The following is a 60,948-nucleotide window of genomic DNA, read 5'->3' as shown; positions in this document are numbered from 1 at the left end:
GCGCTTTTACACGCTGCGCTATCAGGGGATATTATTTCCTAAAGGTTGTGAATATACAATATTTCTGATTTTTTTTGTCTGTTGGAGGCAAGTATGAAGGCTGCAATTAGGGAAAATGATTAGGATGTAATGGCCTTGCAGCTTTAAAGCCTGACTGTTTCCTCCCTGAGTGAATTTTTTGTTGGGAGGTGTTAGCTGGCCCTGATTGTTTCCTGCGTGGAATTCCCGTTTTCAGAGTGTTGTTCTTTATTCGTGTTCTGATTTTAGATATTGTATTGTTCTGTTTTATTATACCACATTAATTTTTATATATTCTGATTTTAGTGTTTTTGAATACTTGGAGACAGATTTTATTCATTTTCACAGTTGACCGCAACACAATAATAATAACAATGATGATGATAGTAATAATAATGACTTTGGTAATACACACTGCTTCACTCCCTTCTCAGCTTCCTTTCTGGAAGAATCCTTTCTTGGGAGGTGTTAGCTGGCCCTGATTGTTTCCTTTGTGGAATTTCCAATTTCCCTGCTTTCAGAGTGTTGCTCTTTATTTACTGTCCTGGTTTTAGAGATTATATTGTTCTGCATTATTCTATCCCAGTAATTATTTCATATTAAAGTAGAATCTCCTCCATCCAACATTTGCTTATACAATGTTCTGGATTATTCAACGCAGTCTGCCTTTTCGTAATCAATGTTTTTGTAGTCAGTGTTTTAAATTCATTGTGATGTTTTAGTGGTAAATTTGTAAATACAGTACAGTAGAGTCTCATTTATCCAACATAAACGGGTCAGCAGAATGTTGGATAAGCGAATATGTTGGATAATAAGGAGGCATTAAGGGAAAGCCTATTAAACATCGGGAAGACATCTTTCCACCATGTCTCCTGTATCAATTTAATGATATAATGATATATAATAATATTATACTATACTAATATTATAATACATTGTATATACATGTAATATTAATAATAATATTATGATGTAATACAATGTAATAATTATTATAATTCACTATTATAATTGTATATTTATATTACATGCAATATTACTAATAATATTGTGATATAGTTGTATAATATAATATATTGTATGTATATATACTTGTAAGCCGCCCTGAGTCCCCTTCGGGGTGAGAAGGGCGGTATATAAATGTCGCAAATAAATAAATAAATAAATTAGGTTATGATTTTACAACTGAAGCACCAAAACATCATGTTAGACAACAAATTTGGCAGAAAAAGTAGTTCAATACACAGTAATGCTATGTAGTACTTACTGTATTTATGAATTTAGCACCAAAATATCACGATATATTGAAAACATTGACTACAAAAATGCGTTGGATAATCCAGAATGTTGGATAAGCGAGTGTTGGATAAGTGAGACTCTACTGTAATTACTACATAGCATTACTGTGCATGGAACTACTTTTTCTGTCAAATTTGTTTTATAATATGATATATTGGTGCTTAATTTGTATATCGATTACCTAATTTGATGTTTAATCGACTTTTCCTGAATCCCTTCTTATTATCCAACATATTCACTTATCCTGCCAGCCTGTTTATGTTGGATAAGTGAGACTCTACTGTATATTGATAATCTTATATTATCTAATTAGAACTGGATTATATGAGGCCCCTTCTTCACAGCTGTATAAAATGCACACTGAAGTGGATTATATGGTAGTGTGGAGTCAAGATAATCCAGTGCAAAGCAGATAATATAAGATTATAAATGGGTTATATAGCTGTGTGGAAGGGCCTTGAGTCAACACTGCCATATAATCCAGTGCAAATTAGATAATCTGTGAAGAGGCCTGAGGCCTAAGTCTGCCTGTCCCCTGAGCTGAGTTGGTTGCTAGGAGACCAAGTGGGCAGAGATTAGTCCTCTAACTCGCAGCAATTGGATAAAAACAATTATTCCTTTCCCTCTGATTAGGACTTTATTTTTCTTTTCTTTTTGTTGTATCAACCTAGAGGCGTGGATGATGGGTTGTGTTGTCAAATTTCGAGGTTGGGGGGCCTGTAGTTTTGTTGTTTTATTGGTCGCCATGATGCCATCACTCATTTATATATATATAGATTCATATCTATCTATCGAGACATCTTTCTCTCTATAGATAATTATAGTGTAAGGGATCTGTCCCTGGGTCCTTTCAGCGCTTCAGAGGGGAAGGAAAGAGAAGAGTTCCATACAGAGTGAAAAGAAACAAGCCTTTTATTTTGTCTGGCCAAAACAAAGGTGACAGTCTTTTAAATCGACTTGCCATCCCGAATCCTAGAACAAACAATATACGCCATGAGTGGAAAAATACAAGGAAAACAAAACTTTCAAAACCAGTAGCAATGAGATAACTTTTTGGCTTCTCTTAATGGTTACGTCATCTTTGTTAGAAACAGAAAGAATCAGGTCATGCTAAGTTCAACAGGAGGGGAGGGGGTTGTGGGGGTTTGACACTGAGTTCAGCAGCTTTTATTCCTTTTTCTTATTTACTTGTTTTAAAGTTTCATCCCTCATTTTCTTTTTTGCAGCTGAAAGTCTTTCAGTGGAGAAAATCAGTTAATCTTATTGTCACACAATGTCCTCTACATAGAGGAACTTTGCAAGGCTGGCCATTTCTGCCCTAAAAAATAATTAGGAGATTTTAGAAATCACAAATACAAAATTTAAAACTTAAAAATACAGAACATATGACAGATTTATCCACAGATGATATTACATTATTCATATCAAATCCAAGGCAATACATAAGGCCACAAATAAATTTGTTTTTATCAATTACTATCGATCTATATTTGTGTGCGTGTGTGTGCGTGTGCATTTTTATAACTAGAAACCTCATGCAATAACAAATAAATATTTATCTATGTCAAACCTAAATATAAGGAATGGCCTAAACTACAGTTCTCACAATTGACAGCTTTATCTTTTTTTCTTGTTTTAAACTCTTCCTTTGTCAATATGTAAGCTAAAGTTTACTAAATGGCAACTTTTTACAATTATACATTTATAATTAGAGAAAATTATAATGGGGAGAATATAAGGTATTAAATAATTACATATAAATGAGTTAATTTTGAATGATAAACCCATCCTATCTGAAGGACTTAAAAGTCCTAAAACAACAGATCCACCATGATTGCATGTATTGCAAATAAATTCCTTTTAAAAAATAATAAATTGATCAGATGGCTCCACCACCTCAAGTTTTAACTCTATTTGAAGCATATTGTAATGGCAACTTAAACAAAACAAAAGGGCAATCTTAAATTATGTCAAATAATGAAAAAGGCAAAATTGCTAAATCTAAACAATGAGATTCAATTAGGAGTCCGATAAAATCACAGTCAGATATAACTGTGACTGAATGAAAGAAAATTCATTGAAAATTACTCAAAAATTATATTACTATTTTCTAAAATAACAAAATCAACAAAGCTATGTTGGAGCTATTGTTGTAAAATATGTGATTTGAATCATATGTGGTGAGCGTGTATTTAAATTGTAGGAGATCCAAAAAGTCCACTTCAGAGGAGCAGTTTTTGTTTTTGAAATTGAAAATGAAAACTTGCCAAGTAAAGATCTTAGTGCATTTAAGTTTATTTATTCATTTATTTGCTTCATTTTTATCCTGCTCTTCTCACCCCGTGGGGGACTCAGAGCGGCATACATCATACGTCTAGGAAAAAATTCAGTGCCTCATTATACATAAACAAATAAAACAGTATAAAACCACTAAAATCAATAAACATATAAATACACATTAAAACCACTTAAACATATTAATTGCGGCAAGGCTAGAAATAGGTGAAGCATGCAAAATGTTAGAAAATATCTCAGTACAAAACTGATTAAATAGAATATTGTCCAGATCTCTTTCAGAAAAAATAAAAACAAACTGTGAGAGTACCAAGAGGGAACATAGAAGAAGATATGCGACTGCAAACCATTTACTACTTATACTACCTCCTTTGGATCAAGAGAGGCTTTGGAAAAAATACTATTTAAAATTATGATTAATATATTAATCATATAATTAATATAATATATTTTAATCATTAATATTAATCATATTAATGATTAAAATATATTAATTAGATTAATATATATCATTTGGAAGTCACTTCATGTTTATTGTAATTGAGATAGATAAACTTTCATGTGCTTAACCATCAGGAAGTTTTTCCTAATTAGGATCATTGCATCATAGAGTTGGAAGAGACCTCAAGGGCCATCCAGTCCAATCCCCTGCCAAGAAGCAGGAAAACCACATTCAAAGCACCCCCGACAGATGGCCATCCAGCTTCTGCTTAAAAGCAGCAGAAAACAAGCTTGCACCCTCCTCCCTATGACTTCCCCTCACATATGTATACATGGCTATCATGTTTCCTTTCAGCCTTTTCTTGTGCAGGCTAATCATGCCCAGCTCTTTAAGCCGTACCTCATAGGGCTTATTCTCCAGATTCTTGGTGATTTTAGTCGCCCTCCTCTGGACACATATCAGCTTGCCAACATCTCCCTTCAATTAAGGTGCCCGGAATTGGACACAGTGTAATTCCAGGTGTGGTCTGACCAAGGCAGAATAGAGGTGTAACATGACTTCCCTGGATCTAGACACTATACTCCTATTTATGCAGGCCAAAATCCCATTCCTAGTGGAATCTTTTTTCCTGTAGTTTAAATCCATTGTTCTATGTCCTATTCACTTTAATTTAATTTTTGCTCTCCTTCTGTCCCACCTTTTACCTCCCCACTCATGAAGTCAGTGTATTTCACTGCTTGGAGTCTCCTCCTTTGGGAGTTTTAAACAGAGACTGGACAGCCATCTGTCAGAGATTCATTGGTTGTAGATTCATGCATGACAGAAGGGGGTTGAGCTGGATTGGATGTCTCTTGTGGTCTTTTCCAACTCTATGAGTCGATGAAGATGTGATGCCTGCAAGAAAGAAGCAATTATTTGTTGTATCAGGATAAAAATACTCATGTAAAGTAATAATAACATAATTTTTGAAAAGGAAATAAATACACAAATATTGGCATGTGACAGCCCATTTCAAACTCAATACTCCCATGGCTGCTTTTAGCAGAGACAAAAAGACACCGAGGAATGCACTCCTGTGCTACATGTTTAACCCGACCTTTCCAGTATGCTGAACACTAGGGCAGGCAGAACAATAACACCTCATTTAGTCCAGAATCGACGTGTCCTCAATTTCGTTTTGGATGTTTGCCAGTTCTCCACTTGTTTACTTTTGCAACTGTCTCCAAGCTACAGCCAATATCAGTCAACATAATTTATCAGATGACTTCCCAAATTACCTCTACACACTGCCTCCCAAAAGAGTTTTTCTCTTTGATTCCCCAAGATATTCACATAACTCAGGCAGATGCCCCATGGATGCCTCTTTAGCAATAGCCAAATAAATGAAGCCAGTAAGCACATCACTCACACATAAAAAGAAAAGCTACAAAAGGAAGGAGTGTTGTGTATGTGGTCCAATGATATGACTTATCCAGTTCCCATCTACCCCAGATGCACAACTATTCCGAAGGAAACGTTTATGGATTCTCAGAGCTGTCTGACAAAGGGAGAGAGGCCAAAGACTGGAAGCATGGGGAGAGATTGTAGCTGTCAACTCTTCTAGCAATATCAAACAATTAAAATCTGCAGCATTATTCAAGGTCATCCTTGACAGGTTTAGTTGCGTGACCATGAATGGAAAAGGGATGCCCTAAGAAATCAGAACCTTCACCAACAGCACCGTTATAGGCTGCAGAGAAGAAGGAATCAATGGTCTAATCCAGAGCTTTCCAAACACTTCATTTTTGGTGACACACCAAGACATTCATTGTTTCACAACATGGTAATTCAGTTTAATAGCAAACTTTATGTTAAAGGTACCAGGTTCAAATCCCAGGAGCGGACTGAGCACCCGCTGTTAGTCCCAGTTCCTGCCAACCTAGCAGTTCGAAAACATGCAAATGTGAGTAGATCAATAGGTACCACTCCGGCAGGAAGGTAACAGCACTCCATGCAGTCATGCCGGCCACATGACCTTGGAGGTGTCTACGGACAATGCTGGCTCTTCGGCTTAGAAATGGAGATGAGCACCAATCCCCAGAGTCGGTCACGACTGGACTTAACGTCAGGGGAAAACCTTTACCTTTACCCTTATGTTAAATCAACCCCTTATAAGAGATGAGGATACATACATACATTGTAATAACTAAATGTATGGAGATGCAAACTATCTCATTAAAATCTTTCATTTATATATTTTAAAATATATGATTTATTACTTATTTCACATAGATGCAGAGGTTTTTCATTACCTTTGCGTAACACACCTACAAACAGCAAACAGCAACCAGCACACTAATGTATGACAATACCATTTCAAAATGTGTGAATTTTTATCCTTAAAGCAGTCTTCAACCTGCCAGGCCCCTACAGGTACAGAGTACAAACACAAAACTTTGTATCATGAACAAGGAACATTTTCAAGGTCACTTAACTCTTGCCCAGATTAGTTGATGGAGACAATAAATCTGTATCAGAACCAAGCCCAATTGCTTTTAGTGACACACTTTTCTCCAGGATACCAAGCCCTGCCAGTCAGTCTCTTGTGACATTATAACAACACAATGGGGAAAAGATTGCCAATGGAACACATTGTAAAGCTGTTTGCTTGTTTGTTTTAAAGTGCCCTTGTGTAGTTTGGGATATACCGCCTACGTCCCTGTCATTGTGATGCAAACCTTTTGCAAAAAGCCACTCGCTCTTGTTCGATTGATAAAAGGCCCGATCAATTATTTCCACTTTCAGAACAATTTGTGTTGTGTATGTGGGCTTATTTGGACAGCTGGCAGCTAACAAGCGGCAGCTTAGTGTGTGTTTACAGTCAAGAAAGCAAAGCCAACTCCAGGCAAGGCCCAAGTGGTGTGGCATTTACTGTCAATATAGCAGGAGAGAGAAAGAAGTGATAAGGAGTGTTGGCTGCAGACTGCAACCCTGAAAGTGTGTAAAAATCAGCCACCTGCTTGCAGGGAGAAGGACTGGGAGGAATTTGGATAATTTGCATACTTTCTGGGCTGAACAAACAATATGCGTGGTAATCAAGAAATTATGATTCTTGAAGTGTAGTTGAGATTTTAAATGCACTGATTTCAAATTAAAGAATCTAACTTTCTAACTGTCTCTATTAACTTATGTGAAGGCTCAAGAGGAAAAGCAAACAAATGTGGGGAGAAAATAGGAAATGTTAAGTGGGGTTGAAAGTTGAAATGTAGGACCAAAGGAAGAATTCCGTTCATTCTTCTCCATTTGCAGGAAAAGGAAGCATTTTTGAGCTAGAGCTGAATATACTGGGATTGTTATCCCTGCAGGAACATCAGAAGGCTTTCCCTGAAGAAACACGGAGGATCACTTCTTACCATGAAGCAACTCACTGAAGAAGCTATAGAGCAATACATCCATAATAAGGTAAGGATGGTCCTTTTGTCTCTTGGAACTGGATTTTGTTTTCAAACCCTCAAAGTAGGAATATTCAGATTATGGCTTCACCAATTCTAGGAGCTGACAAAGAGCAGCCTTGGAACTATAACTTGAGCCCCAACTCCAAGAGTATGCACAAATATGCTACCTATAACATGTAGACTGGAGCTGTTGCAAGAAAGTAATATAACTGCTGGGTTATATCTGCAGGTGGATGTGAGGCACCGAGTAGTCTCTAGAATTGTGGATGAAGTGCAAAAAATCATACAACGGTTAACCACAGATATTAGCAACAAGGATCCCCGTTTCCAGGCAATTTCCAACTCTGGCATTCATAATGAGAACATGAAGGTAAGGGCAGAGGTTATTTGCCTGTGTATGCATTCAGTGAGTAATTGAGACAATGTTCAGATCCATTCAGGGGTAAAACCATACTTTACATCATTATTGTCATCATTGCTATTAATACCTTTTTATATTCTGTTTTTCCTTAAAGCTAGGGAAATTATTTCAAAATTATTTTTAAAAGTCTATTTAAAAACAGCAACACAGGTCTCCGCATGTACAGTATGGGACTTGAAAAGTATGAGGGAAATGGAGTTACAAATTACAGAACAAAATATGAGACGAGTGGTGGAGACAATAGGGAGAATAAGGAATGCAAAAGAAATTAGGAGGAAAATGTTACATAAGTAGTTTTGTATACCCTGTCAACTAGTGTACTATTATCAAAAGGGGAGCAGTCAGTGCCGGCATAGATGTCAACAGAAAGGATGGCTTATGCACATGATGCAGGAATGCAAACAGGTACAATACTTCTGGCAGACTATACAAAATGTGTCAAGTCAAATATTAGGAATCGATTGGGTTATAACAAAAGAAATGGCAGTCTTAGTACAAAGAGAGGGAATGGGAAATTACAGGGAAATAAAGAAAGCAATAATTGAGTGCGCACGTAGTGATAGTATTGGGATGGAAAGACAAATCAAAGTGGACAGTAAATAAATGGTATCAGTACATGGTGGATCAAATGGAATTTGAAATTATGGATGTGAAATTAAATTATTCAAAAGGTAATGAAAATAGAATGCGAGAAGTTGAAGAAAGATAGAACAGGTTCAAGAATTATATTATGAATAAGTCTAGAGATCAGGACATAAGAAATAGAATACAAATGTTATATAGTATGTAAATCTATAAGGATTGTCTTAAAAGATCAATATGTAAAAGAAAACAATCCTTGTGGTGGTGGTGGGAATAGTAAATGTTGTGCAAGTGTATGCCCTAAAATAATTTTAAAAAAACAACAACACAGTGCAATTAAAACAATATAGCATGCTGTTAAGAGCCCTCTCTTTTAAACCCTCCAGTTTTAAAACTCTTGTTGGAATAAAGAAGACTCCCCCAGCCAGGCCCTTAGCCAGGATTTTGATTTGGGGGGGAGGGAGGGGGGGCTGAGTCTGAGTGAGAGAGGATCTACCCTAGCAAACCTTTTGTTATCGTTATCCCAATGCCCCCATGCATATGGGATATATTGAGCTTGGTGATCAGATCATGATATGAATAAACATAACAGTACCAGTAAGGCCTTCTAGCTGACCACCCTGCAAATTTGGGAGGGGGCTGAAGCCCCTCAAGTGCCCCCCCCCCCCCCCGGCTACATGCCTGCTCCCAGCTAACAGAAGGACAGCACAGGTGTTTGTTCTAACTTCCTTAGAAGGTTGTTCCAAAATCTAAGGAATATACCTTATAGGCTCAGGAACTCCTCTCCTGAGGAGCCCAGTACCTGGGGAGGATCAGATGGAAAGATATGGCTATATGGGTCATAACCAGTATTTACCAGTATTTAAATTTGTGCCCATAGATTGATGGACTCATGGAGCTGTTGTAGCAAGGTAGTTGCTTGGATCCTGTAACCAACTCTAATTAACAATCAAGTTGCAACATTTTGGGCGACCTGAAGCTTTGTGCGTGTTACAATAATCCAGGCAGGGGTTGCTGTGGCCAGATCAGGTAACAGCCACAGGTGGAATGTTAGAACTGGTCCAGGACTTCATCCCATGCATTTAGGGCCCCATTTCCATGCACTTTGTAAACAGAGCTCCACAAGAGTCCCGCAGAGGTCATCACATGACCTAAGGGCACTTCCGGTGGGACTCTGTGGGACTTCGTTTCCGCAGCACATTTTATTTATTTATTTATTTATTTATTAAACGTATATACCGCTACTCCCTGTTTGGCTCGGAGCGGTTTACAAAAATAGATTAAAACAATACACTTGGCTTTAAAATAACAATAAAAACAATAAAAACAACAATAAAAGCAACAATAAAAACAGACATAGCCCCGAGTTTTTGGAAATGAAGCCTGAAATCCCCCAAGAAGAAAGCGGAAGAAAACAAGGGGGAGGGGCGCTCAGCATGGAAAGGACATGGAATGGCTGGCCATCCCAGAAGATTGCGAAGGACAGGAGGGAACGGGGTAAGACTGTTCCCTCCACTTTCCTCCACTTTCCTCCCGGCTGGTGGGATGAGGTCCCCAGTTAGTGCATCTCTCTGGTTGCTTCTGCAAAATTACAGTGCAGCAGCCTTAATGGGGCATTAGCAGGACTGGGCTGTGGGCAACAGTCAAAGGGGATCACTAAAGTACACAGAAATCTATAAATTAAGTGTAAATACTAGGTTGTCCTGTTACTCACTAGTATTACAGAATAGAATAATAGTTACAAAGTGATTATAGTTTATCATACAAGAACGCAAGGAATAAACAAATAAGGACTGTTTTACAACAATGTACCAAAATTATATTCATGCTTGAATGTTTTCCAAAGTACGAAAATATGAAGAAACCCTCAGAAGAAACCTGAAGAAGGGATACTTATCCTGAAACAAGGATTATAAACACCCGGGAACCTTTGTTTTCCTGATCACGCATCCCTAAGACTTTTTACTTGCATGGGACAATACTGAATCTATTTAAAGTGTTGACCACAGTTTATAGAAGAACTTATCAGTTGCTTTGTTTTCCTGATCATGCATTCCTAAGACTTTTTACTTACATGGGACAATACTGAATCTATTTAAAGTGTTGACCACAGTTTAGCAGTTGTTTTGGGAAGCATTCAAGCATGAATATAATGTTTGATGCATTGTTATAAAACAGTCCTTATTTGTTTATTCCTTACGTTCTTATATTATAAACTATAATCAGTTTGTAACTACAGTAGAGTCTCACTTATCCAACACTTATCCAACGTTCTGGATTATCCAATGCATTTTTGTAGTCAATGTTTTCAATATATTATGATATTTTGGTGCTAAATTCGTAAATACAGTAATTACTACATAGCATTAATGTGTAATGAACTACTTTTTCTGTCAAATTTGTTGTATAACATGATTTTTGGTGCTTAATTTGTAAAATCATAACCTATTTTGATGTTTAATAGGTTTTTTCTTAATCTATCCTTATTATCCAACATATTCACTTATCCAACGTTCTGCCGGCCCGTTTACGTTGGATAAGTGAGACTCTACTGTACTAGTGAGTAACAGGACAACCGTGTATTTACACAACAGTCAAAGGGGAACCTGAAGCCAAAGAAGGAATGTACTCCATGCATCTAATAAAGTAGATCCAGTCTGTGAAAGCTTCTGCTAAAAACATATTTTTTTAGTTTAGGTTCAAAAGTTCACTTTGTACACATAGACCAGTAGAATGTGAAAGATGCATGCATCAATGGATCTGTAGGAATGGAAGTGCTATAAACATAAGAAGAGCCCCTTATGACCAGTTGGTTCCAAATGGGAAGCATTCACGCAGGATATGAGTACAAGAACACTCCTGATCATGCATGCCACTATACTGTCTCTGTGTCAGGATCCTATGCCTAGGATCTGCCATAATTTAAAAAGTGTGTTGCCTTGGACTGCTAAATCTGCTAAACCTTGACAATGTTATACTTTCTGCTTTAGATGTAATTATTAGATGCTGTTCTATTATATTATTTATAACTCATAACATGTTATCCAATAGGAATTAGAGTAGGCAGCTGCATAATGTAGTTAGTGGGAACCAATTTCTATTAGCACCAAACTCCAGGGAGATAAGAGAGTAGAGCTGGGGGGGGGGGGGAGATGAAACACTGGGATTCAAGGTCATTTTCATGTGAACTGGTGTTCGGGTAGGTGATGTAATGTTTAGATTTATTAATAAATTATAGAAAGACTGCAAAAAGTGTAACAGTGGGGTTCTTGTGTGCCAATGAAATGGCAATGTGCAGAATGTTCAGATGCTAAGCTTATAGAAAGTCCCAGCCTTGTGCCTATAGAAAATCCCAGTCTTGACAACTATAGCGTGTAGTACCTGTACTGTAAGAAAGGTCTTCTATTTTCAAAGTTGGACTGATTTTGAGTGGCAAATGTCTATAGCTAGCTATCCTCCTCAAATTTGCTCAGGCCCCTTCTATGCTATCCTATATCCCAGGGTGTGATCTATGAGCTTTACTATCCACTATGCATGGTCCACTCTACTGTATTTATATTCCGCCCTTCTCAACCCAAAGGAGACTCAGGGCGGATCACAGAACATACATATATGCAGCAAATATTCAATGCCGTTTATACACTTGACAAGACAGACAATTGTACATAATTTTTTCTTCTCTGTATTCCTGGTATTGAAGTTTAATTCACTTTACACTGAGTAACTGAACTGTGCAATGCTGTTTGCGATGTCATGTGGAAAGTGTCTCATTGTGTGTTAGACAGGAGTGGCTGTCTGTAGGAGCAGAGAAATCTAAATGAAGTCCAATACCATTACTCCCCCAAAAGCACACTAATTGGGTAAGTTCTATTTGGAAGTTAAAGAATGGTGGAGTATCTCTACTTTCCAGCTGGATTTGGCTCACATTTCAATTCCAATCCTGCATTTCCAGAAATGACCTCTTATCAGAACCACCTTACAATAACATTTTGGTAAATGTAAGAGAGTTATGAGCTTTTAGGGATGCAGTTTGAATTTTCAGACATTGCTGTACATAGGATGCAGTAATGTGCCTGCTTTCCGTCTCCACTGACCCATTCCTTTCTCACCTGGCCAGCAGACAGATGAGTCAGAGAGAAAAGATGGGAAATGTAAAGGATTGGCATGGTAGGTAAAGTTCACATCAAAGCAGCAAGTAGCTTTATTCAGAACTTGGCAGGATTGTATAGTGTGTTGATTCATGCCTTGGGATAGTTTGAAGAAGTCGTACCTCTGGGTTAAAGATCTTCTTGGGCATCGCTCTAATTAGAAATGTGCTGCTTGATTAGCTTGCTCACTAATAACTTTTTTGCCTCTGTTGTGTCTCGTTTCCCATTTTGCCTCTGTCAGGATCAGCCAGCTTTACTGGCCAAATGGTCAGCTCTACTTCAGGGGAAGCGCCCCTTCCATCCATCCATCCAGGTACAAACACCTTGCATGGATTTTGCCCCAGTTCCCTCATGTCTGTTTTCAACTCCAATACCCCATTATATGTCCTTACTGAGATCTCATTCACCCCTATCTTTTTGAAAGCAAAAATATGGTTTCTAATTTGCCTACCACTTTAGTAAACTGCATGCCCTGTTTAATTTATAACATGCAATTGAAAACTGCTTTCTTTATTTACTCATAACTAGGTCTGCTATGGGTAAGGTTCACTGTGCAAAGGTAGAGGAAGTTGAAAACGTCCTCCCTGGGTTTTTCCTAAATCTTCCTTCCACTGGCACCAGTGGAACCCATTCCTTCTTTTTAAGCCCCCACATATGAAGAACAGAGAGCTGGAGTTGTGGAGGCAAGGAAATCTGTACGGTTTAAAGTCCTACTAAGCTTGTTCATCAGCCACCCTTAGACAGTGAAATCTCTGTCAGAAAGGACTCAACATCTGAATATGCTATAGATCAGTTCATTTTTAGGCAGGCCCACCCAAATGATTTTTAGTGTATGCATTTTAAATTATGAGTTTTAAACAATGGATTGTAATTATAATATTGTTATGTTCTTCTAAATTGATCCTAAAACGAGTGTTTTAACTGATGTTATTTTAAAACTGATATTATGTATGATTATTTTAATCTGTTGTTGTTCTCCACCTCGATCCATGGGAGGGGCAGGTAAGAAATAACAGTCAGAATAATAATAATAGCAACAATAACTATGTATCATGGGTCTGAACTGGATAGTGACTAACTAAAGTTGCATGCTGCTTGTTTAGCATAGAGTGTAGTTTAGCTTTGTCAGTTCTTCCCATCTGTGAGGAGGCTGGTCAGCCTGTTTAGGCTGTTGCCCAGATTCTTTATAGCCAACAGTATAGCAGGATAGAAATGGCAAACTGCTGCTTCTGCTCAAGTCAAATGTACTCCAGAACCTGTTTTCGGCTACACATAATGAACAAAAAATAGTGCATGTTCCTCTTATCTATAGTAAAGTGACCTTGATATGTCTTCAGTCCTGTATATTTTGCTCCTAAATTATCTCTGTCGGTAGCTCATTGACCACATATGATTTTTCCTTCTCCCTCTCTTGTGATTTTTGGTATGACTCTGCCTTTAGCTTTCCCCTTTCATAGAATGCTAGAATCATAGAGTTTGAAGAGATCCAGTCCAGCTCTCCACCAATGTAAAACAACCCCTGTTTTATATGAATGCTGTTGCCTTGTGTATGTGGTACTTCTGGTTTGCTTACTCCTCTGAGTTGTGATACTGCTGTGCAACGTGTTCACTGTTCTTGGAGTAGTCTCTGTACTTTTGCATGTAATGATTTTCTGGGTTTTGTTGCTAGCAAATCATGATGTGAAAACAGGGTTCACAGAGTTTAGTGATGCTATTCAAAATATGCAGATTAGAATTAAACTGTTCCAGCACATCCTTGCATTCATGAAATCTACTGTTGAAGGAACTGTTATGAAGAAGCCATGGGTTTGTTGCTTCTGTTGTGTGCTTTCAAGTGGTTTGGTGACCCTAAAGCAAACCTGTTGCAGGGTTTCATTGAGAAGATTTATTCATCTTTGCCTTCCTCTGACACAGGGAGAGTATGACTTGCCCAAGTCACCAAGGTAGGTTTCCATGGCTGAGATTTGAATTTTGATTTCCCAAAGTCTTTGTCCAACACTCAAGTAACTACATGATGCTGACTCTGGTAAAAGCTACAAACTATTTGTCAGAAATAGGAGCCAGGAGCGCTACATGTTTCTTTAAAAACTACCTCCCTTTCCTCCTTCTGTGGTCATTGCCCATCTTTTCTTTTAGGGCCTTATCACATTGGGATATATTCAATTTCTGAGACTCTTTGAACATGGTTCCTAATGGATCCTGTCACATGATATTTGCCCCATTCCGTCAGTACTCCATTGAAATCTATCTGCAAAATATTGCAGAAACGAAGTAATTGCACATGGGATACTGTTTTAAAAATTTTACTCCAATACATTGTTGAGGCGCTGCATTTCCGTATGATCAGAAAATCAATCTGTATTCCATTAGATAAAATCTCATGAGATCAGTCGTTCAAGATTTCCAGGCTATGTAACTGTGCAATATTAGAATTTTTTTCTAATGTAGGGAGGCAGTCAAATGGATTGGGAGGAGCCAGCCTTCCATGGTGTGATGAGTCAAAGCACAGTATTTTCAAATTATAAGAATAATAATGTCAGACCCCAGAAGATCTTGGCATAAAAGCATGCTCACAAGGCAAATCCTTGGATACAGCTTTATTTCCTTCTTACCAAAGGCTATAGAAAGAGAGCTCTAACCAGTTCCCACCAATTGCAGTGTATATCACCTAGCTGACCCATCCCCCTCCCACTATCTATTTTCAAACAGCTACATTCCATTCTCACAGAGCATTTTACAATTCCCAGTTTCCCCCAGTCCAGATGGCCCTTATCAGAGACCCTAGCCATCCTCCCTCTCCCAACAGTCATGTCATGGGGGTGGACGAACCAACTCAGTGTAAGCTGGTACAGACACATCCTAACAAATAATAATCAGGTGTGATGGGGAGAGTATGCATCCCATCTCAGTATAGTATGCATTCAGTCCTAAAAAAATATGGGATGCATACTGATATAAACATACCTCAATTTAATAAGGTCCCTAATGGTGTCACTTATTAACTGCTAAGATCTGGCCTAGATTGGAGGCAGCTACAACAGTCTTTTTCATTCTGTTCAAATCCAGTTTTCTTACTATTTATCACCTACTTCCAGAAGTGTTGGGGAAAGTCACGATGTATTTGCATGTAATTGGTAGTGCTTATTATGAAAGGAATACAGATTACCGTATATACTCGAAGATAAGCCCTTATTTATAAGCTGAAAAAGCCTCCCCCGCCTTATAATTGGGTCAAGGTCAAGGCCGGTAACGGAGCCTGCAGGCTATTGCTTGCAATATGTGATCTATTTCTCTCTTCTCCTCCTTTATCAGTGTGTTTACTTTTGCAAAGCCTCCCGCTCTTAATCAAGGGAATGTTTTGAAAAGAGAGACACCCTTGCAAATCAGGAAGAAGAAAAATATATATTTATTAATCTTATGAAAGCATTTTCCCCTGAAATATTTGTTAAACTCTCCTACAGATATATAGGCATTAACCTTTTGCAAGCTTTTGCAATCTCTATGTACCTTTATATGTGTATCTATTAGGGTTGTCCAAATATTCGTTATGTTTCTCGTTTCGTAATTATTTTGGATTGTTCTCGTTTTTTGAAACGAGTATTGAAACGTTTTCCCTGGGCGCAACTGGCAATGTAATTCGAACCATCGTTGGCCCATTCTCTAATTGTTTCTTAAAATTTTCGTTAAATTTTTTCCTTCCAATTTTTTTTTAATATTTGTTTAAAAAATTTCTTTAATTTTTTTTTGTTTCTGCAACCTAACATGGATGGGAGCCTAGCACAGCCTAACATGGCTACCGCTCCCTGGCCAATCAGAGACTTCCACGATGGCTGAAAAAGGTGGGGGCTAGCGTCCTCCGCGTCCACATGGAGGATCTCTCCCCTCCCCAACTGAGCCACGCCATTCTGGGTTGGGATACCGAGGAGAGAGGGTGTTTCGCGCACGCTGGGAAGCTGCTTGCTTGCTTGGGGGAGAGAGGGCTAAGTGACTGGGGGTAGATTGTTTCTGTTGTTTCTGGTTCGATATTGTGTTTTTTTGGGGAGAAATTGGCTGGGGGCTTGGGGCAGAGTCCTTGCTGTGGCTGGCTTTAGGAAACTTTTTTTTTCCAAAGGACGTCTGCGTCCCTGCTAGTGCTGAGCTTGGGGTGCTTTCCATCTACTCCTGAGGGAGACCTTTTGCCTTTCTGTTTTCTTTTTTGGAATTTAGCAATCACCACATCAGCCCTTCTTTGCAATCCTGAAAGGGGGGGGGGCTTGAAAATAAGGACGTCTGCGTTCCTGCAAGTGCATTGCTTCCCTCCCGCTCCGTTTGTAATTTCAAGCCCCCGGGCTGAGTGTTATTGCAGCAATCACAAAGACACACATTGTTTTCAAACCTAAAGGGTACATTGGAAGAAATAGTTTCCAAAGGACGTGGGGCACCCGCCAAGGCATTGCTTCCCTCACGCTCCATTTCTATTCCCAAGCCTTGGGCTGAGTTTTATTTCTGCAATCACAAAGTCAGACATTGATTTGATTCAATAGAGGGTCCACAGCAATTTATAGTTTCCAAAGGACGTTGCCAATCCTGTCAAGGCATTGCTTGGCGTGTGCTGCATTTCTAATCCAAAGTCCTCAGCCAGAGTTTCATTTTTGCAATCACAAGGTCAGCCAGTGGCACCATTGATCAAAAGGTTCAAAGGCAATTTATAGTTTCCAAAGGACGTTGCCAATCCTGTCAAGGCATTGCTTGGCGTGTGCTGCATTTCTAATCCAAAGTCTACACAAGTAGAAGAGGGACTTTTACAGTGATAAGAACCCAATTGAACAGGAAATAAGACTTTCAAACCAGGAACAGGTTTCTTCAAATATTGAAAAATAGTGTATTATAAAAAGTTATATATGATATATATATATATATATATATATATATATATATATATATATATATGAATGTTTGCCTGTTACTATGTTGGAAGCCGGCCTGAGTCCCCATGGGGAGATAGGGTGGGATCCAAATGAAGTTGTTGTTGTTGTTGTTGTGTTGTTGTTGTTATTATTATTATTATGACACAGCAAACAAGATAGATATGCTGGATTTCATATCACAAAATCACAAGTCGAACACTTCCCAAGTGTCTAGGACTGTGTGATGTATTTTTGGATGATGTGCACAGATCCCAGCAGGGTGGCCTTTTGCAGTTGGCAGATCGTAATTTTGTCAATGTCTATTGTTTCCAAATACTGGCTGAGATCCTTTGGCACGGCACCCAATGTGCTGATCACCTGCACTGGTTTCTGCCAGAGTCTTTGAAGTTCAATCTTGAGGTCCTGATAGCAGCTGAGTTTTTCCTGTTGTTTTTCGTCAATCCGACTGTCACCTGGGATGGCAACATCAATGATCCAAACCTTTTTCTTTTCCACAACTGTGATGTCTGGTGTGTTGTGTTCCAGAACTTTGTCCATCTGGATTCGGAAGTCCCACAGTATCTTTGCGTGCTCATTTTCCAATACTTTTGCAGGTTTGTGATCCCACCAGATCTTTGCTGCTGGGAGGTGGTACTTGAGGCATAAGTTCCAATGAATCATTTGGGCCACATAGTTGTGCCTCTGTTTGTAGTCTGTCTGTGTGATTTTCTTACAGCAGCTGAGGATATGATCAATGGTTTCATCAGCTTTCTTGCAGAGTCTGCATTTTGGGTCATCAGCTGATTTTTCAATCTTGGCCTTAATTGCATTTGTTCTGATGGCTTGCTCCTGGGCTGCAAGGATCAAGCCTTCTGTCTCCTTCTTTAGGGTCCCATTCGTGAGCCATAGCTAGGTCTTCTCCTTATCAGCTTTTCCTTCAATGTTGTCAAGGAACAAAATTATTATTATTATTATTATTATTATTATTATTATTATTATTATTATTATTAGGTTATTGTTGATACTATATTGTTTTGTTGCCCCTATTTTTCCACTTATAGAGCTAGTTTATTGCTTTTCTTTGAAATACAGTAAATATTTAAAAACATTAACCTACTGATGCCTCGAATAATGAAATTTTATTGGTATCTATTTTTATTTTGAAATTTACCCGTAACTCAAAAAAGATTGGAAGAATACAACAAACAAATGTCAGAAATGAGAACAGAAATAAAACAAAAACTTGATCAATTAAAGGAAGAAGTGTGAAAATCATTTGAAGATATAAAAGAACTAAAACAAAATAGTGAAAAATTTAAAAAATCCCAAGAGAAAATCAAGAAAAAAATGGAAAATTTAGAAAATAAAAACTTAAAAATAGAAAAATTGCAAGAAAGACTGGAGCAAAGAGAACTAGAATTCCAGCTCCGATTCAGAAACATCCAGGAAGAAGAAAATGAGGACATAAGAGAAAAAATATTAAAATTGACTGCAGACCTATTACAAATGATACCACATAAGTTGGAAACGGAAATAGATAGATGCTACAGGATACAGACAAACTACTCAAAGAAAAATAAAGTGGCCAGGGACGTGATTGTACACTTTATAAGAAAGAGAGTAAGGGATGAAATATTAATACAAAATAGTAAAAAACCAATCTATCACAAAGAGACAAAAATTGTGATACTAAAGGAATTCCCTTTAACAACCCTAAATAAAAGGAGAAATTATTTCTTCCTCATGGAAGAATTAAAAAAACATAAAATTCATTTTAGATGGGAGAGGACAGAGGGTATAATGGTAATCTACAGAGACGAAAGACACTGGCTAACATCGGTAGACAAAGCAAAAGCCTTTTACAAAACCCTCAAAAAAGATCTGGACCATGTATCCTCAATATCACCTTCAGTAAAAAAGAAAAAATCAAAAAGATTGAGACAGAACTCCCCGGAAGACGCAGTATTAGGAGCTGGAGCAGGACTGCAGGATATAAACATTACAGATGAAGAAGAAGAGGAAGAACCGTTAAATGATGATAACCAAGATGAAGAGTCTGCATTTTGGGTCATCAGCTGATTTTTCAATCTTGGCCTTAATTGCATTTGTTCTGATGGCTTTAACACGGCAGTTAAAAATATATACAAATAATGTGAACGGGCTAAATTCCCCCCAAAAAAGGAAAAATATTCTGAACCAAATTAATAAAGGAAAATACGACATTGTGGCACTTCAAGGAACGCACGTATGTCAAAAACATGTGGCCCATTTGAAAAATAATAAAATAGGAAAAGAATTCTTCTCAGCAGATTTGGCAAAGAAACGAGGGGTGGTCATATATGTAAATGAAAATATCCCAGCAGAAATGAAATTTAAAGATGCGGAGGGAAGGGTAATTGCGGTGGAGATAACGATAAACCAAGAGAAAATCCTTATCTGTAACATATATGCCCCGAATGGGCCAAAAACACAATTTGCATGTAATTTGAGAGAACAAATATCAAAAGTGGACACGGAACACATAATAATTCTAGGGGACTTTAATGGCGTGATAGACCAAAAAATAGACAAATCCAAAAAGAAAAATAGAAGAAGCAAAGAAAAAAATCGGTCACCTACCAATAAACTTCTTAAACCTGAAGAAAGAGTTTGATCTTCAAGATGCGTGGAGAAACAAAAATCCAAATACAAGGGACTATACATATTATTCGAATAGACACGAATCATGGTCCAGAATCGATATGATCTGGGCCTCAAACTCATTGATAACAAAAATGGTCAAGATAAACATATTAGTAAGAGACAAAACAGACCACAGACCACTGGAAATAATAATGAATCACAAAATAAACTCCAGGAGATGGAGATTAGATGATAATCTCATCAAATCAGAGAATGAGATCCTGGAAAACAAGAAACAGACAAAAGAATTCTTTATTATTAAAGACAAAGAGGATGTAACAAAACAAATAGTATGGGACTCATATAAGGCAGTAATGAGGGGATACTTCATACAACAGAAAGCCAGAGCTAACAAAAGAAGAAATTTCAAAATAGAACAAATCAACAAGCAAATAGAAAATAAAGAAAGGATGCTCAAACAACAACCCAAAAATCAAAAATTAAAAAACGAACTAAATGACCTAAAAAAGGACAAACACCATTTAGAATTGGAAAGGATAGCAAAGTCATTGAAATTTGTGAAACAATACAATTTTGAAAACGCAAACAAACCAGAGGCCTGGCTGGCAAGAAAGATAAGAAAGAAAAAACAACAGCAAATAATAAAGATCAAAGGCAAAGACAAAGAACATACGAGGGATGAAGAAATAAGAGAAGAATTCAGAATGTACTACAGCCAATTATATAACCAAAAAGATGAAGATCTGGAAAAAATATCAAATTACCTAGGAGAACAAAAATTAGATAAAATTACGGAAACGCAAAGAGAGTACCTTAATAAAGAAATCACAGAAGAAGAAATTAAGAAAGCAATAAAAAATTTAAAACCCAATAAAGCACTGGGTCTGGACGGATTCACGGCAAGCTTTTACAAAGTCATGAAAGATGAGCTAACTCCATTCCTAAAAACCTTAATGAATCAAGTATTGGAAAAGAAGGTCATTCCGGAATCGTGGAAAGAAGGGGACAATTCATAAAGAGGACACAGATAAATCGGAGGTCAAAAACTGCCGCCCAATTTCTTTACTCAATCTGGACTATAAAAATTTTACCAATATATAGGCGAATCAATTTAAAGAATTTTTATCTACATGGATCGGGCCAGAACAAAAAGGATTTCTTCCGGGAAGGTATATGAAAGAAAATGTAAGATGCATAGTAGATGTGATAGAATATTACGAAACGTTTCACCAAAAAGAATTAGCATTACTCTCGATCGACGCAGAGAAGGCATTCGACAACTTAAATTGGTCATTCATCAAATTATTATTCAAAGAAATCGATATAGGCTATCAATTTTACAATGCCAACAAAGCGATATACACAGAACAAAAAGCAAAAATCTTAGTAAATATACAAAAGAAATACAAATTAACAAAGGAACTCGCCAAGGATGCCCATTATCACCCCTAATCTTCATATTTGCAATTTAAATCTTAATAGGAAATATTAGAAAGGACAATCAATTAAAAGGAACAAAAGTAGCAAACTATGAATTTAAACTGAGAGCCTTTGCCGACGATCTTATTTGTATTATTGAGAACCCAAAATATCAGATTCAAAAGTGGCTTGATATAATAGAGGAATATGGCTCAGTGGCAGGCTTCTACTTAAACAAAAAGAAAACAAAAATTCTGACAAAAATATATATCAAAGAAAAAACAAGAAGAGATTGAGAAAGAGACAAATATCCAAATAGTACCTAAAATAAAATATCTGGGAATCTGGCTGACAGCGAAAAATGCCCACTTACTGAAAAATAATTACCAAATGAAATGGAATGAAATTAAAAAAGATTTACAGAACTGGAAGAATTTGAAAATCTCCATCCTCAGACGAATAGCGATAATAAAAATGAACATATTACCAAAATTGTTGTATTTATTCCAAAACCTACCAGTGATAAGAAATAAGAAACTGTTTTTGGAATGGCAAAAGGAAATTACAAAGTTCATTTGGAGGGGGGAAAAGTCAAGAATAAACTATACAATAATGACTGATGAAAAGAAAAGAGCCGGATTTGGACTGCCAAACTTAAAATTATATTATGAATCTTGTGCTTTAGTGTGGGTAAAAGACTGGGCAAGTCTGAAAAAAGATAGCATATTGGCATTGGAAAGTTTCGACCTGAGGAGAGGATGGCATAGCTATCTTTGGTATAGTAAAAGGTTGGTGGAGAAAAATTTTGGAAATCACTTTATTAGGTCCTCATTAATAAAAATATGGGAAAAATACAAGGAAAGGATCTACACGAAAATACCCCTTTGGATTTCACCCTTAGAGGCTAACCAGAAAAAATTCTTGGGATGGACAAACTGGCCAAAATATAAGGAAATATTAAGAAAAAAGGATGGACAATACCAATTAAGATCGCAAGAAGAAACAAAAATATGATAAAGTATCCTGGTTTCAATATGCCCAAATGAAAGAACAATTTGGAAAGGACAAAATATTAGGCTTTAATGAAACAGATAACTTTTGGGATGCCCTAATGCAAAACGACAAAAAAGAAATCACAAAGGTATACAAGAAGTTATTAGAATGGTCTATGGAGACAGAATATGTGAAAACATGCGCCACAAAATGGGCAAAAAATATTCGACGCCCAATTATGATGTCAGAATGGGAAACAATCTGGAATATAAAACAAAAGTATACTTATGCTTCAGACTTACAAGAAAATTGGCTTAAAATGTTTCATCGATGGCACATCACTCCAAAAAAAATTAGCAATTATGTACAAAAACACAGAAAATAAATGCTGGAAATGTAAAAAACAAGAAGGGTCATACTTCCACATTTGGTGGTCGTGTCCAGAAACGAAATTGTACTGGAAATCTATACATGAGGAAACACAGAAAAATACTACAAAAATCATTTTCAATGAAGCCAGAAATTTATTTACTTGGACTGACGGAGAATACAATGAAATTGAATCAAAACGAGGACAAAATACTTACATATGCAGCGACAGCTGCAAGAATAACCTTTGCTAAGTACTGGAAACAAAAAGACATCCCAACAAAACAGCAATGGTTGGAGAAACTGAATGATATACATGATATGGACAAACTAACATACTTAATGAAAGTAAACAGAGGAAATACAATAAAATGAACCGATTGGGAAAAATATGAAGAATACAAGAAAAAGCTAAAGGAAAAGTAAGCAAAAGGAGAATCCGAGAACAGTTATTATAAAACTAGTCCAGTTTATGAAAAAGGGAAGAAGATTAAAAGAAACTCAAGCCACAAAGAATAGAAAGCGGAAGGACATACAATAGCATTTTAATTATATTCCCCTTCCCCCCCTTTTTTTTCTTTCTTTTTACTCCCTTCTTTTTTCCCCCTTCCCAACCTTCACTTGTCCCCTTTTCCCACTTTTTCCCACTTTTAATGTATGTGCACGAAAGAAAATTTGAATAAAAATTTATTTTAAAAAAAGAAAGAAATTTACCCATAACTGCTGCATTTCCCACCCTCAGCTTATACTCAAGTCAATAGGTTATCCTAGTTTTTTGTGATAAAATAAGGTGCCTCGGCTTATATTCGGGTAGGCTTATACTCGGGTATATACGGTATATGTTAGGTATATGTTAGGAATTTTTTAAGGCTGGTATGGAAAACTTCGGTTTAACATACTTCTTCATATGGTGGTTTGCAATAAGTTCTTTTGAAAAACAAAATAAAATTATTGGGGAGCATCATTATGATTAATAAACTACAAGATTTGTATATGTGGGGTGGGGAGTACTCCACTGCAGTCTTGAGATTGCCTGGAACTAAGACTGAGGAAGTCCCTAATTCAGGCCACATCTACACCAGTCTGTGTATAGGAAATGAATTAGCCTGGGGTGTCCAAATGATGGTCCAGAGTAATCCATTTCAACCTGAAATAAATCTGTTTATCCAGGTTTATTCCAGGTTTTAAAAATACTTTTAAAGGCCCATATCTTCCTGGATAGCCATTCACATTTTGGGCAGTATGGATATAGATATAGACCCTAGATATAGATTCTGAACTCTCTTGGATGACTTTCTTCCTTTAATGTAATGTGCATGTCTACACACACACACACACACACACACACAATAATACTGGCTTACATTCAAGGTATCTGCATAGAAGTATTCATATGAAGTACATACAATCAAGATATCTACTTTATTGGGGTGGACGAATTGAGCAGAACTGGAGACTAATATTCTGCCTCAGGATCCTCTGAATGCTGTCAAAAATACAATAATCCAGATGTGGTTGGTGTACACTTCTGATTTTGAAAAACACAAAGTTTGTAAAAATGTGAAAAAGTGCAGTAGATTCTGCAACCTATTTGAAATGTGATTACCCATAACAGAGGCTCCCAGGAGAGGCAGTTTACTCCTTTTTGCTAGTCCAAGTAGTTGGGTAGGATGGGGACGTTGAGGGCCACACTTTGCTGACCCTTAACCCATATGTACTCCATGTTTAGGGAAACTGATAATTGATAAATTGCTGTAAAATATCTAAACAATCCAGAAACATATCTGGATTGGGCTCTTGTTCTTCATTTCCCCACCAAATGCTATCTTATCCCATTTATGTTTTTGTTTCAACCTTTCTGTTGCTGTCTAGGTCTTAGCACCCAACCAGTTCCTCATCACCATCCCCTTGCTTGGCCTGTCTGGATACAAAGAGGGCCAGAAACGACACTGGCGTTACTACACAGCACATGGAGCCAGGCTCATTTCTCCCGTCAGGGATCCAGAGGATCTGCAGCAATGGCTGGAAGTTGAGCAGTTCTCCAAGAGCCTCCAACAATGGCACGAGACAGATGTGAACATTGAGGGTGACCTTGTGCCTGCTAAAGTCCTGACTGTCTTCCGAGAGCTTGTAGAGAGATCAATTGTGTCTTGCAATCTAATGGGTGAGTTTTCTGTAGAAAGACACAATCTTATTAAAGCAACTCTCCCCTTTCTCACAGTCAATTGCAAACACTCACAGCCTCTTTGCACTTCTTCAGACCTTTCAATCACTTCCTCATATCCACAACAGCATTGTCCAAGACCCTCTCAGAGATCTCTGCACTGTTGCCTTGCTTCCAGTAGAGGCTGGTAGACATTTGAATCCTTAGCAAGGATTCAGGGATTATCAAGGCATGTGGAAAGATCTTCTAGGTACATATAATAAGTTATGCAGCAAAATTACTGTGTCTTGCCACTATTATTTATCGTGTCAGAAGCAAATTAAGAATACAATTATAATGTATAGAAAAAACCACAAAGTTAAAAACTTGGCATTATACTAGATTTCCTTTGACCAGAAGCTGGCCACTATAGTGATAAGAAAGTCCTCCATTGTGCATGTGGCAGTGCTCAGACTTCATTGCAGTAAGTGCTCTGTGGTTTGCTCTTCTCCATACTCGCATGTCATGGACTCCACTTTGTAGCCCCAATTCTTAAGGTTAGCTCTGCATCTCATGGTGCCAACTTCCTGGTCCTTTCTGTGTCCTGTCCAGTTTCATTAGTTCTTTGGAGGCACCAAGGAATCTCCAAAAATTTCTTTAGTGACTGGTAAATAAAGTGGAACTTGTCATATCACAAGTGAAAGAAATCATATAATCGGATAGTTGGAATGGGCTGTAAGAGCCATGCCGACTAGCTTTGTCCAAATATGTTGTGTTGTAGTTCCTATAATTTCCGGATAATATAGCCAAGGATTTACATTAATCATTTGAGGAATGATTAATGATTACCGGCTTGAGGTGGGTTACAACATTGGCCCTTCTACTTTCTTTGTTGGTGCTCTAGCTCAACCACCAGTAAAGACCACCTGTTGTCTCTTTTCCAGACAAAATCAACATTTTAGAAGGCTTCAGCTCAGCGGTTCGTGTTGCTGTTGAGACATCTGATTACCAGGTGGAAGTTGAGCTGACTCCGACTATTGAGATTCCAACCTGTTGGCCCCAGAAAATCAAGTGGCCCCGATGCTTCAAACGCTGGCCTTGCCAGGAAAAAGTGCAATGTGTTAAGGTACCAGGCAGAGGCAGATCCTTGTAGGCCAAATTCACATCCTCATCTTGCTAAAAGGGATATGTAGATAAAAAGTAGAATAAGCTATAAGAATTTAAGCTGTAAGAGGACACAGTGAATTGTAACATCCATGGTAGCCATTTTAAAGAGGTTGCTGTGTTAATCTATTTCAGTATTAAGGCAGGATAAGGAGACTTGTGGAAGCTGTTAGTAAGAAAAGTGCAACAATATCTTCCCGTCACACTGATAACACAATCCCCCCCCCTCCACACACACACACACACACACACTAAATATTGTCACTTGCTCACAAAGAAGAAAGATGGGAAGATGTGGGCACATTAGCACTGGAGACTTGCAGAAGTTGGGTGGTGACACTGTTCCTCGTGGGATGAGGTAAGGGGCAATGCAGGTGATGCATGGTGCAGTGCAATGGACTCCAAATGGCCCATGCTGGATTCACCATGATCCATGGTGAATCCCCCCGCTATTACCTGTTATACTGACCTCAATGTGATGAGGTACTTAGTGGCTTGAATAGAAATGTAATCCTACTGGGAGGCTAGTCAAGTGTCAGAGCATGCTACCTACCTCCTGGATGACTTCTGTCCCCTCTTCCCAGTCCTTCACTGCTCAACCATTTCAACTTTTTCTGCAGTCCTTCGGTTTTGATCTATTGGCCGCTTCCAATTACCATTGGCACCTGAGTTTTTCACGAGCTGAGCACATCCTGATGCAAGGACTTGATGAGGATGGTGGCTGTCGAATGATATGCTTCCGGGTCATGAGGCAGATGAAGGAAGATGTCTGGTGTGCAGGAAACAGGCCGATCATCACATCTTTTCACCTGCAGGTGTGTGTAGCAAACAACCACAGCTGAGTTAGAAAAGGATGAACACAACAGGGCACTGTTTGCCAGTAACAACTAGTGGTTGTAATGTCTGTAGGGTGGCAAGTTGGTTATAGTCCACATGTATACAGAGACAAATGCAAGATACTCCAATTAGGCAGAAAACATGAAATGCAAAGATACAGAATGGGGGATGCCTCGCTCGATAGCAGTATGTGTGAAAAACATCTTGGAGTCCTCATGGACAACAAGTTAACCATGAGCCAACAATGTCATGTAGCGACAAAAAAAAAGCTAATGGCATTTTAGCCTGCATAAATAGGAGTATAGTGTCTATATCCAGGAAAGTCATACTACCCCTCTATTCTGTCTTGGTCAGACCACACCTGGAATCACACTGTGTCCAATTCTGGGCACCACAATTGAGGGGAGAGGTTGACAAGCTGGAATGTGTCCAGAAGAGGGTGACTAAAATGATCAAAGGTCTGGAGAACAAGTCCTATGAGGAGAGGCTCAAAGAACTGGGCATGTTAAGCCTGCAGAAGAGAAGGCTGAGACATGATAGCCATATACATTATTCCCTCACTTATCGCAGGGGTTACGTTTCAGGACCACCCGCAATAAGTGAAATTCCGCGAAGTAGGGGCACTATATTTATTTCAATATTTACACATTATATTAGTAGTTAGGTGGCCTTTCTATGTTGAAGTTGTCCAAGGCACTGGATATATTTTGGACGTTTGTTAGCAAGCAATTTAGAGCAGCATTGGATAGTGAGATCCAAGCTGTGGGTTAAGCCTGGTGGGAAAAGAAGCCAATAATTTCCAGAATATGACTCACCAAGTTGAAACAGAAGCCACCGAGGAATTTTATTCAATTTCAGCTGAAAGTGATGCCAGCCTGCGAGAGTTCACCAAAAATAGACTTAGATACATAACATACCAAAGCATGCACTTTGATACAGTTTTTCAAGTTCAAATTCCTACCGTCCCTGGCTGGACCCAGTCTTGCTGTGATTGGCAGGGACTCCCTGGAGAGGTGGGAGCTTGACACGCCTCGGCCAATGAGAGAGCGCTGCCTGACTTGGATGCAAATTCTCCCTCTGTCCAATGATGAAAGAGGGGCTGGCAGGTCTCTGAACAATGGAGGAGGTGATGGCTGATGATGGGATTAAGTAATTCAGAGTCCAAGAAAGAGGTGGCTTTTGTTGGGTCCTGTCCTCCTTTGCAGGAAAATGAGTCCCTTATGATGAATGGTTCAGAATGTCCAAAAGTGCTCCTTCCTGGATGGCCTGACATCTGTGTCCTCCGAGGTCCAGAGAGGAAACCCATTGTTTCTTCTGCAGAGAGTAATCCATGTTTTGTAATCCATTAGCCTTAGGCATCCGGATGGTGCTTAGTTGGTGTAACGTGCTGGCCAGAGTTCATATTAAGGTCATCATGCTTCATTTATAAGGGGTAAGATATAATAAAGACAAATAATAATAATCTATATATATAAATGAGCGATGGCATCACAGCAACCCACAAAACAACAAAACTACAGGCCCCCCAATCTCGAAATTTGACAACACAATCCATCATCCACGCCTCTAGGTTGATACAACAAAAACAAAAGAAAAATAAAGTCCTAATTAGAGGGAGAGCAATAATTGTTTTATCCAATTGCTGCCAGTTTAGAGGGCTAAGCTCCGCCCACTTGGTTTCCTAGCAACCCACTCAGTCCAGGGGACAGGCACAGTTAGGCCTTACTTTGGCCTCTTTCACACTGCCTATAAGATACAGATTATCTGATTTCAACTGGATTATATGGCAGTGTAGACTCAAGGTACTTCCACACAGCTATATAACCCATTTATAATGGACTTAATGTCAGGGGAAAACCTTTACCCTTTACCTTAACTACCACCAGTTCCTCAATACTTTATTTCCCATACCACCATACTTCACCACAGCAACACGTGGCCGGGCACAGCTAGTAAAATATAAAATTGATAGGCGACACATGTGGGGCTCACAATGGGGGAGAAACACGAGATGCAGTATCCCCATTGTGCTGGAGACAAACGCAGGTTATTATCTGTGGAGCTTTCACGGGGCTCCGATCTCCCCTGTGTTTCCCATGGAGGACAAAGAAAAGGCATCCCAGAAGTTCCTCGGCAGCCCAGCAGGCAAAAAAGGCTTTTGGGATTCCTCTAGAACTGGGATACGGCGCAAGGGATAGGAAATCTGGCACAAAGGGATTATGGGTTAGGTAGTTGGAAATGAATGGCAAGGGAAAAGGAGCAAGATGGGCAAGGAGCAAGATGAGTATAGTCTAAAGGAACAGAAAAATGTGTGTCAAGGTGATACAGAGAGACAGAAAGATACATTTCAAATTTGAGAAATGAGGGCAAGATTATAAAAGATATTGTTCACTGGGCTTTTTTTTCTCTTGCCAGCCCCTAGACCAAAAGCCCAGAAATGCAAACCCTCCCCTGCCCAGCTTTTGACAAAGGGCCTTCTGCCTGAGAACTAACTCGGTTAATTGTTTCTTATCCCAATCAACAGCTCTAAAATAAAAGAGAAATTCTACATTTCTAGGCCTCTAGGAAATGGGCCCTCCTCCTTGTTGGGTGCAAACCTCTTTTCCCTTCCCTGTAAAGAGAGTAAATGGAAATCATCTGCTGTTGCTGAGTTAATCTATAATCCATTCTATGAAGTTTTCTGGCCTTGCAATTAAAATCCCGAACACAGGAACATTTTTTTCTTTTGCTGGATGACTGCCTCTTAAGTATAATTTGCTATAATTTCTTAACCTGGCAGGAAGTTGGACTGGATTACTACTTTCAGCTCCATTATCACTGTGATACAATACATTGACTTTCACTGATAAATCAGTTAAGTATTCTAGCTGTTCAACTTAAAATAAGGAAGTTGTAAGAGAACATAGAATTAACCATAAAAACCAGCTACATGGAAACTTTTATTAAATCAGCAATGGCATGATGCCATTAAATAACATCCAGTTTCCAGAGGAACAATGGATTCCACAGATTATAGTTAGTAACACAATAGAAGGCAGTACCTCCAGATTTCTTACTCTAACAAGTCCCTTGTTTTGTACTGAATATTTTATGTTATAGCAGTGTTCCTCACATAGGATGAATTTTATATTATAACTAGCCGTGCCCGGCTACACATTGCTGTGGTATAGTCTGGTGGTTCACAAAGGTTTTCCCTTGGTAGGTGCTATTCAAGCTGGCTAACTATGGATTCCCTAAGTAGGAAGCAGCCAGGCTTTTATGCTGCAAGGCTATTCAGTGCTATTCAAGCTAACAATGGATTCCCCTAGGTAAGAAGGAGCCAGGCTTTGGTACTGTAAGGCTATTCAATGGTATTCAAGCTGGCCAATGAAGGATTCCCCTTAGTAGGAAGCAGCCAGGCTTTGTAGCTGAAAGGCTATCCAGTGCTATTCAAGCTGGCCAGCATAGGATTCCCCTAGGTAGGAAGCAGCTAGGCTTTGATACTGCAAGGCTATTCAGTATTATTCAAGCTGGCCAACAAAAGATTCCCTTGGGAAGAAGCAGCCAGGCTTTGAAGCAGCAAGGCTATTCAAGGGTATTCAAGCTGGCCAACAAATGACCCCCCAAGGTAGGAAGCAGCCAGACTTTGAAACCCCTAGGTAGGAAGCAGCCAGGGTTTGAATCTGCAAGGCTATTCAGTGCTATTCAAGCGGGCCAACAAATGATCCCCCAAGGTAGGAAGCAGCCAGTCTTTGAAGGTAGATGGCTATTCAGTGCTATTCAAGCTGGCCAATGGAGGATTCCTCTGAGTAGGATGCAGCCTGGGTTTGAACCTGCAAGGCTATTCAGTGGTATTCAAGCTGGGCAACGGAAGATTCCCCTGGGCAGGAAGCAGCCAGGCTTTGAAGCTGCAAGGCTATCCGGTACTATTCAAGCTGGCCAGCAAAGGATTTCCCATTCCCAAGGTAGGAAGCAGCCAGGCTTTGAAGCTGCAAGGCTGTTCAGTACTATTCAAGTTGGTCAATGGAGGATTCCCCTAAGTAGGAAGCAGCCTGGATTTGAAGCTGCAAGGCTATTTAATGGTATTCAAGCTAGCCAAAGGAGAATTCCCCTAGGTTTGAAGCAGCCAGGTTTTATTTATTTATTTATTTATTTATTTTTCAAACTTATATGCCGCCACTCCCCTAGGGCTCGGAGCGGCTTACAAGAACCGGCTAAAATCAACAATTTAAAAAACATTTTAAAAACATCTTTAAAAAAAAATCTTAAAAACATCCTAAAAGCTGCAAGGCTATTCAATGGTATTCAAGCTGTCCAAGAAAGAATTCCCCATGGTAGGAAGTCGCCAGGCTTCGTAGCTGCAAGACTATTCAGTGCTATTCAAGCTGGTCAGCAAAGGATTCACCTAGGTAAGGAGCAGCCAGGCTTTAAAGCTGCAAGGCTGTTCACTACTATTCAAGCTGGCCAACGGGGATTCTCCTACATAAAAAGCAGTCTGGGTTTGAAGTTGTAAAGCTATTCAATAATATTCAAGCTGCCCAACAAAGAATTCCCCTAGGTAGGAAGCATCCAGGCTTGATGGTGCAAGGATTTTTAATGCTATTCAAGCTGGCCAACAAATGATCCCCCTAGGTAGGAAGCAGCCAGTCTTTGAAGGTAGATGGCTATTCAGTGCTATTCAAGCTGGCCAATGGAGGATTCCTCTGAGTAGGATGCAGCCTGGGTTTGAACCTGCAAGGCTATTCAATGGTATTCAAGCTGGCCAAGAAAGGATTCCTTTTGGTAGGAAACAGCCAGGCTTGGATGGTGCAAGGCTATTCAATACTATTCAAGGTGGCCACCAAAGGATTGATTGGTGTTTTTTTCTCTTGTCCGGATGCTCCATATCTCAGTAAAAGAAGAATTTACTAAGGGATGAGTCAGTAAAGATAAAGGATTCCCCCTGACATTAAGTCTAGTCATGTCTGTCTAAGCCAAAGAGCTGGTGTTGTCCATAGATGCCTCCAAGGTCATGTGGCCGGCATGACAGCATGGAGCACCGTTAACTTCCCGCTAGAGCAGTACCTATTGATCTACTCACATTTGCATGTTTTCGAACTGCTAGATTGGCAGAATCTGGGGCTAATAACAGGAGCTCACCCAGCTTCCCAGATTTGAATTGCCAACCTTTTGGTCAGCAAGTTTAGCAGCTTGCTCATCTGGTTTAACCCAGATGAGTGGACTACTTGTTAATCATTGGAAAAAAGGCTATTGATATCTGGCCTGGAGACAGGTGACAATCCATAAGATTATTTGCATTTCCAGAATTTGTGGGGAGGACATTCATATGTAGAAAAATGGAGAAGATTTTCCCAAGAAGAAAATCTATTTTGAGCCAGACAACTTGTGCTTTGTTTTAAAACACTGGTTTCAAGGCAACATTTAGAAAAACAACACATTTTTTTCCTTGAGCCAATTTATGCAATTCTGCAACTTGATAATTTGCATCAGTTAAAAGGTTAGACTGATACATGCTGGGAAGTGCACAGTAGAGACCTCCAGACAGTGTCACTTGCCTTGTGATGGCATAATTCAAGGCTATGCAAAAGAACCAAGAGCCTATGCCCAATTGTGAACTCAGAAGAAAAGGTTCATTTCCAGACATCCAGAGTGCCATTCTATTAGAAACAATTATTGTGGAATTGATTAAGTGGAGTATGCCTCTCCCTCTGTCTTCTTGTTAAGAACTCAATGGCTTTTCATTTGGAAAAACTACCAAATGGTGCTTAGACAGCAAAAATATTAACCCCCCAAAGTTGTATTCTCTATCATTCTTAGAGGGCTGTAACCTTTTGGTAGTGATCTAAATAACTGGGTTGAGTCTTGAGTAATAAAAAGTGAGATAGGGGTTGTAAAAAGTGAGATAGGAAGCAGAGGTTGTTAGAACTTTTTCTCCTAAAACCTATAGCAAGAAAGGCTATTTGAGGCTTTTCAGATTTGCTGATTTATATACCCTCTGGTTTCTTTTGTATGGAAGTAAGCCCAGAGCTTTTTAGAGTGAAATCAGTGCTAGAGATCAGCAGATCATGACAGCTCAGTAAAAAAAACCTGTTTATTCAGGAAAAAATATTGCTATTTAATGCATGATGCAAAGGAAATAAACCAGTCAAAAATTGCAGCAGAAGAAAGCAAGAGATTGTAACATGGTTTACTTGCGAGAGCTTCCTATATACAGATTGAATATTACTTATCCAGAATTCTGAAATACTCCCTTATCTAAAATGGTCCAAAGATGTTCACGAGATTTTGTCATCTTTGCTTTCTGATGGTTCAGTGTATGTAAACATTGTTTCATGCACAACATGACTAAAATATATTTATAAAAATTACTTTCAGGCTATGTACATAAGGTGAATATGAAACATAAACAACATTTGTGTTTAGACTGGATCCCATCTCCAAAATATCTCATTATGTACCTACATGCAGATACAGTTATTCCAAAATATATTTTTTTAAATTAAAATCCCAAACACTTTTGATCCCAAGCATTTTGTCATTCAACATGGATTTTTATTCCATCAGAAAACAGCAGTGAGTGTCACCAAAAAAGTGGAGCCCCCAATGGCACAGTAGGTTAAACTCTTGTGCCGGTGGAATTGATGACTTGAAGGTTGGGTTGCTGACCTGAAGGTTACCGGTTTGAATCAAACCCTGGGAGAGTGCGGATGAGCTCTCTCTATCAGCTCCAGCTCCATGCGGGGATATGAGAGAAACCTCCCACAAGGATGGTAAAAACATCAGGGTAATGTCCTTGCAGACAGCCAGTTCTCTTACACCAGAAGCAACTTTCAGTTTTTCAAGTCACTCCTGACACAGAAAAAAACAAAAAAAAGTGTTTCTGCTTAGTGTTTCTCTATAGAAAAGCAGTACTATCTGAAAACAATTTACCACTTGATCAGGATCGATGGCTCAAAACACTTCTTGTGCTAATTGAAGGAAATCTATTGTGTTTCAGTAGTCACTTCCTTGAATGCCTCTTGCAGATGGTGCTTTTCTGGACCTGTGAGAAGTACCCTCGCTCCAAAGACTGGCGCTGCTTCCGCACAGGCTTCCTGCGGCTGGTCCAGAAGCTGCACAAGTGTGTGAGCCAGCACTTCCTGAAGCACTACTTCATCAAGGGCACAAACCTGCTGAAGTATGCCAATACCAATGATCTGGACGTTGTGGCAAGCAAACTGTCTGTTTTCCTGGAGAACCCTGTCCTTCCCCTCGACTGAGAGAGCTGGGGAAAGCAAGCATCCCAGCTAGTCCTGGTCCTTCATCTCCCCCATATGGCTATCCTACATATGATAAGTAATGATAAAGAGGACAATGCAGAAGCGAGGCTGTTTGGGCCCAACTATTTACTCTGGAGCCAGCACCTTTAAAATGCATTAGGAGAGAAAGAGTACATACTGGTTAATTGAGAGTGGAGAGTGTGAAAACAGTGCTCACCGATATTTCATTTTTACAAATGTTATGGGCTACAGACTCATAAGCAGCGTGGTTGGGAGCTGAAGGCGAAGAAACTAGTAACTGTAGTGCTCTGGTTGCTCAGTTTACTTCTCCCCATTTGCAATATCAGGATTACAGGGAGGATTTGTGTGTTTGAAAAAGTTTGGGAGCATCTAGAGAGAAGCATCAAACATGAGTGTGCACGTAAAGGCTTTTCATAGGTAGGTATTCTTGGCTACTAAATGTTCCAGTTGCTAAGATCCCTCATTTCTGTAACTTCTTTGCTTTCCTTACGCTCCTTCTACACTGCCATATAATCCAGATTATCAAAGCAGATAATCGGGATTTTATGTGGCAGTGTGGAAGGGCCTTTGTGCACGGTTAGGTGCAGGGTTTCTCTCCTTGTCCTATGATGATGTCTCATGGAGGTCTGTCAGAACTTCTCCTCCTTCTACTTGAGAACATGCACAAGGAACAGTGCAGTACAGCAGTTCGCTAAGAAATGCATTGGGGAATGCATGCCCGTTTCCCTGTCAATCTTGCATATTATGAGCCTATAAGGGAGTCTGTGACATATATTATGTATTCAGATTTGTGTTCCCAGGAATAGCAATATGCAACAGTCTCAAACCCTTTCTGAACTGCATAACACAAGAAACCCCCAAGATTTTGGCCTAAATTGGAAAGTGAGTACAGCTGTCCCTCTTTTGGATTCAACCATTCATGGCTTGGGAAATTTTGTTGATTTTGTAACATGTTGAGTACTATGTTGATGTGTAGGCATAAAATTCTGTAGCCGCTGCCATTTCAGAGCCTTAGACTCTCTCTGCCATTTTACAGCATTACGGTATATAATGGAACTTGAGAATCCACAGACTTTAATATCCACCTGGGGTCCTGGAACCAAACCAAACTGAGGGCCCACTGACATAATAGACATATAGACATAAACCTCCCATATTTACTGTTGCTTTTTTCTTCCACCACATATACAATTGCAGTGGAGTTCAAAAAGGCTCTTTGCTCAAGGACTTAGAGAAGGCTATTCATTTTTCTGTACTGCATTGTCCAATGTCCAATTGTTATTTGCTAGTCTCCTGAAGGAGTCCCCCCAGTGGTTCACAGGACAATTGTACATACCTTTATTCTAATTTTTAAAGATATATTTGGGAGAGAAGAGGAATGGAAGTGAACAAAAATAGCACAACTTATATTATGATAATTTTTTTATTCCATTTTGCTGCACCTTAATAGCATGATTAAACAATGGCATTTTCTCTTTTCCCCTCTTTGCACATCACCTTTTTCTCACCTCTCTTGCCAGAACTCATTAATCACCAACACTGCCTCCCAAGTTAGGGTAGGCCTTCAAGATGTTGTTAGGCTGCTAAGGAATAATGGGACCCAGAGCCATAGCCAGAAAAAAATGGGGTGGGGGGAAGGTTGAAATAATTTTTTAGCAAATCATGAGTCATTCCATAACGCAAAATAATTTAGAAATCAGACTTCATCAATAAACTTCAGTGGACACTAATGAGGATTTGGTTAATCCGTTAAAATTCATGAGTAAACAAGGATTTGGGGGGGGGGGGTTGAACTCCTAACACCCCCCCCCCCACCCCCTTGGCTACAGCCCTGATGGGACCTACAGGACAGCAACATCTGGATATCTGAAATGCTACAGTTTCCAAACCCTGAGGAAAATTACGATACACTCTAAAAATAACTGTTGTAGTTGAGTCTGCTGGCAATATTACAAACGGTAGTAGGAGTACTAGTAGGAGGAAAAGGGTTAATCTTGAGCAGGTGCCAGATGAAGAACAGCAAAGGAAATGGAGCCGAGAGATACTTATGGCACCTTCTGATGAAGACACGTTTGAAGGGTTTTCAAGTGACAAGGAATCAATGAGTGAAGAAGGAGATGGGATGGATGTGAATAGAGGCACTATGAGGGTTACTCGGGAGCAGGAATCAGATGAGGAACGGGAAAGGAAGACGCTCCGGGATATACTTACTGCTCCCACAGAGGAGGGGTTGTTTTTGGGTTTCTCTGGGGATGATGGGTCTGAGAGTGATGAAAACGTGGAGGGCACATTGGACTGGACTAGGGCACAAGAAATAAGGGATTTGTGTGCAGAACCAACTTCTAGTGATACATTTGTGGGGTTTTCGGGACAGGAGGATTGGCAAACAGGTGATACACCCGGGTCATGGGGAAACCTAAGTCTTCATAGGAGATGGAGGAACTGGAGGGATGATGGCCGGGGTTCATGTGTAACGACAGGAACAGCTGTGGGGGATGATGATGGGGTGGAGGCCAGCTTATCTTCGGATAATGCTGTGTAAGTTAAAAGTAGGGTCTGAAATGGGGATCCTTTGCAGAAGGCAAAGTGTTGTTATGGCATAGGTTTGTCGCTGCCTGTTTTTCCTTTGGGCTTTGGTTCCTGGCTCTACAGCTTGGCATTCCTGGTTCCTGTGATTCTTGGATTTGGAGTGGACTATCGTAAGTGTGTTTTCTCCCTTCCTGGACCTTTGGACTGGCGACTTTGGCTCTGTTTGGCGACCTTTGGTAACGACGTTTGGATTGGCTTTTCGTGGATGCAGCTTTCTCCCTTCCTGGCTTCGGATTGACTTGACTTCGGCTCCGGTTACCCACTTTGGAAACTACCTTTGGATTGGCTATCGTGAGTAAGGCTTTCCGATGTTCCTGGCTCCCGGATTGACTTGACTGCGGCTTGTGTAAACACTTTGGAGACCTTCTTAGTTTGGACCTTCTTTTCTGCTGTTTTTGGAATTTGACTGGTTTTGTTTACTCTCTGTGTGCAGCGCTGTCTTCCAGGAAGCCTGTTACAGCGCTGTTTGCTGCCAATTCCATTGACTGCGTTTTAATCCAGATTATCCATCCATTTAATCCGGATTCTTATCCGTTCTTCTTTTTGAGCCCAGTTTGGGCTAAAACTTTGAGTTTTGGTCAGAGACACTGTCTCTGAGCCTGTTTTTGAGTTGCAATAAACCTTTTGTTAGATTAAGAATTGTGTGTGTGGCTCTTTAAGGCGCCTGTGTTCTGACAATAATTTTGCTCCATTGAGTAATGCTGTAGTCAAGCAATTCACAGAACTTCTTCTTGCAATGATGGTGTCAAATATATGCCCAAAAGTCTTCATGAGGTATGGGCTGATGACATGTAATCTGGGTACTCAACATATACAATGTTCCCTCACTACTTCGTGGTTCACTTTTTGTGGATTCCCTGTATCGCGGTTTTTCAATAAACTAAAAGAATATTATAAATCATAAAAAATTTACAATTTACAGCCTAAGGATGGGAGGAAGGAGAAGCCAAAGGGAGAGAAAAGGAGCCCAAGTGGCAACAGGAGGAGATGGAGGCGATTTATCAACACACGATTGGTTGATAAAGACTTAAAATAGTGTATAACTACTAAAATAATGTATAAATATTAAAATAAATATAGTGTCCCTACTTCGTGGATTTTCACTTATTGCAGGTGGTCCTGGAACCTAACCCCCATGATAAGTGAGGGAACACAGTACCTGCACCTTTCAGATGAGCCGGAACAGGTATACACCTCTGCTACAGGCATAAGAAAGGAGAATGTGGTTATTGTCTTTAGCTTAGGATGCTAAAATGCCCAAAAGCAGGCCTGAAATTGGAGCATGAGACAATCACCCATAAATCTGGCTATAAAACAGACTAAGCAAGCCATACCTGTGCTATGGCTTATAGGATTGCTTTAAAAGTGCCTGCTTTAAAAGTAATCCCCATGTGTTGCTGTTACGGTTTCATATTTATTTGTATTCTGTCTTTTTCCCAGTCTAAGATTCAAGGTGGCTTCCAAACGTTATAATAAAAAATGTAAATACTAGAAGAGTTAAGGGTAGTTTGAGGTTAGCTTTGACATAAGGAGACAGCATCAATAAATACTGGGAAACACCTCCAGAAACAAAGGACACCATGAAACAAGGTCATGTACAGCCAGAAAACTCACAGCAACCCAGTGATTCCAGCTCTGAAAGCCTTCGGTAACACAAGCTCATGTACATGTTGGCAATCCAAAGTGATTTATTTCCCAAGCTTGCGCTAGCATATTACCCACAGATTTTTACTGGCATATATTGGATCAAAAGAAGAGTCCTGACAAATTCTGGCAGTGTTCTGACTGGCAAAGCATTGTTATGCCTCAATCCCACCAGGTGGTGGTAGCCTTACTACATTAATTCACTTTGGAAACCTGAAAAAGAAAAATCTTGAAATGGGTTTGCAGCTCCTTTTTCAAATATGAACCTGTATAATTGCACGCAGCCCTACAGAAGAGGAAAGACATTATTAAAACCATAATGGAAACAAGTTCTTTGTCCAGGCCATGCCTTCAGACTGGATCATGTTTGTTCACCAATTGAAGCAGAGTGGCAGAATTTGATGGCCATGTGGTTATGGCTGCCTCTCCGTGACTCTATCTCAGGGATCCCCAAAACTAAAGCCCAGGGCCAGATGCGGCCCCCCAAGGTCATTTACCTGGCACCTGCCCTAAACCTGAGACTTAGGGTCACCCCAAATGTGCAACGACTTAAAGGCAGACAACAAGAATCCTCATTAACTTGACTACCGGTATATCTCATCAGCCAAAAGCAGGCCACTTCCCATGGAAATACAGGTAAGTTTGTGCTGGTTAAAATTGTTCTTCATTTTAAATATTGTATCGTTCTTTCATGCTTTTATGCACTACAAATATGAACCAGCACGATTTCTTCGTTTGTCGGGGGAGGCTCTCCTCTCGCTTCCACCTCTGTCACAAGTGCAGTTGGTGGGGACAAGGGAGAGGGCCTTCTCCATGGTGGCCCCCCGGCTCTGGAACTCACTCCCCAGGGAGATTAGGCAAGCCCCCACCATGGTAGCATTTAGGAAGAGCCTAAAAACTTGGCTCTTCCAACAGGCTTTTGGAGAATGAATTCCCCATCCCCACGATAGACCTTGGATCTGTATCCATTTCCTCATTTATTGCACTTTATCTTGCTCTGTCAGTTTGCTTACAGTCATGGGGTCCACCCCAACCCAAACTGCTCTCTCACTGACAGTAGTACTTAATTGACTACCTCGTGTTACAATATTCACTCGTTGAACTTTGCCCAGTTCATTTTTATCCCCTCTACTTGGGTCCCAAATCCATGCACTAGTATGATTATTATCATTTTATACTTTTATTATGTTTAGAGTGTTGATTTTTAATTTCTGTGTTTGTATTTTTGATGCTTTTATTTTGTTTGCTGTTTTTATCCGGGCTTGGCCCCATGTAAGCCGCCCCGAGTCCCTTTGGGGAGATGGAGGTGGGGTATAAAAATAAAGTATTATTATTATTAGATTATATGTGCAGTGTGCAGAGGTAGTTGTTCCTTTTTTTTCAAACACTAGTCTGGCCCCCCAACAGTCTGAGGGACTGTGAAGCAGGCCCCCCCCTTTTTTTATTACAAAGTTTGAGGATCCCTGCTCTATCACTTCCCTGGACTGGGAACATAATTGGTTCCCAGGGATTCCTCTTGTTACATGGGCATACCCTCCAGACAGGGATAAAACGACTAGGAATCAGCAAGGAGAGTGTACAGCATAATACCTATTATTTCTACACATCAATGAGTAGTTGTTATACAATTGTTATTTATTTTTGTGTTGGTTTTTGTGTTATTTAACACTGAAGATTTTCATCCCAGAGCACCTCATACTCCAGTCTGTAAGTGTAGAAAAAATCCTGTTATCATCATCATCGTCATCATCGTCATATTTATTTCTACTCCCCCTTTCTCCCCGTGGGGATTCAAGGCAGCTTACAATAACATGACGCAACCCAATAAAATTAAAAGCATGGCAAATATAAAACTTAAAAAACAATTAAATATTTGTCTAATGAATACAAAATAGTTAAAATACAATAAACATATTTGTACAATTAGAATTATGGTTAAATATTCTCCCCAACTCCCACCCGCAATCTCTCCAGAAGTCTTCCCCTTACCCTTTCCCGGATGCCTGCTGGCAGAAAAAGGTCTTGGCTTGCTTGCGGAATGCCAGCAGATATGGGATATCCTGGTCTCTTTTGGGAGGGAGTTCCACAGTCTGGGAGCAGCCACCGAAAAGGCTCTCTCCCATATTCCCACCAAACACACTTGAGCAGATCGTGGGACAGAGAGAAGGCCCTCCCCAATAGAACAGGGATGTCTACCATGTTCATAGAGATACAGATACCTAATTACCCTTTCTTGTGTTTTGGTGTTCTTTAAATTTGCCAAGCACAGTGAAATGGTGCCTCAACTCAACAGCACTTCAGCAGGCAGTAAGGATTCATCCAATCAAAAATGACAAGGCTGGAATTCCCTACCTTCCCTTGCCAACATATGCTACATCAATATTGACCAAAGATGCAATTCCTTCATCCACAGAAGTATATTCTTCACTACACAGTTAAAATCTGTATCACTAGCATTGTGAGAATCCAATGCTGCAGCATTATAGTAGTTTGATAGCATTTTCATTGCTATTGTTCATTCCTATATAATCATTTGATTTGTAATTTTGTGGGCTATTTAGAAGGCACCAAGGTATCTTGAAAAAAGAGGGTTACATCTGTAGTGCAGACTGTCACTCAGAGTACCTTGGGAACTAATTTGGGGAGTGAGACGACTAGTGCTCTTGGCCAGTACATTCCATATCCTTCACCAAACTACAAATCCCAAGATTACAAAGGTTGTAACCATGGCCATTGAAGTGGTATCAAAAAGCTATCATTGTATTCGTACAATGAGGATTCACTTTCAGTACCAGTGCAGCTATTGCAATATGGCTTGAAGTGAGTTGTGATGTCACTGTCCGTGGTGCAACATGGAATAGGGGCTCTGCATCTTTAAAATAATAAAAATCTACTCCTTTGGACTCAAATTCTCCACTTCCACTACTGCTCTACAGCAACCCTTCTTGTTGCACAGAGAACCAAGTGGTTTTAAGATCAGGAATGCAACACCATAGTAGAGATGGGGAATCCACACAGCTCCTCCTCCTCTGTACTTCATGATTGAATTAATATAGGTTGGGCATTCATCTGAAATTCTGAAATCCCCCAAAATCGTCCATATGGCTGCCTGAGAAAGTAAAACCTTTAATTTTTGATAGTGCAATTACACCAACTTTGTGTCATGCACAGAATTATTTTTAAAATATTATGTATACTTTATAGGTTACTAGCTTGGAGACCCGGCGGTGCCCGGGTCATTTGAGAAAGGCATTGTTTGCCTGTGTTCCAAGTGTAGCCTATATCCAATGTCAGGTGGGTTCAGTGGGTGCGGGTGAGCTCCAACTCCCATATACAAGTCCCATCGTCCAGTGTTCATCCCTCTCCAAACAGAGCCAGTATGTAGAGTAGGTCATGGGGGCTCCATGTACCATGTTTGGTCTTGATCAGTCATTTGTGTGGGTCGCAGTGCTCTCAGGAAGTGAGTGAAGGTATTGGAAGTCCCATCGTCCATGGTCCATCGTCCTCCAAACTGCACCTGGGTGTTGAGTGAGTCCTGGGTGTTGTCTGTGTCAAGTTTGATCTTGATGAGACATTGATGGGGGTGACAGTGGTCTCGGGAAGTGAATGAACATACTGCAAGTCCCATCATGAAAGGTCCAAGCTCTTTCAAACCTCACCAAGATGTAGAGTGGGCCATGGTGGCTCTATGTGCCAAGTTTGGTCTTGATCAGTCATTGGTGGGGGTCACAGTAGTCCCAGGAAGTGACTGAAGATATTGTAAGTCCCCTCATCCACGGTCCCTCTTCCCCCCCCCGCCAGGCCAATCAAAATGCTGATACATACTCACTTTTATTATATATATAGATATAGATGTGTATAAAGTATATGTTGTTGTTTATTTGTTCAGTCGCTTCCGACTCTTCATGACCTCATGGATCAGCCCACACCAGAGCTTCCTGTTAGCCATCGCCACCCCCAGCTCCTTCAAGGTCAAGCCAGTCATTTCAAGGATACCATCCATCTATCTTGCCCTTGCCTCTTCCCCTTTCCTTCCATTTTCCCCCAGCATCATTCTCTTCTCCAAACTTTCTTGTCTTCTCATTATGTGGCCAAAGTACTTCATCTTTGTCTCTAATATCCTTCCCTCCAGTGAACAGTTGGGCATTATTTCCTGGAGTATGAACTGGTTGGAACTTTCTGCGGTTCAAGGTACTCTCAGAATTTTCCTCCAACACCACAGTTCAAAAGCATCTATCTTTCTTTGCTCAGCCTTCCTTATGGTCCAGCTCTCACATTCATAGATTACTACAGGGAATACCATTGCTTTAACTATGCGGACCTTCGTTGCTAATGTGATGTCTCTACTCTTCACTATTTTATCGAGGTTGGTCATTGCTCTCCTCCCAAAAAGTAAATGTCTTTTGATTTCCTGGCTGCAGTCTGCGTCTGCAGTAATCTTCGCACCTAGAAATATAAAGTCTGTCACTGCATCCAGATTTTCTCCCTCTATTTGCCAGTTAGAAAGTGTATATGAAACATAAATGAATTTTGGTTTAGACTTGGGTTCCATCTTTAAGGTATCTCATTAACTATTCCAACATCTGAAAAAAAATCTAAAATATGGAACACTTCTGGTCCCAAGCAGTTTGGAGCTGGGATAGTTAATGTGTTCCTTTGTGATTTAGACATGTCTTTTATGTTCACTATTAGTTGTCCTGAATTGAACAAAAATCTAATTAGAACAACATTGGTAAATACCAACATTAGCCCACATTCATTGCTTAGAACTGCAGCCACCATTTAGCAATTATTCTTCCTTTCATTGATAACTTGGTTTTTTATGAAAAGTTCTGCCCCAAAGAAGGAGGAGGAGCAGCAGCAAAATACTTTCAGCATTTCAGTCAGAACTAGATAGAGTAATTTCCTTGAATGAGTTTCTGCATTGGCAGGGATCCGTTCTTCAGCAACTAAGGCACAGTCTCCATTCATACATATCCATATTTGCCTCCTTGGCAACAGACAGCAATCCTGCGTTAGAACATCTTGTACTCACCTGTTTGCTTTTGCATATCAGTAATGCCTTTGTCTGCTACATTCTTCAGTTTGGCAATCTCGGATACTCTCTTCTTAAGCAAACACATCAGAGAGTTTATTATTCTAGATAAGTGAAGTAAGAAATTCATAATAAAAAGCACACCTTTAACAAAGAGACTGGTATATATTTCTGGGCACAAATCCTGCCTTTTTGCTAATGACCTTTCTGCTTATACATACAACCCAGAGATAATGCATGTTCTTCAATAGTCGCTTATTTATTTTTAAATATAAATATGTATACCATGCCTTTCAATTAAAATTCCCAATGTGACCTTTCATCTGTTTCAGCTTTAATACTTAAAAGCAACTTTTTCAATTAGTCTTTTTTTTCAAATGTCTCCTCTAAGTAAACATGTCTTGTTTGAGGAAAAAAGATACCTAAATTGTATTTTGAATACTGTTGCCAGATTTTAGATCCTAAAACTAAAGACCTGAGTCACATTAAAGAATTGACAAAGGAGGATGCAATGTATTCAACCCAAGGCAGAGTAATGCCAATGCACAAACCTCTGTTATGATGAGAGGATTAGCAGCAAGTAGGAATCAGAATAGACCTTATTTTTCCACTTGGTCATATTAAATTTATTATGTATTTATTTATTTAAAACATTTATATTTCACCCTTCTCATCCCAAAGGGAATTCAAGGCGGAGCACAACATATATATGCAAGTACTCCATACTGGGACATAAAATAATTATAAATATACACAAACATTAAAATCACTTATATCTACTATAAAATCAGCTATTTAAACCAACTCGGGACACCATGCTGGCTCCAGTCAGCAGAGTAGGTTTCCTATTGCTGCCATTATTGCACTGCCCCAAAGGCTTAGCCCCACAGCCATGTCTTTACCATCTTTCTAAAGCACAGGAGGGAGGGGGCTGTTCTAATCTCACCAGGGAGAGAGTTCCATAGATGGGGGGCAATCACTGAGAAGGCCCTGTCTCTCGTCCCCGCCAAACCCGCCTGTGATGGGTGGGACCAAAAGCAGGACCTCCCCAGAAGATCTTAGTCTTTAGTAGTTTGTAAAGGAAAATGGGTTCGGACAGGTAAACTGGGCCGGGGATGTTTAGGGCTTTATAGGCCAAAGCCAGCACTTTGAATTTTGCCCAGTAGCAAACAGGCAGCCAGTGGAGTTAACATAACATGGGAGTTATGTGCTGCCTATATGCTGTCCCAGTTATTAACCTGGCTGCCTCTAATAATAATAATAATAATAATAATAATAATAATAATAATAATAATAATAATAATAATAATAAAAACAACAACAACAACAACACGTATGCCATTCAAATATCTAGTTACTCAAAAGCACACAGAATTCAAATAAAGAAGACAGAAGATAATCTAATGTTTCAGAACCATACAAAAACAAAAGTAGCAAAATTACAGTCTACAGTAGAGTCTCACTTATCTAAGCTAAATGGGCCGGTAGAACCTTGGATAAGCAAATATCTTGGATAATAAGGAGGGATTAAAGAAAAGCCTATTAAACATTAAATTGGGTTATAATTAGAATCATAGAATCATAGAATAGTAGAGTTGGAAGAGACCACATGGGCCATCTAGTCCAACCCCCTGCTAAGAAGCAGGAAATCGCATTCAAAGCACCCCCGACAGATGGCCATCCAGCCTCTGCTTAAAAGCCTCCAAGGAAGGAGCCTCCACCACAGCCCCGGGGAGAGAGTTCCACTGTCGAACAGCTCTCACAGTGAGGAAGTTCTTCCTGATGTTCAGGTGGAATCTCCTTTCCTGTAGTTTGAAGCCATTGTTCCGTGTCCTAGTCTGCAGGGCAGCAGAAAATAAGCTTGCTCCCTCTTCCCTATGACTTCCTTTCACATATTTGTACATGGCTATCATGTCTCCTCTCAGCCTTCTCTTCTGCAGGCTAAACATGCCCAGCTCTTTAAGCCGCTCCTCATAGGGCTTGTTCTCCAGACCCTTAATCATTTTAGTCGCCCTCCTCTGGACGCTTTCCAGCTTGTCAACATCTCCCTTCAACTGTGGTGCCCAAAATTGGACACAGTATTCCAGGTGTGGTCTGACCAAGGCAGAATAGAGGGGGAGCATAACTTCCCTGGATCTAGACGCTATTCCCCTATTGATGCAGGCCAGAATCCCATTGGCTTTTTTAGCAGCCGCATCTCATTGTTGGCTCATGTTTAACTTGTTGTCCACGAGGACTCCAAGGTCTTTTTCGCACACACTGCTGTCAAGCCAGGCGTCCCCCATTCTGTATCTTTGATTTCCATTTTTTCTGCCGAAGTGAAGTATCTTGCATTTGTCCCTGTTGAACTTCATTTTGTTAGTTTTGGCCCATCTCTCTAGTCTGTCAAGATCGTTTTGAATTCTGCTCCTGTCTTCTGGAGTGTTAGCTATCCCTCCCAGTTTTGTGTCATCTGCAAACTTGATGATCGTGCCTTCTAACCCTTCGTCTAAGTCATTAATAAAGATGTTGAACAGAACCGGGCCCAGGATGGAGCCCTGCGGCACTCCACTTGTCACTTCTTTCCATGATGAAGACGACGCATTGGTGAGCACCCTTTGGGTTCGTTCGCTTAGCCAATTACAGATCCACCTAACCGTAGTTTTGTCTAGCCCACATTTTACTAGTTTGTTTGCCAGAAGGTCGTGGGGGACTTTGTCGAAGGCCTTACTGAAATCCAGGTACGCTACATCCACAGCATTCCCTGTATCGACCCAACTCGTAACTCTATCGAAAAAAGAGATCAGATTAGTCTGGCATGACTTGTTTTTGGTAAATCCGTGTTGACTATTAGCAATGACCGCATTTGTTTCTAAGTGTTCGCAGACCACTTCCTTAATGATCTTTTCCAGAATTTTGCCTGGTATTGATGTGAGGCTGACCGGACGGTAATTGTTTGGGTCGTTCTTTTTTCCCTTCTTGAAGATAGGGACCACATTCGCCCTCCTCCAATCTGCTGGGACTTCTCCCGTTCTCCAAGAACTCTCGAAGATAATTGCCAGTGGTTCTGAAATAACTTCCGCTAGTTCCTTCAGTACTCTTGGGTGTAGCTGATCTGGCCCTGGGGACTTGAATTCGTTTAGAGAGGCCAAGTGTTCCTGGACAACTTGTTTCCCTATTTGGGGTTGGATTTCCCCCAATCCTTCGTCCATTCCGTGTTGCTGAGGTTGAAGATGGCTTTCTTTTTCTGAGAAGACCGAGGCAAAGAAGGCATTAAGTAGTTCTGCCTTTTCCCTGTCCCCTGTCGCCATCAACAAATTTTACAAATTAAGCACCAAAACATCATGGTATACAACAAATTTGACAGAAAAAGTAGTTCAATGCGCAGTAATGTTATGTTGGAATTACTGTATTTATGAATTTAGCACCAAAATATCATGATACATTGAAAACATTGACTACAAAAATGCGTTGGATAATCCAGAACGTTAGATAAGTGAGTGTTGGATAAGTGAGACTCTACTGTAATTCAATTTGGCAGTTTCTCGTTTTGGTCTTCCTTTATAATTTTTTTGTTTAAAGATTTTGTTTAAGTGAGACTCTACTGTATTTAATTCTGTGTTTCATGAATATTTGTGACCAGTAAGGCCCTGGTAGGATGGAGGAAGCCTTCCCCTCTAATTCTTGATGCACATGAACAACAACCATCTGAGAAGGTTTGTTTATTATTCTTATTCTTATTAATTTCCTACCAGCCTCTCCTTATGGACCGATGCAGGGAACAATTAACACAAAACAGACAATAAGTTAAAAGAGCATATAAAACCAGTACATATTCAAATTAATCAGTAAAAACGTTAAAAACGTTAAGTAATCTAGATAGGCAACTAGTGTTTACTGTTGATTTAAACTCAGACATTATCTTGAACTGACAAATCTAGCACCTCAAGTAGATGTTTCCCAAAGGACCTGGGTGTATATCAGTGAAGGCAATCCCATACGTAAATTGGACAATAGCCATGTACAGCTTTAAATAATTAAATATTTAATATAATCACTCCTAGAAGTAGCAGTGACAATTTAGCCAAGTTGTTTACATACAATCTTGAGCTTTCTTTCTTACTTTCCAGTCTCCCAGTCAATTCTAGTCCAGAAATCTCCACTGAAGAGTGCAGTCCCATACTAACCTCAATGCCCCAGATGGATGTATGGTGATGGCAGTGAATGCTAGTGAGAGGTCTAACATTTTGTACAGGGACATGCTCACCTTGTCTAAACACTAGCATAGATCTGCCAGAATCCTAAATTGGCTCCACCCCCAAATTAAGCTCAGACTCACATACCGTTATAAATAAGCACCCTTATTCAGGAAATCCTAAACATGAGAAACTGCCAACCATACTGAGACTTTATTTATTTAAGAAATGTATATCCTGCTTTAGGCCCCAGGGTGATTCTCCCTCTCCCAAACACGCACATTAAAACACACATATATTGGTATGCCATGTTGTGTCAAAATTTCAAGTTGATTGACTGATTACTTTTCAAGTTCTACGTGCACAAACATATGCAGGTTGTATTTTTATATATAAAGATAATTAATATAATACTATATTATATTATAAGCATTTCTTGGGGCTCCATGAGAAACTGGCTTCAAAAAGGGCTCAGCGGCTGAAAAAATGGGAGAACCCCTGCTTTACAGTGATGGACCTTGAAATACTTTCCTGTATTGCCTGGATTTGATCAACCCTTTCTTTGAAAAAAAAGGAAGAAGAATAACATTTGCTCATGAAGATAAGAGCACATAAGATATCCTTTTAGTAATTCCACACTGCCCCATCCTTATGCCCCATTAGCCCAAATCTCTGAGAAATGTTGTTATCTGGGTGAGTCAAAAGGCAAATCTGGAAGTGATTCAGCTCCTTCCCTGAACAGGGCTTTCCCTCTGCAGGGAAGGCACACGCCCCTCCGGTTGGCCAAGCCAATGGCACTGTCTGCCTTGAGTGGCTGCATGTTCTAGCCAGCAGGCAGAAGGCGGCTCTACCCACGGCACGTTCTGTTCCTGTTTCAACATGAGGGCTGCGGGATGGGCTGGGCAGGCCTCTTACGCAAGTCCCCTCCTGTGGGGATCACGTTCCATAGCCTTCCTGCCAAGTTGAGAAACAAGAGAGACAGAGCAAGAGGGAAGAAGCCGGCAGCCATACAGAGAGCACCGTAACTGGCTCTGCGGGGAAAACACAGCCAGGTGCTGCTGTATCACTGCACAGCCGCACGCTCCTTCAGTCTGGAAATGCGACTCCCTGCATTAGAGAGAGGCCCCACATAGCCCTCGTCATTTTTGTCTGTGACTGAGGCTCCTTCTTAAAGCAGATAATCCACATTATTTGCTTTGAACTGGATTATATGAATGCCAGAAAACATACATATCCACTAGGCACGGGCAAATTAATCGGAATCGTCGTTAATCATAATAAAATCGTATCAATTTTGGGTTTCGAACGGGGTTCCGAGGTGGTTTGGTGGTTTGGGGCCTCCAAATTAACCTTCCAGTTCAAAGCATTGGAGTCCATCCTTGGAATACCTTCAGATATATGAGAAAGCGTTTTCAACCAATCTTCTGGCTAGCATCAGGCTTAAGAGCCCCATAAAAACCTGAATATAGCATCGGAGCATTAGAGCCCATTTCACTCCTGGATATAGCATTGGGATATTAGAGCCCATTTCATTCCTAGATATAGCATGGGGCATTAGAGCCCATTTCACTCCTGGATGCATCGGGGCCTTAGAACCCATTTCACTCCTGGATATAGCATTGGGCCATTTTGAGACATCATAGTGTAGTATACTGGTTTGAAAGTTGGATCACGATTGTGGCTTGATTCCCCACTCAGCCATGGAAACCCACTGGGTGATCTTGGGCAAGTCACACACTCTCAGCCCCAGAAAACCCAATGAAACAGGAAATAACACTTTCAAACCAGGAAGAGGTTTCCTTATTCAGAGGCTGATGGCCATCTGTCAGGAGTGATTTGATGGTGTGCTAGGATTTCTGTTCCTGGTTGATGAATGTCATTTCCTAATTGGTTCTGTCATAAAAACATGGCAAAATTTGATTACACTGCCAAATCTTTGTCTTTGTGCAAGGGACATTGTCCCATAACAAATAGCACATTATGGTTTGTTGAGTCTCTCTCCACCAATTTAACAAAGTTTCAGCCACAAAAACAATGAAGTAGAAGTAGAACAATGACTTTCAAGGTAAAGACAACCTAATGAAACAGGAAATAACACTTTCAAACCAGGAACAGATTTTTGTTATTATTAAAAATGTTTTTTTATAAAAACTTTGAAAATTCACCAAAAATCGGAGGATAAATCAAACATTCTTAGATTTGGTGAGCTAACACTGGTAAAAAATGAGGGAGAGAGAGGCCCCTCAATTTTCCCCATTGACGATGTTTTCCTTCATGCGCATGTACATCCGCCATTAACAAGGTACATACAAATATTCTGAATTTTTGAAAAGTTTTGATTTTTTTTTTGCTTCAAAATTCGTAAATGACTTTAGAAATGAAGCGCCAGTCCCCCTACTTTTGAAACGAGTATTGAACCATTTTTTTCATGGATCGCACATGCCTAATGTCCACACGTTTCACATAGCTATTTCAAGTTAATACTCTAGTGCCCAGAATTTGAAATATCCAAGAAGTCTTCAAAGGCATCATGAGATTCAATGTACTCCAGGACATAGACAATTGAACTGTGTCTATTTAGGTCTCTGTCTGTATCTTTGTTTTGATTGGATGTGACTGCCATAACAGCAACTGAAAGAATATTATGTTAATTACCAGAGTATTACTTGTCAGGAATGCTGAATGATCAATTAGAAAGTAAATATGAAAGATTATTATAATACACTGCATTTTCTAATCTAGTGCTCTTTTTTATTTTGCTAAAATACATTCCCAAAATTAGGGTGCGCTTTAGTATTAAGTACATGAGAGAAGCCTCCCACAAGGATGGTAAAAACATCAAAACATCTGGGTGTCCCATGGGCAACGTCCTTGCAGACGGTCACTCCAGAAGCGACTCAAGTTACTCCTGACACGAAATAAAAAAAATATTAAGTAGTACGGTAATCTAAGTTCTGAGGCAAAATAAAAGGGGAAGGTGCTTCAGAAGTGCCATGAGGCTTGCAAACAGGGAGCAGCTATTGGGAAAAGAGGACGAAAAGACACAAGAGAAGGAAGCTACTTGCTTTTAAAAGATTTTCTGCCTCTTTTTTCCAAGGTTAGACTGCTTCTGAAGCCAGAGGGTGGGGAAGAATCCTGGCTGGGAGGGGAAGCGAGGAGAGGACAGAGAGGCAGCAGCTGTTGCAGAGCTCAACTCCTTCACCTGAAATATAACCTACACCCATTGGTAATCATTGAGGATCTCCCTTTCAAATATTAACTAGCACTGACCCTTTAGTTTTCAAGATCAGACAGGACTTACCTCAGACCAGGGCTGTAGCCAGAAAAAAATTTCGGGGGGGGGGGGGGGTTGAAAATTTCGGGGGGGGGGGGTTTAACCCCTTGCACACACCCCTCCCCGCTACAAACCTGTCAATATCTGCTTGAGATAGTGCCTGGAGGGACTCTTATTGTTTTGTGTCTCATAGACTTAATGGGGATTTGGTTAACCAGTTAAAATTCATGAGTAAACCAGTTTTTTTTTAATAACCTGAAAAATTTCGGGGGGGGGGGTTGAACCCCTAACCCCCCCCCCCCTTGCTACAGGCCTGCCTCAGACCACTTTCAAACCTGCAGAGTTCTAGAATGTGTAGTTCAGTGGGCCCCAGGACTCACTAAACTACAAGCCTCAGAATCCTGCAAGAGGTAGCCTTAGGATTGAAAGTGGGTGCAGACTCTAAATCCTACTTTTTGGGTTATTGCCTTTGGAGTATTTGGTCTCCGTAATTCCTTTCAGCAAGTCAGGGGAATTTTCCATAAGATTTGCTTGTGGTTTCCTTAAGTAGATTTGGGGGCTAAAGTTTAGAACCCCAGCATAGCCCTCCTAAGATGCATCTACACTGCAAAATTAATGCAATTTGATACCACTTTTCATTGCCATGGCCTAGTACTATGCAATCCTGGGCGTTGTAGTTTTATGAGGCATCAGAAAAGTAAACTATTCCCCCCATGATTCCATAGCAGTAAAGCATAACAGTGAAAGTGGTATCAGACTGCATTTATTTCAGTGTAGATTTACTCAAGGACTTCGGAATCACCTAGGAAGAACCTATACCGAGCATGGGCAAACTATGGCCCGGGGTGGAATGCAGCCCCCTGGGTGCTTACCTCAGTCCCTCCTCATTTTCCCTGTCCTCTTGGAAGAAGGACACAGAGGCCCGCCTTGCTCTTATGGCAAAAAGATGGGGAGGAAGGAACATAGAGGCTGAGAGTCCTCTGGAGCACTCTCAGCCACTGTGTGTCTTACCTTCCTCCCGGCATAAGGACAGTGCGAGCAGCCTCATTGTTACGCCGGGAGGACGGCTCGAGGAAGGCATGCAGTGGCTGAGAGCCCCCTGGAGCACTCTCAGCCACCACATGTCTTGCCTTCTTCCTGGCATAATGCCAAGATGACAGCCCGAGGATTTGGGGGGAGGATTGGTGCAGTCACTGTGTGTCCCACCTTCCACCTGGCATAAGGATGGGGTGAGAAGCCCCATCCTTATGCTGGGAGGACAATCTGAGGATGACCTGGACCCTGCCCTGCCCCCTCCTGGCCCCGCCTTCTCCCAGGCCCTCCTCACCCAGTGTGTGCCCGGCCCCAGTCCCTCCTGGCCCAGCCCTCCCAGTCAGGTCCGCAATGCGGCCTCAAGACAAAAAAGTTTGCCCATGCCTGACCTATACTGTAAACATTTATGTTGTTTGATAACACTTAGAATACCATGATTCAGTGTATGGAATCCTGGGATTTGTAGTTTGCAGAGGCATCAGGCCTCTTTGGCAGAGAAGGCTAAAGAGCTTGTGGAACTACAACTCTCAGGATTCTATAGCATTGATCCAGAGCAATTAAAATGTCAAGCTGCATTCATTCTACAGCATAGATTCACTCAAGGAAGCGGGGGCAGGATAAACAGTTCTTTGGACCTTTTCACACAAACATTTCTAAAACTGTTTGAGAATGATTTTGAACAAGTCTCATCACATTGGCATTTGCCCCACCATCAGTATTTCGTCGGAATCCGTCTGCAGAGCATTGCAGAAATGTATTATTTGCAGACAGAATTATATTCGTGTTTTCTGAAATACTACAGATTCTTCCAATGCTGAAGCACTGTTTTTATGTGTGATAGGAAAATCTGTATGCATCCCATCAGCAACTATACTTTTTAAAAAGTCATAGAGCAGTAGTTCTCAACCTGTGGGTCCCCAGATGTTTTAGCCTTCAACTCCCAGAAATCCTAACAGCTGGTAAACTGGCTGGGATTTCTGGGAGTTGTAGGCCAAAACACCTGAGGACCCACTGGTTGAGAACCACTGTCACAGAGTGATGTAGAGGGTGTTTTGAATGGACTGGGAGGAGCCAGCCTTCTGTGGTGTGATGAGTCAAAGCGCAATATTTTCAAAGCATAAGAATTGTAATGATCACTATTCAGGTGTGAAGAGGAGAGTATGCACCCCGTCTCAATACAGTATGCACCCAGTCCTAAAAAAATATGGGATTCATATCCCAATATGATAAGGTTCCTTGGGGAAAAGTTTACCTATTCTCTGGTTTTCCTTTCCATTGCTAGGTTTGGTGTCCTAACTTTTCTACAAGTTTAAAAGCTTCTCCAATTTAATCAATCACTTGGCAAGGTTGCCAGGCAAAGAAGCAGTCATGCCGTTGCATTGCATCCAACTGCTTATGGTCACACAGCTTTATGTGTGCGTCATTGCAAACATTTTTAAAATGACTTCTGACCTAGACAAATGTTGACATGCACTCTGTGTATTTAAATGAGATACAGTATTTGCTTCAAGCACAATGCAATCTTGGATTGGAGAACCAAGGGAGTTGAATTCTGTGCCATGTGTTGGAACCAGCCCTAAGACATCATTGTTATGAATACAAGGATAGGCTTCTGTGCTTATCTGCCTAGAAATCTGCCAGTGTTGTACAGATTTTGCATGACCAGAGCCATGCAAAGCAAAATGTGAAATGGAAGCCCAAATTTATAGTGGGAAGTCATTTTCTCTAGGCTGGGAAATGAGAAAGATGCCTTCTGCTTTGCATGTGCTGTCCACTCCCTTCCTATATGCTTTGCAAAACCAGAAGCCAATGTTTGCAAAGAAAAAATTTAAAGGATAGTTAGGGTTGTGGGGTGGTGTTACTGAGGGGCTGCTGCCCATGATAAGTTGTAAGAAGAGGAAGGGGAAATAGGAATATATGTTGCCTTCCCTCCAGTGTCCCCCTAGGATAAGGAACTGAATCACCCAGATTGCTCAAATGAACTACTTTGATAACATTATGTAACAAAATTTGATGTTTTTACAGTTCCTAGCTTGAAAGTGTTATTTCCTGTTTAATTGTGCAGTATTTACTCTGAAAGTAGTTGTTATACTACAGAAACATTGTTTTTGTAGCTGCCACAAACTATGTTGCATTGATTGGGACTCTGTAAAATATTCATTGAAAAACTATAGCAAACTTTTTGTGCGGCAGAATGTCCTGCAAAAACAACGTTTTGTCAGTTTAATAAACTTTTTGCATGTTTTGATGATAGAACCAATTACGAAATTACATGTACAGTAGAGTCTCACTTATCCAACATAAACGGGCCAGCAGAATGTTGGATAAGCGAATATGTTGGATAATAAGGAGAGATTAAGGAAAAGCCTATTAAACATCAAATTAGGTTATGATTTTACAAATTAAGCACCAAAACATCATGTTTTACAACAAATTTGACAGAAAAAGTAGTTCAATACACAGTAATGTCATGTAGTAATTACTGTATTTACGAATTTAGCACCAAAATATCACGATATATTGAAAACATTGACTACAAAAATGCGTTGGATAATCCAGAACGTTGGATAAGTGAGAGTTGGATAAGTGAGACTCTACTGTATAACCCAGGAACAAAAAGCATGTTACATAGTGTAGGTCACTATTGCTCTTGCCCTATCATGGGTCATTGAGGCAGTTGGGCCTGTGTCACCTGCCATTCCAGCAAGATTTGTCTTCTCAACATCACTGCCACCTTTTTTTCTCACACACACACACACACACACACACATTCCCCCCCCCCCCCCCAGTAGCTGGAGAAATCTGGCTTTCTCCCGCAAGTTCTTTGCAATGCCCATGCCTGCAAGGCCTCTGAAGAAAGCTTTAGCTTTGCATGAAGGACTCAGGGGGAGAAGAGGGTAGGGTGATTAGGGTTTCAGGACACTTGGTCAATGGAGCATTTCTAGAGAGAAAAGCAGGTTGGGCTGGTACTGAATAAACATGAAAAGGTAATACTGCCTTGAAGGTAATTGTGAAAGTCATTTGAAGGACCCTTGTTTGGAAGAGGATCTTTGAAGTAACTGCCAGTTATTGTCATCATCAAATCACTTAGATAGTTTAACCCTAAATTGGCAATTAAACCTGAAAAAGTAATCTGCAGTTCAATTTGCAAACAAAACCCCATTTGTTCTTGTCTGCATAAGTAAAGCTTGAAAAAAAATATTTAATTGTTGCTTAAAGGGCTACATGGAGCTAAAGTAATCATGTACTGTATTGCTAAAGGTCCAGGCTCAAATATGTCTGTTCTGTGACAAAGGATACCTTCCATGGCATAGCTTGTTATGTGTGAAACACCCACAAAAAGCTAACATGTATGTACCACCTTGAATGCAATGCTGAGATAGGTGACAGACGTGGGGGGGGGGGGGGCATAGATCAATCATGAGGTGCGTGGGGAAAATTCTACCTTATGACCTGGTATAAGACAGCTTTGCCAGCCATCAGAACAAAATCATATCACTTTTCCGTTAATATGGAGGACCCAATGTAATCACTTAGCAGTTTGGTTGCCAATATGGTGCCAGAGCAGTCCCACGCTTTATTGAAGGTCATAAAGGGCAGACTTGAGGAAAACAGCAGTGCTGAAGAGATGAAAAACAATTGTCAAGCCCAGGATCCAGAGCACCCACCTACCTTGAGTCTGCCACTGCTACTTCTTACCAATGAAAGGGGAATAAGTAGGGAATCAATGTGAGTCAAGGAGTACCAGCTGGTCTCACACATATTTTCTTTCTCCTAGGACACCATTGTCATTGACTGAATTGCCTCTCTGCTCCCTCTCTTCCTTGCCCATAAAGAACAGCACCACCAGCAGCAGCAACCCCACCCAGACCTTGGCAGCCTCCAGCAGGGAATGGAAGAGGCTCAGAACACAACACAAGGGCAAGAAAACACCCTTTCCACCTGCTATGGAAGAGGCATACTTGTATGTCACTAACAGGATGCTAGCCTGTGAGTGTAGCATCTTTTCAGGAGTTGGACCATGCAGATACATTATTGTTGGCCTTGTCATATTGCTTTTAAAGAAATTGATGTAGGCCTTTTGTTTGATATCAGGCTTCTACTTTGTCTGATTGCCTTTTCATGATGTCTCTGGAAGTCACCTCAACCTAGTGTAAGAAGATACAGAATATAAGTAAAGAGCTAAAGAGAATGTTAGTGCTGTTGTGTGCCTTCAAGGTTTTTTTCTAATTTATGGCAAGTTTAAAGTGATCTGCTATAGGGTTTTCTTGGTAAGATTTATTCAGGGGGGTGGGTGCTGTTGTCTTCCTCTGTAGCTGAGACTGCATCTACACTGCCATGTAATACAGATTATCAGATAGATAATCCACATTATCTGCTTTGAACTAGATTTTAAGAGTCTATACTGTCATATAATCCAGTTCAAAGCAGATAATATGGAATTTATATGGCAGTGTAGATCCAGCCTGAGGCTGTGTGACTAGCCCAAGGTCACCCAGTTGGTTTCCTTGGCAAGGTGAGCATTCAAACCTTACAGTCTCCAAAGTCATGGTCCAAGACTCAAACCACTATGGAACACTGCCTCTTCTGATGTTGTGCTTTATCATCTACCATAGGGTCATACAGTTTGTCTGCCTCTAAGTGTCAGCATCACTCTACTGTATTGTCATCTGCAGTGTCTAAAATTACTAGTTTTCATAGGAACTTTCCATACAGGGAACACAGCCAGTTGAAATATTTTCCACTGGTGGAGGAGGCCACTCTTAGGTATTGCAACATCCAGTTGCCCTCTATTTTGAGTGTTGAGGTCTGACTCCAGAACTGAGCAAAATGTGTGTTAATTTAATTTTCCAAATCTATGCACATTTTCTATTCTTGTTGGTGTTTTTCAGACCTCTCCTTCAGCTCCTTCTGTCAAGTCTCTTCCTTCCCCCTTCCAATAGCACTTCTATATATTAGTATACATATATGTATGCGTGTGTGCAAAAACTTGAATCAGTAATTGCATCAACATTGCTTACCCGAGACAGAACCTTTTTGTTCGTTTTCTGAGGGAGGAGCATTTTACAATTTTTACAACAAAAACAGAACAAAATTCTTGCAGCAGAGCACAGTTCATATTGCGTGGGGATGTGCGACACTGTTCCTGCTTAAAAGACCAGAAATGACACGAGACCAGGGTTGGAGGAAAAATGGCCACAACTTGTTTATTGATTACAGAAACAGCAGATGGGTTGGCTGCCCTGCATGGGTTCTGGATCCAGGGATCAGTTAGCCCGGTGCTGACCAATACCAAAACCGAACCAGGATGCAACCGGGTCAATACCGGGACAGAGTTAATCCCGTATCCCTGGCAACCACCGTGCACTCCCCCCGCCATCCAGTGGGGGGGGGAGGCAAACCAGATCCAGAGCCCATGCCAAAAGCCCGCCAAGTTGTGACAAAGCAGAAAACATAACAACATATCAAAATAGACATGCAGGAGGGAGGGATGGGACAAAGAACGAAGGCCCAGTGCTTTCCAGGACCTCTAGCGCAGCCTAATAAAGGCTGCCCTGGCCAATCAGCGGCGGGCCCCGGGCCCCGGCCTGCAGGAAAGAGCAGGCCCCGGCCGCTGATAGGCCAGGGGGGAGCCGTGGCGGGAAACTTTCCCACCAGGAAAGGGGGCTCTGGGAAGGAGAAGGCCCCTTCCGGCCCCCAGAAGCATGGGAGCGCCCACCCCCGCAACGGACGCTCCAGGTGAGTCTGGCCCTTCTTTTGTAGCAAAGGTCAGTCTCATTACCCCCATCCCCATTTCCCCTTCATTCTTCAGACAGAATCACAGAGTTGGAAGAGACTACAAGGGCCATCCAGTCCAACCACATTTTGCCATGCAGCAACACCCAATCAAAACACCCCCAACACCCAATCAAAACACCCCCATCTAAGCCCTGAGCTACATGGAGAAGCTCTATCCCCCTTTGACTTGTAGACAGAGGTGCTCTTAGCAAGCTATCTACCGTGTTTCCCCGAAAATAAGACAGTGTTATATTAATTTTTGCTCCCAAAGATGCACTAGGTCTTATTTTCAGGGGATGTCTTATTTTTCCATGAAGAAGAATTCACATTTATTGTTGAACAAAAAAAAAATGAACATTTGTTATATACTGAACAGTAGTTGTCATCACAAACCAGCATAACCAGACAAAATGTGAATCCTATCAAGAATTTTTTTGTTACTACCAATATTTCCATGTACAACACTCTATGGTATGTACATTTACCAATCCCGCATGCTCTGGTGTTCTGTTTGGCGGGCATGCTTCCAAACAAAAATTTTGCTAGGTCTTACTTTCGGGGGAGGCCTTATATTTAGCAATTCAGCAAAACCCCTACTAGGTCTTATTTTCTGTTGATGCCTTATTTTAGGGGACAGGCTGGAAAGTGGGAAGTATTTTCAGCTTACTCTAACATTTTAGAGGCCTGATTCTCACCCGGCAGGCATAGTAGACAATAATCCAAACATTTTCTGCAGAACCCTGTAACTAGTTGTCTGGAATTGCTGAAACTTATTTCTGGTTAAACTCCAGTCCTCTTCGCCTGGCATGGAATTTGCCTTCAGGAGACAGGAAGTGTGGCTGCTCCCTGGGCAGCCCAGAACATGCCTCCCCTTTCCCATCTGCAGTATGGTTAATGGGTACATGAATACACAAGTCATTTGTCTTAGCAAACACAGTTTTTCCATGAACAACTGAAGTACACTGGTGCCATTTGTGTCCTCTCTTCCCTGAGCCAACTTTGCCTTCTTTAGTCTCTTCTATCTGGCTCAATGTGTTCTTTATCATTTTCCTGTTGCTAGATGGTACAGTAGAGTCTCACTTATCCAACACTCACTTATCCAACGTTCTGGATTATCCAACGCATTTTTGTAGTCAATGTTTTCAATATATCGTGATATTTTGGTGCTAAATTCATAAATATAGTAATTACAACATAACATTACTGCATATTGAACTACCTTTTCTGTCAAATTTGTTGTCTAGCATGATGTTTTGGTGCTTCATTTGTAAAATCATAACCTAATTTGATGTTTAATAGGCTTTTCCTTAATGCCTCCTTATTATCCAACATATTCGCTTATCCAACATTCTGCCGGCCCGTTTATGTTGGATAAGTGAGACTCTACTGTACCTACAAAAATACTTCTCAATACTTCTTTTTTCTTTTTTTCTTTTTTCCTTTCTCTCTTCTTCTTTCCTTCCCTTTTTTCTCTTTCTTTTCTGGCTTTTGCCTCAGCCCCTTCCCCTACCCGATATTTTTTAATTTTTGTTTTAATGTTAAACTTAAAATCTTTTTCAATAAAAACTATTTTAAAAAATACTTCTCAGCAGGAGAGCAGACAAGCCAGCAATGTGAACTTGTGTCCAGCTGCAGGAGGCAGAGAAGCGACACCTTTGTGCATCCCGGTGGACCTGTCGGCACAGCAATCAAGGCCCCTGGGCTCCCTTACAGAACTCAGCTGTGTTTTTGCCCATTGACCCACACGCTGCTGGGTCGGCAGCCCTTGTTTGTGCAGTCAGCATGAAAGCGTCTGGCAGCAGGCAAGAAAAAGGGCAAAGGGGCAGGGAAGGAAGGAGGAAGGATACTGCTCTCAGTCGCTCCACCAATACACGAAATCTCTTCCCTGCTGTAAAGGTGAAAGGTTGTCTCAAAAGTTATAAGGAAATGAAATTGGGCCAAGTCCCTCCCTCCCAGCTGAGAGGCAGATGGGAAAATTTCTCCCTAAGAGTGACATGTGTGGCCTCATCTGTTCATCTAGGTGGCTGCAGCCAGCCATCTGGCAGCCTGTCTTGCTCAGAGCTTGGAAAAGTTACTGTCAGAACAACAATCCCATGAATTCCCCAATTGCCACACTAGCTAGGGGCCTATAGGAGTTGGCCAAGGATCTGCATTAGTGCCTGCCCAAGTAAAAGTTGTTGCAGTGCCTTAAGTGGTCTGGAGCAGTCTTGTGGGGATAATAAAATCGCATGTCATTTTGTTCAAAGTAAAAAAGAGAAGTAATCAGATAAGGCAGGCAATGTGTGCTATGTGCCTACAAGGGGTTTCTGATTTATGGTGACCTTCAAGCAAAGCCGCTGAGGGTTTCATTGGCCAAATTGGTTCAGAGGTGGTTTGGCATTGCCTTTCTCTGAGGCTGGGAACGTGACTTGCCCAGGGTCACCCAGTGGCTTTTCATGACCAAGTAGGGATTTGAACCCTGGTCTCCCAGGCTGGATCTAGACTGCCATATAATCCAGTTTCTGAGTCCAGATTATTTACTTTGGATTACATGAGTCTAAACTGCCATATAATCCAGTTCAAAGCAGATAATCTGGATTCTGAAACTGGACTATGTGGCAGTGTAGATGCGGGCTCAGATTCCTAAGACAAAACTCAAAACTATTTACACAAAACTGGTTCTCACAAGCAAAAGTTTTAAAATTAATTATCCATACCTACTGGTACTGTGATCGAGGTGACCCCCCCCCCCCAGGACTTTGTAAAAGATAGTTCAAAAATCAAGACTTTATGTTCTATATTCCATATATTTATAGTAGAAGGTGATTGAGACTTTTTACTGGAGTTTACTGTGGATTATCCCTGCACTCTGAGGCAAGAGATAACAACTTCATGAATTGTAAAATCATGCTGCTAAAACTCCACTTTTATGAATTTCCATGCTGGGTTCTCCAGATGTTATGAACTTCGTTCTTATCAAATATTTTCAATTGTTTATATCATTCATGATTCCCCTTTAGGCAATGTAACTCACTTTTATGGATTCTCCCTTATTTCCATGAAATCTATCTGTCTGCCTATATGTATTTG

At 40.4% G+C, this 60,948-nt stretch overlaps 1 protein-coding gene and 1 long non-coding RNA gene across 3 annotated transcripts; one reads left to right on the top strand and one right to left on the bottom strand.

Moving 5' to 3' along the window:
* The first annotated feature begins 6,837 nt into the window (after positions 1-6,837).
* On the top strand, positions 6,838-35,830 carry mab21l3 (mab-21 like 3). 2 transcript variants are annotated; one of them, XM_003216854.4, is made up of 7 exons: positions 6,838-7,124; positions 7,399-7,495; positions 7,718-7,858; positions 24,822-25,113; positions 26,037-26,218; positions 26,877-27,071; positions 34,098-35,830. In XM_003216854.4, the coding sequence occupies exons 2-7, from the start codon at positions 7,448-7,450 to the stop codon at positions 34,329-34,331; spliced, it is 1,092 nt and encodes a 363-aa protein (XP_003216902.1). In that variant the 5' UTR covers positions 6,838-7,124; positions 7,399-7,447; the 3' UTR covers positions 34,332-35,830. The 2 variants fall into 2 exon arrangements, with proteins under 2 accessions (XP_003216902.1, XP_062827423.1); XM_062971353.1 differs by having other exon boundaries at positions 7,343-7,495.
* On the bottom strand, positions 17,579-29,837 carry LOC134296421 (uncharacterized). Its single transcript, XR_010003154.1, has 3 exons — positions 27,909-29,837; positions 26,810-27,065; positions 17,579-18,460 (listed from the first exon to the last, which is right to left on the bottom strand). It is a non-coding gene; the product is annotated as an uncharacterized LOC134296421 (long non-coding RNA).
* Positions 35,831-60,948: the final 25,118 nt, after the last annotated feature.

Source organism: Anolis carolinensis, chromosome 2, assembly GCF_035594765.1.
Source record: "Anolis carolinensis isolate JA03-04 chromosome 2, rAnoCar3.1.pri, whole genome shotgun sequence".
Lineage (NCBI taxonomy): Eukaryota > Metazoa > Chordata > Lepidosauria > Squamata > Dactyloidae > Anolis > Anolis carolinensis.
This window is presented reverse-complemented; position numbering and strand designations above follow the sequence as displayed.

What these genes read in the sequence shown, in the direction of transcription:
- mab21l3 (XM_003216854.4), top strand. Translation starts at nt 7,448, where the DNA reads ATGAAGCAACTCACTGAAGAAGCTATAGAGCAATACATCCATAATAAG. An exon ending in AGCAATACATCCATAATAAG is followed by an intron (nt 7,496 to 7,717) that starts GTAAGGATGGTC and finishes TTATATCTGCAG; the next exon opens with GTGGATGTGAGGCACCGAGT. An exon ending in TCACATCTTTTCACCTGCAG is followed by an intron (nt 27,072 to 34,097) that starts GTGTGTGTAGCA and finishes TGCCTCTTGCAG; the next exon opens with ATGGTGCTTTTCTGGACCTG.